The sequence below is a fragment of the Passer domesticus genome, chromosome 11 (assembly GCF_036417665.1).
Source record: "Passer domesticus isolate bPasDom1 chromosome 11, bPasDom1.hap1, whole genome shotgun sequence".
NCBI lineage: Eukaryota > Metazoa > Chordata > Aves > Passeriformes > Passeridae > Passer > Passer domesticus.
Genome location: NC_087484.1, coordinates 33,804,217 through 33,874,697, shown reverse-complemented (window position 1 = coordinate 33,874,697; position 70,481 = coordinate 33,804,217). Strand labels below are relative to the sequence as shown.

Here is a 70,481-nt window from a genome sequence, read left to right as displayed (position 1 = left end):
TCTGCTTGGGCGGGGACTCTGCCACACCTGCTGATGGCAGCGCTGCCCGGGCCCCAGGGCTCAGAGCAGCATTGGTGCCCTGGCCCACACGTTCCCTGTGCCTGTCACAGCCGCGGGTTTAGGATGGCCAGCAGCCAGGACGTGTCCCAAGGAGGCCGTGCCAGCTTCCGTGGAAGGCCCCGTGCCCTTGCCAGAGCGGCTGCCTCGGCAGCCCTGGGGGCTCCTTCTGCTGCCCTGAGCCCGCAGAGCAGGGCAGCGTTTGCTGATGGGCTGAGCCCTTCCTAAAGATCCTGTCGGGCTGCCTTAGACACTTGGGGCCAGGGATTCCTTCCAACCTGGGCCACTTTGGGTGGGCTGGGGGCGGCCCCAGGGCAGGTGGCAGTGTGTGCAAGGTTCCTTTGTGACACGTTGCAGCACGGTCACGGTGGCATGGAATGGAGGAGTGTGTCCTTTGTGACACGTGGTGACGTAGGAGCTGGGGGTGACAAGAACACTCCACAGCGCTCGGAGCAGGCGACGGGACAGGACAGGACAGAGCGGTGCTGTGAGGAGCCCCCGCACAGCGCACTCGTTCCTGTCTGACCTGGAGCTTTTCTGAGGCGTTGTTCCTGCAGCTGACCTCGAGGCCAGACCTCAGGACCTGGTGACCTGTGGCCTTCCGAGGCTTCTGTTTGGCAGTGCCCTCGAGGGCAGAGCGTGGGACTTGGTGCTCCGGAGCTTTTCCAAGGCATCTGTCCTGCTACTAGCTCCAGTCACTGACATGGAGCAGAGACCCCCAAGAGACCCTAGGATGGCCTGGGTGGAGGAGGAGGAAGAAGGCTCTGGAGCTGACCCAGGACAGGAGACAGAAGAGGTGGTGCCATTCCATCCACCACAGGAGGGTGAGTGGCAGCGTTGGGCTGTAGGACTGGAGCCTGCAGCCAGCTTGGCCCCATCCTGTGGCATATCCCATCCCATCCCATCCCATCCCATCCCATCCCATCCCATCCCATCCCGTCCCGTCCCGTCCCGTCCAGTCCCATCCCATCCCATCCCATCCCATCCCATCCCATCCCATCCCATCCCATCCCATCCCATCCCATCCCATCCCATCCCATCCCCTGGGGAAATGCCCATGGACAGGACAGAAGAGGGCCCAGGCAGACACCCCGCAGTGGCCGTGCTCCATCCCCCTGGGGCATCGCGGGGCTGTCCCTGCCTGGGGAGCGCAGGGCTGGGCTGTGTTCTCCGGCCTCTCCCGCAGCCCCTCAGCTCTGGCTGTGCTCGGTCTTTGCCAGATGCAGCCGTGGAGCGCACACAAGAGCAGCAATCCAGCCGTGGCCGCTTCCACAGAACAGCGCAGGTACCTGCAGCCATGCCCACCTGGGCTGGGCCTGCTGTCCCTGCTCAGCCGAGCACCGTGTGTGGAGCACTCCATGGAACATCCCTGGCTTCTTGCCCTTCTCCTACAGCTCGTTTGCAAATTCATCAAGAGGATTCGGCAGGAAGAGACCATCACCAGGGGCGCTGCGTACAGACCATACTCGCCCATCTTCCAAAGCAAGACCAGTGCTGCCCTGCTGTATATGCTTGTAGAGGAAGATTGTTACCATCCAAAGCAAGTAAGCAGCCTGTGGCCAGCGTTTGATCCTCCCAGGAACTCCTTGGCCTCCCCAGCCACACCTGCTGGTCCTTGTGAGCCTTTGAGGCCATCACAGTGTGGTGGGATGGGAAGAACATCTCTGGGGAAGCTGGGGACATTGCTCCCTCTGGCAGCTTTCCAAGTCTCCCTGTGCCTTCTCCAGGTGCCCGCCATGGTGAGGTACATCCACCAGTGGCTCCTGGCCAATGATTGCGCTGAGCACAGGCTGGACATGGCCCTGCTGGATCTCACTGAAGCACTGACAAATGACGCAGTCATGACGCTCCTGCGTGTGGCCCCGTCCTGTGACAGGTAAGGGCCCAGCTGCCCAGAGGGCTCAGGGCTCCCCAGCCCATCACCCTGCACAGCCTGGCCCAGGTGCCTGAGCAGCAGAGACTTCCAGGGCCCTCTGGCTGCTCCCTTTCCCAGCCCTGGCATGTCAGCCCCCGAGCCTGCTGCCGTGCTCCCTCCCTGCCCCTCAGGGCTCTGTCCCCACAGGGCTGGGCTGCCTGGCTGCTGCTGGCCAGGGGCAGAGGGCAGAGGCAGAACTGGCAGCCAGCTCAGCTCCCAGCAGTGCTGTGTCTGACACCCCCCTGAGACAAAGCTCTAACCCTGCAGAGCTGCCGCGGCCATGTGGAAAACCATCATGGGCTCAAGCAGGACTGCGGAGCTGGCACAGCTGGTGCTCCTGGATGTGCTGGGGAGCTGGCCGGAGCACAGCACGTGCACCTCCGATGGGGACAAAACGGGTGTCTTTGCCCTGGCTGTGAGTTTCTGCAAGTGGCCTTTGCTGGCCCCAAGGCTGCCTCTCCAGCAGCTCTCCATCCTCCTTCCCCCACTGCATCTCCCTGCCTCAGGCACTGGCCTGAAACCTGGCCCAGGGGCAGCTTCAGGGCCACCAGGCCCCCTGCTCCCCCTGCGTCTCTCCGGGCCTCTCCCTGCCACGCTCGGGCCCTGCCACACGGACACCTCGGCACTGAGCGCTCTCTCTGGGCCTTTGTCCTTTGCAGGCAACTCTGGTGATGTGGAAGGTCCTCCAGGTGCCCTGTATCCCACGTATAATGAAGGTGTATTTCCCACACCTGTTTGTGCACCTGCTCTTCCAAGTGTTCTTCAGCACTCTGGATATGCCAGAAGAGGTGGATACCTTCTGGAAGGGATGCCAGGAAGAACACGGCCTTGCCACCAGCCCCAACAGGTGCTCCCATCCTAGAGCTCCTGTCCCTGCCACGTGGCCTGGGAAGGAGCCAGTGCTCCCAGTGTGACCTGGGCTTTGCTCTGCACACAGGTTTGCAGTGCGGACCCTCAAGTCCCTGCTCTGCCTTCTCCGCTGTGAGGATGTGGTGGTGGCAATGGAACGCAAGGGTGCCTGGGACACGCTGCTCTGTGCTGACACCCACCACTATGCCGTGGGTCTGCTGGCCAGGTGAGACCCCCTTCTCCCCATTGCTCCAGCCACTTGTGCTCTGTGCCCAAGGTGCCCCACACAGTCCCTGTGGCTGTGGGCCAGAGGCCCTTGTCACTGAGGGATGGCCAAGCAGACTGGAAAAGGCTGGGAGAGGAGGCTGCTCTGGAGCAACCAACTCCCAAATGGCCCAGGGCCCCTTGCTGTGAGGGTGGTGAGGAAAGATGTGAACTGTGTGTGTCACTCCTGGCAGAGGTTTGCCCCACTGGCTCAGGGTCTTGTTTCCTTTTTCCTCTTGTCAGAGAAATTCGCCTGTCATCCATACACTTTTGTTGTGGGATTGCATTCTACCTGCTAGGCCTGCTCAGCAAAGAGATGCCATACTGGGATTTCCCTGCCCTGGTGTTCATTGTGGAGGTGAGCCTGAAGGCCAGCGCTGCCTGGCTGAGCTGCCTCCCAGCTCTCTGCCCTCTCGTAGCCGCAGCTGCCTGGGACGGTGCCCGTGCCCTGTGGTGCTGCCTGGGCCCAGCCCTGTGCGGTTCCGGGCTGCTGCTGGCCGGGTGCCCTGTCACTGCCCTGTGCCTTTCAGGTCCTCGAGTGCCTGGACTTGAGGGAATGCAGCGACAGTGTTCTGGAGATCATGACAAAGAACCTGCGGAGCGAGGACGGGGAGAGGCGTCACTTGGCACTCCGAGGCCTCGTGGTGCTGGGCAAGAATCCCTTGATGGTGAGAAGGGGGCAGTGGCTGAAGCCCTGCCAGCAGTGTGGGGCTGGAAAACGCTGTCACTTGGGCTTGGCTGGGCTTTGGGCCCGGGGCAGCTGCTCTCAGCTCTCCTGCCTCCCGCTTCAGCTGCCCGAGTGCTTCGGGACGGACTTTGGCCTCTAGGCCCTGCTGCAGCCGGGTGGCCTTTCACAAACTTGTGTTCCACACAGGCCGAAAAAATGTGGAGCCTGACTGAAAGTCTTGTGGAGCTCCTGGAGGAAAATGATAGTGACGTGATCAGGATGACCATTCTCCTACTCAGATATTTATTCCTGGATAATGGTACCCCAATACCCAGCTCCCTCGCCCTGCAGCTGGCTGAGGCACTCCTGCCACTCTTTGACCGCGTAAGGCTCTGTGCCCACAGCCATGGCCACTGGCTGCTGCCCGGGCACTTGGTGCCCTGTGGAGATGCAGGCCTGTGCCCTGCTGGACCCGAAGCAGCTGATGCTGAGCTCTTTTGTTCTTGCTTTCATACAGGATGATAGCCAGGTGCAGCTGAGCTCCATGATGGTCTTTCAAGAGATGCTGGAGTTATTAACGGAAGATGGAAAAAATGCCCTGAAGTCACCCGTGCACCACAGCCTGCTGCCACTCTACTTCCACTGCCATGATGAGAATCAGATTGTTGCTGAGGTGAGGACTTGTGGCCGGCTGCTGTCTCCCTGGCAGGGGGCTGGGCTGCCTCCTGTCCTGGCGCCTTGCAGGCTGCAGCCTCCCCCAGGCTGTGGCACTGGGATGCTCCTGTGGCCTGGGCTGTGGGGCCATCTCCACGTTTCTGCTGCTCTCCAGTGTTCTCGGGAAACGCTGCTTTGTGCAGCCAAGTTCCTGAAGAGGAGGGATATAAAAAAGCTGGTGAAGGAGGAAAAACTGTGGAAGTTCAGCAAGTGCCTGGTAAGGACGACCGAGAATCCCCAACCTCAGCCTGGAGAAGGCCCCTGAGCGCGGGGCTCAGTGTGCGGGGCTGGCAGCTGTGTCCCTGCCCGCTGCTGCACCCAGAGGCTGCGCGGGCTCTTCTCCAGGCTGCTGTGGGCCCGAGCCGGGTGCCCATGGAGCCCCGGCGCGGCGGGGCTGCGGGGCGGCCCCGCGGCTCCCCGGGCAGCAGTCGGCCCTCTGCCCCCTGCGGAGCCCGGCGCCGGCGACTGCTGGCCGCGCCTCAGGGCTGTGCGGGCAGGGGAGGCCGGGGCTGGGCGCAGGGAGCGCCCGCCACAGGGGCTGAGCCCGCGCCGAGCCTTCCCTGCTGCCGCTCTCTGCAGCTGGCAGAGGACACGAGCCGAGCGGCCGAGCAGCTGCGCCGGGCCCTGCGCTACCTGGAGAGCCCCCAGGAGCCCCTGCGAGAGGCGGCCATCAGGTTCATGGGTGAGCCCCGAGGCCGGGCTCCCTCCCCGGCCCGCCGCAGCTCGGCCCCAGCCCCGCCCGCTGCCCCGGCAGCGCCATCCGGGCCCGGCGCCGTGGAGCCCCGCCTGGCCCGGGCGCTGCTGCCGCCCTCTGGCAGCCGTGCCCTTGGGCGGCAGCGTGCGGCAAGGGCCCGGGCTGAGCCCTGCCGGGCCAGCAGGGCGTGTGGCCGCAGCGCTGGCAGCGCCGCTGGCAGGGAGCTGTGCCGCTGCCGCCCTGACAGGCTCTGTGTTCACAGGGGTGGCCGGGCGGCACCTGAGGGGGCAGCCAGGAGAGCTCCTGATGATCTACACTGGTGAGTGAGGGCAGCGGGCTGACACCAGTGGTTGGCGGGTGAAGACCTGCAAGCCCTGCCCCAGCTGTGGAGGGCTCTGCTCCCGGTGCAGAGGAAAGCTGGTCTGGGCAGAGCACACACAGATTTCAGGGCCACGTGGAGGATCCATAGCCAGCAGCTTCAGGCTGATCCCCTTGGTCCCTGCTCCCTCCTGGCCATGGCAAGAGCCGGCTGGGATGGCCCTGACAGGGGACTCTGCTCGCATCCCCACAGGTCCAGGTTCTGACCGTGACTCTGTTCCTTTCTCTTGCAGCCCTTGAAGAAACGGCCAGTGACATCAGCCTTGGTGTCGGAAGCCTGGCCATTGAAACCTTGTGCATCCTGAGGTCAGCAGAGCGGGCTCCAATCTCCAGGTTCCAGAGGCTGCAAGATCAGCTGCGCAGGGTGTGGAAGGCTCGGCCGCGTCTCTCGCGTCTCCGCAGGCTGAGCTGCTGGAGCTCAGTGGAGAGCTAATCCCAGAGGCTCTTTTTGCTGGGACCCCCTGAGTAATGGGAAATTTTTTTTTTTCTTCTAAAATGTTCTCCTTTTTGTTTGCTTTTACTTTATAAATATAGAATGCGTTATAATACACAGGCTCCAGGATGTTTCTTTTGCTGCCCTGCATCCACGGGGCATAGATGAGGAGGGGGAAAATGGTGCTTGCACTCAGCCAGCTGCCCAGGCGTGCAGTGCTGCAGGGACAATGGCCAGAAGCCCCTTGGCCTGTGGTGGTTCTGCTGAAGCCTTTTTGCTGCCGGCAGAGCGGGTGGGCAGGGCCGGCGCTGCAGGGATCCCTGCTGGAGCGGTGCCTGGAGATGGCCACAAGGCCTGTGGCAGGCAGGAAGCGCCATCCGTGTCCTCCTGGCCGTGTGCTGCTGGCTGCATTGCTGAGGGCTCCCAGGTGCCTCTGGCTGGGGCTCCTCTGGAGCTCCTGTGGGGCTGCGGCGCTGCTGCCGGGCAGCTTGGCCGGGCTGGGGGAGAGCCTGAGGGGCTGGGGCACTGGGAAGCCCTGAGCAATTGGGTGTCAGAGGCCATGAGCAGCCCCCTGGCAGCCGCCTTGTTCCTCACAGCCGGCTGCTCTGGCGCTTCCTCAGTGGGCGTTTGGAGGGAACCCCTGGCATCAGGTGTGGAACCCTGGTCCCGGCCTTTCAGGGCTGTGAGGCCAGGAGTTGTGGGGCTGGGCGTGTGCCCTCCCTGTGCTCGAGACTGGAGCCCGCGGCCCCTCAGCCTTAGGCACTGAGCTCCAGTGCCTGCTTGCCGAGTCTTGTTCCTGTTGCCGTGGGGGAGGCCGAGCTCTCTGGCTTTAGGCAGGATTGAGCCAGAAGAGCAGCAACTCTGAGCCCAGAGGGGCTGAAGAAAGGCAAATAGAACAATTTTGGTGCCGACACCCAGGAAGGCTCTCCAAGTCCCGGGGAGATGGGTAGCCCTCGGGAAAGGAGCTCCCCACCACCAGACTTTTAAGTGGTCCTGAGACTAGACCAGTCTCCCTTGGAAAAGAGAGCCTTAATTCCAATAACGCATAAGCAAATTAGTTATTATGAGCGCGCAAATGAGGCTCCCATCAGAGTGGAGGCTTATAGGAGAAAGGGAGTACCCATATAAAACTTCTTTGTGCACCAAGACCCTCGTGAGGAAAGGAGGCTGTGAGTATCACGAGGTTTTGGGTCTGGGGGGCTGCTGTGTGCATGTGTGAGTGTGTGTGGAGTATCTGAGACGGGGGCTGGGCAGCTTTGGACCCCCGAAGTGAGCGGGAGCTGCCGGTACCGCGTTTGCGAGATCTCCGCCAGGAGACCGGCCGAGAAAGGAAGAAAGCAAGAAGTGAACAAGGGAGGCCCCTGGGAGGGATTGACCAAGGAAGGAAGGGAGTCCCTGGTCCAAGAACCTGTGGGAAGGTCCTTGAGCAGGAGAGAGTGACTCAGTAAGGAGACTAAGGAGAAGAGTGATTGAATTAGTTCAATTTGCTTTGAAGAGTTGATAGCTAGAGGTTTAGTATGTGATGAAATAGTGAGAAGAGGTAACCAGAAAAGTGTAAAATAAATGAAGAAAGGAAGGTAGAAATAGATTGAGAAAGAAGGAGAAAATTAAAAAAGATAAGTGGAAATAGATTGAGAAAGAGAGAAAAATAAATAGGTGTAGAACAAGTAGTTTGAGAAGGTAGTGTGACAGAGGAATAAGTGAGGCAGTGGAACCACGGGGTGAGTGTGAGAAACCAAGATTCTCCTGCTACTGGAGTTTGGTGCCGCAAGGGTTAAGTCAGGGAAAAAGTAAGTGCCTAAACCCAGGGGTTGCGGTTTGTGTGAAAAATTCGCAGGAATTTGGAGGATCTGAGGACAGTGAAGGAAATTCTCAAGAAGAGAGCATTCCTCGAGACAGCCCGCTGGGGATGATGATACAGTTTTAAGATGAATGAGAATCCCAAAGGGGAAAAAGTCAGCAGAAAATGATTAAGTATTGTATGTTTGAATAGACAAAGGAAATGATCCAGAAAAATAATTTCTATTGGCCTAAGTTTGGATTATTTGAGGATTGGATTTTCCAGGCTCTAAATATATATGTGAATTCCAAAGAGCCTGTTAATCAGGAAGAGAGTGAGTATGCTGCCTTACAGATCCCTGAGGGGAGAAGTGGGTTTGTTGTTCAGAAGCAAGAAGGTAAGGGTTACCCGTTGTATCCTTTATTAAGCAAAGAGCAAGCGGTCAAAAGGAACAGGCAGGAGCCGTGAGACCCATTGAATCATCTCCCACCCCCCTATGGACAACCTAAGCAGCTAGCTCAGCCTCAAGTCCCTGAGGGTCCCCCTGTGAATCCAAAGGCACCTCTTATTCAAGAGGAACCAGTGGCACACAGCACCAGAGGCAGGGGGAGGCAAGGGGAGGAGAATGATGGAGATGAGGGGGAAGAAAGGGAAAATCGATTATTACCCACATAGAGGCGTTCCAATGGCAAATGCAGGACAGGGACCACCTATTAGTTATGTGAGTGCTCCCATAAATACAGGGGATGTCAGGGAGTCTAAGAAGGAGATGGGCGAGATGCAGAGGACCCCGTTGGAGTGGCAAAATAGTTGGATGAGGTTTTGGCACCAAACACATATACCCGGGTGGAGTTGCAGTCTATCCTAGGAATTTTGTTTACCAGAGAAGAAAGAGAGATGATCTGACAGGCAGGGATGAGGATTTGGGACAGAGAACATCAGGGACCAGAGCGGGGTGATCAGAAATGGCCTGTGCAGGATCCAAATTGGAATAATCAGGATGTGGGGCATAAGCAGAATATGAGTGATCTTCGGTGGACAATTATTCGAGGAATTTGGGAGGCAGTGCCCAGGGGGCAAAATATGGGAAAAGCTTTGAGTGAGCATCAAAGAAAGGATGAGTCCCCGGCAGCATGGTTAGAGAGATGAAAGGAGGACTTGCAATTATATTCAGGTATAGATGCTGATTCTGCAGCTGGGCAGGTTCTTTTCAAACCTCGGTTTGTGGCGAAATCTTGGGGAGACATCAGAAAGAAGCTGGAGAAATGAGAAGATTGGCGGGACAGGGGGCTTCAGGAGTTCCTGAGAGAAGCACAAAAGGTGTATGTAAAGAGAGATGAGGAGAAGCAGAGGGCAGATGCAAGAATCTTGGTGGCAGCAGTTAAAGAAATGCAGGCAGCTTTGAATAGAGAAAAACCCTCAGGAAAGAACAAACAGCAGACGTCAGGTCCTCTTTTTAGAAACCCAGGACCCACGTGCTTTTTCTGCCACAAGAAGGGACACTTCCAAAATTCTTGCCCTGCCTTTATGGGTACAGGACCCACCTGTTTTTATTGTCATAAAAAGGGACACCTACAAAAAAGTTGTAGGAAAAAGCAGCAAGATGAGGAAAATTTTCAGGAAGATTAGGGTGGTCAGGGGCTCTATTAAATGAAGGGGACTGAAACACAACCAGAAGAGCCCTTGATAAAGTTAAAAATAGGTCCCCATAGTGAAGAAATTATATTTTTAGTGGACATGGGAGATTCTAGGTCAACAGTAAGGAAATTACCACAGGGATGTAAGATAAGTCAGGAGAAAATTCCAGTAATTGGAGTTAAGGGAGAGGCTTTTGCAGTTCCTGTATTTAAAGGGGTGCAAATAAGAGACAGATGAGAGATTTGGAGTGAGTGACTTATTGTTGCTCCCGGAGGCTGAGAATAATTTGTTGGGCAGAGATTCAACAATAGCCTTGGGAATACAGATAAACCCCTGTGAAGGAAAGCTCAAAATCTATTCTTTAAATTAAGAGGATAATCTGGAAATTAATAATACCTTTTGGCATTCAGGTGAAGTAGGGAGGTTGAACATTCCGCCCATTCAAGTTGAAATACAAAATCCAGAAATACCAATCTGAGTGAAGCAATAAACAATATCACTGGAGGGCCGGAGGGGATTAAAACAAGTAACTGAAAATTTAATACGGCAAGGAATATTAGAACCTTGCATGCCACCCCATAATACTCCCATTTTACCGGTAAAGAAATCTGACGGGAGCTACAGACTGGTTCAAGATTTAAGGGCAATAAATCAAAGAACTATTCCTCATTTTCCCATAGTTGCTAACCCATATCCTTTGTTGAGTCAATTGCCCCCTAATTACACCTGGTACGGTGTAGTGGATTTGAAAGATGCCTTTTGGACTTGCCCTTTGGATGAGGGCAGTAGAGACTATTTTGCCTTTGAGTGGGAAGATCCGGATACAGGTAGAAGGGAACAGCTTGGGTGGATAGTGCTACCGCAAGGTTTCACGGAGTCACCCAATCATTTTGGGAGAGCATTAGAAAATCTCTTGAAATCTTTTGAGTTGCCCAAAGGTATCTTCTTAGTCAGTGGGAATGGCCTAGAAGGGGGGGGGGGATTCGTGGCCAGCTGATCCACTTGATACCCCCTCTCTTGTGGCCACGGCCAGAGCTGGGTGGGATGGCCCTGGCAGGACGGTCTCCTAGGATTCCCACCGATCCAGGCTCTGACTGTGGCTCTGTTCCTCTCCGTTCCAGCCCTTCAAGCCCTGAGGAGAGATGACAGCCCTTCCCAGGCATACATGTTAGTTCAACAGATAGTCAGTGGGAGAGCTGCAGAACTGGCACAGAAGAACCAGAGTTTGTTGAAGACCTGCAAATGCCATGGAAGATGAGACTGCCTTGAGACCAGAAGAGACCAGCTGGAGCTCCAGGCACCGCTGATGATTGGCACAGCTGAGCCTGTGGGAAACTTGCATGGCTTCAGCCCTCTCCTTGCTTATAGATAGCTCCCTCCCTCCAGCCCTCAGACTCTGCCCATCCCTTCTTTTTCCCTCCATTCTCCCTCCCTTTTCACGGCTCTTTCCCTCCAGTCCTCAGATCCCGCCCTTCCCCTTTTCCCCACCCAGCTCACTCCTTTGCTTCGCCTTCCATGAATAAACAGTTTAGCTTCTTCACTTTGCCTGCATCCCTGTGGAGCTGCAGCAGAACAAATCCGGGGCCCTGGGACACACAGGCCCCTGCTGCCGTTCTCTGCCATGCCGTGTTTTGTGCACAGACCCAGAGGAACGAGGGCAGCTCAGGCTGGCACGGTCCCTGTGCTGAAGGTGCAGTTCCACAACACTGTGCAGGTACAGATCCTGCTGAGCACACGGAAGGCCAGCAGTGGCACAAGGAGCCTGTGTGTCAGGAGCCAAGTCGTGTCTAAGGCCCTGCCACATTTGATCCGCTGCTGTGCACGTCAGCAAGATAATGAAGAACAGACAGTGAAGGAAACCTTATGGTTGAACTGGTGGGAATGTGACCCTTGAGAGAAACAATGGATTGGTCAATTGATGGGAAATTAACCTGTGAAAGAGGAACAGCACACAGTGGAGCTGTGGTTGGCATGGAGGTGGTATCAGAAGCCATTGCGGCCTCATCTGATGCGCTGGCCAAGCGTGAGATGACGTCCTAAGTGGGAAAACTGCAGAGGAGGAGATGTCAGGCCTGGTTCTGGTGTGGAGGGATGAAAAGGACAAAATGCACGCCCTGTTGATGCAGGGGATGCCCTGAAGGTGGGTGGCCTGCCTGCCCCTCCCACTGGAGCACCACGCTGAGATCCCCTGAGAGGAGCCCAGTGTTCCTTGCTCCTCTCTGCTGACATGTGAGCCTTTGTCTGGTTTCGGGGTGGCCCTGGCTGTGTGAGGGGGGCTCTGTGGACGCGAGACAGCCGGTCCTGTCCCACTGGGTCCCAGCAGTGCCTGGCAGCTGTCCTGCATCCACGTCAGGATGCTGGCCAAGAGCAGTCCTGGAAGCTGAGGCACAGGTCAGGGCCCATGGTGTTCCCTCAGGATACAGCAGTCCCGAGGGGTCTCCCTAATTCAAAGAAATCTGCAGACAAATGCATTGTCCACCAAAAGCCCTTTTCTTGAGCTGACAGGAGGGCAGGGTCTGCACCCCACCAAAATGCTTCTCTGCCATGTATAAATTTCAGTGGGTTGATGTAGGAATTGCATCAAAAATACCATCCATCTTTACCCTGCTGAGGTGATTGCATAGGCAGGGGTTAGAAATACATTCTGTCAGATTCCTGTCCTTGAAGCTGATGTGCAGGCGCTGGCCAGAGCGGTCTCCATGCCCTAAAGCAGCACTTCTTCCTCATGGCTTCCCTGCACAGGGCTCATTGCCTACTTGCCCTTCCTTCTTCTGCTAGAATGTGTCTAAAGCTTTTTTCAAGTCCCTCTCCTGTCAAGTTAGGCCTGCCAGGTTTTTCTTATGCTAACTGCTGCTAAGTACTTACCTGTGTCTGTGCTAAGTACTTGTTTGCTTATGTGAATTGCTTGTGCTTGTGTCAAACAAAGGCCTTGTTTCATCCTCCCATTCTCTTTATCCTGATGCAAATTCTTTTGCAAGATTTCCTCCACAGTCCACAGGACATATGTACTGTTATGCTGCTCTTTTAATTTTCTACCACATCCATAGGTTCATGATGATTTAGAGGAGGGTTCATTTTTTTAAAAATTAGAACAGGTTTGCTGAGGAAGCTAAAAATCTGAGGAGCTGTTGGTGATTGAAGATTTGTCCATCACAAGAAGACATCTGACTCATGATGTTCTCTATCTTTCTCTATTTTGGTGATGATTTTGGTAACTTCTTTGATAGCAATTTGAGTGTCCATAAGGCTCTGTGAGATGCATTTTTGACTTCTGCCACTGGCCATTCTATATTAGGCTGGTACAGCATTTGTTTTAGTACATCAATGTTCCTTCCAGTTTGGAATTTGGGTGCTTCATGATACACATCATACACATTCTGCATAATCTGAAGAGAAGTTATTGTGTGGTGCAGCTCAAGTCATATCCACTTTTGCTTGTGAATTACAAATAGAGAAGTTATTACCATTAGCAGTTTCATTAAATGAATCTGTTGTCATTGTTGTGCAAGCAGATCTCACACAGGCCAAAATTGGAATTACACAGTATTTTGTTGCATTCTTAATGGTTAATGTAAAAGACTGCAGCGTTCTGTTCATTCTATGTGAAACTGACCAATTGCCACCAAGTGTGGAAGTCTTTTTCAAACTCCTTTGTGGTTTCATTTTTAGGCATGATTTAGTTAATTCTCATGGTAATTTCCCCCAGCTCTCCTTTTTTTAAGTTTTCCTGAGATTACAAACTGTAGCCACAGCTGAGCTTGTCTACACTGAAATGCTAAAGAAATGTTACCGTGTAGTTTCCCCATAAAGCCAACGACTGCTGGAAACAATCCTGCTGTGTATTGTTGGCCAGGGTGGTTAATAGGTTAGCTGCCAGGCTTTGGGTTTGTGCAAGTGTTATCAGGGCTGATCTGAGAGGAGTTTGTGTCTGTCCAATATAAGAACTCACAGTGCTTCATTTATTAAGACTTCTTGATCAATAGAATTTCATATTCCCAGTTCAGACCCAAACCATCCCCTTAAGCCTTTTTTAGACCTATGATTTGGTGTCTGGGAATGCATCCATGACTCCCAGCCTTTTAGGCTTTGCTGTATGAATGGGTAGTATTGCTGTTTAATTTTGGATCTATTAGCCTGTATCTTTACCTCCAGCATTTTCAGAGAGTACCTTGGATTTAGAAGCAACAATTGTTCATTTATTTTTCTTACCACAGAGTGAAAGACTATATTATTTCACACATGGGTCCCGTGCTATGCCATTGTTTGCTCATGTAAAGTTGTTTGTTTTAATTTTAAATGCCTGTTGTGTGACCCGTTCTGTTTCGCTCCTTGTCGAGTACCCAAGGCGTGGTAACTGGTTTCTTCAGATACATTGCCTGCCTTTAGGCAAGCGTTTCAGAAACCTTCAGAAACCTTACACTGGCCCCTGGTAGTAATACAAAGGACACTTACTTTACTAAATTTCCCACTACAAATGGCTGAGTATTCTGAGTACCTCAGCCCATAAGAGGATGTAGTTGTGCTGTCAGGAGTCCATGCATATCTGGGTTGCCATCACGCGGTCATGACATTGGGCATGATATACCCTAACAGGATGATTGTGCTCCCGGCTTCCCCTCCAACTGGATTGGTGACTATTTCTGATGGCCTGGAATATGCCAAGAATGAAATTCAGTTCTCAAAAGCAGATGCTCTGTGAGACCTGTTCCACGTACTAAGCATACCAACAGGACAATTTATTATTCTAGTGGCACAAGAACTGCCTGCTGGAAACAATATGTGTTGGTCGCATTCCTGGCGGGCTCAATTCCTGTATCTCTGTGTGATGATGGTCCTCCCACCCCACCTGTGCACTGCAGAAGAAGGGAACTATCTTGTGCTAGGTTATAGTCTCCCATTTTAATTTGCATAGCGCAAAATCCTGATAGGAATCACATTAAAATGGATTCACACGCTGCTTGTTAGAAAGGTCACGGATGTGCATGGTCACAGTAATAATCACAACTAAAAGAGGTTTGTGAGTTTCAAATTCACACGCCATAGAGGTCCTGCTTTCAGGTGGGACAAGAAAGGCTGACATGGAGTCAGGTTTTCCTCAATCTTCAACTGCTTGGTCATTAATCCTTAAAATAGCATAAAGTGTTTTTACCTTATTATTCCCTTTTAGCCAATTAGGTCCCAAATATTTTTGAATGTTCCATCTAGCAGGATCTCGCAGGCCAAGGAGATCATGATGGTAGTGACAGTCACCTACTGTGGCTTGGATTCTGATCAGAAATATCGGGAAGATGATGACGGTGTGAAGCGCATCTTGGTTTCTTCTGTTTTTTCTGAGGTCCACTTGTGTACTCCTCTTGCCTTTTGCAGAAGTCTTTTAATTCTGGAACAGTGTAGGCAAGAGGTTAACACTTCAAGCTTTAAAGGCTGTATAAGTGATTAAAAGTACTAAATAGAGTCCTTTCCATTTTGGGATAAGAGGCTTTCCCCCAGGGGATTTGATGTATACCTGGTCCCCAGGCTGGATTTGTGGAGAGGAGCATCCTCTTGCTCCTCTGCTCAAAATGTGTTGATTTATTTGATGCAGTGTCCTGGTTTCGGGCAAGTTTGGGAGATAACCCCCAAAGGGGCTTCTCTACAAAAGCAGATTCAATTGCCCCTCCCCCCTCCAACCGGTTGGGGAGAAAATATCTCCTTGGAGAAAAGTGGAAAGAAACCTGTTTATTAAACAATAGAACCCAAACAATATTAAACAATAAAACTTCTCACTGATCCAAGGAAAGCAAACTCAGAACAGTCCCCTCCCCGGGTTGCAGCTTGGCTCACTCAGTCTTTGATCAGTCTCTCTGGTGCTGGAAATGCTGCTGCCCAGGCCCGGCCAGGGGGCCACAGGTGGAGCTGCCGGTGCTCTTCTGCGTGTTCAGTGCAGAGCAGGCTTGAACAGGTCCAAGAAAAAAGGAAAAAAATCACAGTCCAGGGAACTTCTTTGCCTCAGCTAGCTAAAACTAAAAGCAAGAAAAAGGAAAAAAGGAGGTCTGTCCGGCTGTCTGTCCATCCGCAGACAACACAGTCCAGGAGCAGGAATGTGGAGGAGTGAGAGCAGTCTGAAAACAAACTGCGCGCTTCTTCCCTCCCCTCCTCACTGTCTGGAAGAGAGTCTTAAAGGTGTAAAACTTATTATTCAGTATAAACAGAACAAGATGATTGGGGATAAAAGTATCATATAGTCAACACAGGACATTCCACCCCTTATCCCCATATCGTCACCTTACTACTAAAACTAATATATATATATTCTAACTCTACACACACATATATTATACATCTAATATACAGCTATACACAGACAATGGTGGCAACATTCATCAAACAGTGATATTTATACATGGTTCTCACCCAACAATCAGATCTCCCTGAGGTACACATCGTGTTCTTCCATCTTTTTGCATTATCCACCATGTGCAACCTGGTCCCTGAGCAAAAACAACCCCGCAAATGGGTTTGTCTGTACTCGAGGCAGGATTGATCCAAACTGTCTTCCCTAACAAACCCCTGACATGTACCACTGGGACTTTGTCTCCATCTACTCTATGCAAAGGCTCTGATTGGGCAGGGCCCACTCGGTTAGTAGAGCCTCGGGTATTAACTAACCAGGTGGCCTTTGCCAGATGCTGCTCCCAATTTTTGAAAGATCCCCCACCTAAGGCTTTTAAGGTGCTTTTTAGCAGCCCATTGTACCTTTCCACTTTGCCCGCAGCTGGTGCATGGTAGGGGATATGGTACACCCACTCAATGCCATGTTCTCTGGCCCAGGTGCTGATAAGGCTGTTCTTGAAATGAGTCCCATTGTCTGACTCAATCCTCTCAGGGGTACCATGTCTCCACAGGACTTGCTTTTCAAGACACAGGATGGTGTTCTGGGCATGAGGCACAGGGTAGGTCTCCAACCACCCTGTGGTGGCTTCTACCATTGTGAGCACGTAGCGCTTGCCTTGGCATGTCTGGGGCAGTGTGATGTAGTCAATCTGCCAGGCCTCGCCATACTTGTACTTGGACCACCGCCCACCATACCATAGGGGCTTCACCCTCTTGGCCTGTTTGATGGCAGCACACGTCTCACAGTCGTGGATAACCTGAGAAATACTGTCCATGGTTAAATCCACCCCTCGGTCTCGTGCCCACTTATAGGTGGCATCTCTACCCTGATGACCTGAGGCATCATGGGCCCATCGAGCTAGGAATAACTCTCCCTTGTGCTCCCAATCTAGGTCTATCTTGGACACCCCTGTCTTTGCAGCCTGGTCTACCTGCTCATTGTTTTGGTGCTCCTCATTGGCTCTACTCTTGGGGACATGGGCATCTACATGGCGGACCTTCACAGGTAGCCTCCCTACCCTGGTAGCGATGTCTTTCCACTCTTCAACAGCACAAATTGGTTTTCCTCTACGCTGCCAATTAGCCTCTTTCCACCTCTCCAGCCATCCCCACAGAGCATTGGCTACTATCTATGAATTAGTGTAGAGGTAGAGCTTTGGCCACCTCTCTCTTTCAGCAATGTCCAAGGCCAGTTGAACAGCTTTGAGTTCAGCAAGTTGGCCTGATCTACTTTTTCTTTCAGTTGTCTCTGCAACCTGTTGTGTGGGGCTCCATACGGCTGCTTTCTACTTCTGATTCATTCTTACCATGAGACAGGAACTATCAGTAAAAAGAGGATATTGTGTTTCTTCCACTGGCAGTTGGTTATATGGAGGAGCTTTTTCAGCACGTGTCACTTCTTGTTCTTCTTCATCAGTGAGACTGAAGTTTTTACCTTCTGGCTAGTTTGTAATTATTTCCAGAATCCCAGGGTTGTTCAGCTTTTTAATACGGGCACACTGTGTTATGAGAGCAATCTACTTATTCCATGTAGCACTGGTGGTATGGTGGGTAGAGGGAACTTTTGCTTTGAGCATCCACTCCAGTACTGGTAGTCGGGGTGCCAGGAGGAGTTGTGCTTCAGTGCTTATTACTTTTGAGGCAGCTTGGACTCCTTCATAGGCTGCTAAAAATTCTTTTTTTGTTGGAGTATAGTTGGCTTCAGACCCTCTGTAGCTTCCACTCCAAAATCCCAGTGGTTGGCCTCGAGTCTCCCCAGGCACCTTCTGCCACAGGCTCCAGGACAAACCATGGTTCCCGGCTGCAGAGTAGAGCACATTCTTCACATCTGGTCCTGTCCTGACTGGGCCAAGGGCTACTGCATGAGCGATCTCCTGCTTAATCTGGACGAAGGCTTGCTGCTGTTCAGGGCCCCAGTGGAAAGTGTTCTTCTTACAGGTGACTAGATAGAGAGGGCTCACAATCTGACTGTCCTCAGGAATGTGCATTCTCCGAAAACCAATGGCGCCTAGGAAAGCTTGTGTTTCCTTCTTGTTGGATGGTGGAGACATTGCTGTGATCTTGTTGATGACATCAGTGGGAATCTGACGCCGTCCGTCTTGCCACTTCACTCCCAGAAACTGGATTTCTTGAGCAGGTCCCTTGACTTTGCTCTTCTTGATGGCAAAGCCAGCTTTTAAGAGAATCTGGATGATTTTTTGTCCTTTCTCAAACACTTCTGCTGCTGTCTTCCCCCATACAATGATGTCATCAATATATTGCAGATGTTCTGGAGCTTCACCCTTTTCTAGTGTACTCTGGATCAGTCTATGGCAGATGGTAGGACGGTGCTTCCACCCCTGGGGCAGCCGGTTCCAAGTGTACTGCACACTTCTCTAGGTGAAGGCAAACTGAGGCCTGCATTCTGCTGCCAGCGGAATGGAGAAAAATGCATTGGCAATATCAATAGTGGCATACCACTTCGCTGCCTTGGACTCAAGCTCATACTGGAGCTCTAATATGTCTGGCACAGCAGCGCTCAGTGGTGGAGTCACTTCATTCAATGCACGGTAGTCCACCGTCAGTCTCCATTCTCCTTCAGATTTACGCACAGGCCAGATGGGGCTGTTGAAGGGTGAGTGGGTTTTGCTGACTACCCCTTGGCTCTCCAGCTTTCAGATCATCTTATGGATGGGAATCATAGCATCTTGAGTGGTTTTATACTGTCGACGATGCACTGTGGAAGTGGCAATTGGTATCTGTTGCTCTTTTCTCTTCAGAGGCTCTATTGTAGATGGATTCTCAGACAGTCTAGGCAAGGTATTCAATTGCTGGACGCCCTCTGTCACTACAGCTACTATCTTAAATGCCTACTTCAGTCTTTTTGGGTCTTTGAAATACCTACTTTGGAGATAATTTATGCCCAAAATACATGGGGCTTCTGGGCCAGTCACAATAGGGTGTTTCTTCTACTCATTTCTAGTCAAGCTCACATCAGCTTCTACTAAAGTGAAGTCTTGTGATCTCCCTGTTACACCAGTGATAGAAACGGATTCTGTCCTTACATGTCTTGATGGAATTAAGGTACACTGTGCACTAGTGTGGACTAAAGCTTTATACTCTTGTGGTTCTGATGTGCTAGGCTAACGAATCTACACTGTCCAGAAAACACGATTTTCCTTAGCCTCTACCTGGTTAGAGGCAGGGCTCTTCTAAGCTTGGTTATCTTTCTTTTCTTGGGCATATATCTTAGAGGTTCCTTCAAGGGGATCGGATATGTCATCATCATCATCATACCTGGCAGTTCGGCTATGGGCAACTGGAGTTGCTTTTCTTGTGGTGGAACTTCTTCTCTGAGCTCTGTCTTCTTTCAATTCATGCACCTTTTGGGCCAGAGCAGCGGTGGATTTTCCATCCCACAGCCTCATGTTTTTTTCTATAATTGCGCAGGAAAAACCACAGCTCAGCTGGTGGGGTGTACTTTCTCTCTCTATCTGGGGAACGTCTGTGTTGGGTACCAGAACTTTTGATCTGTACTGCTGAGATTTGGAGAAGGTCTTCTTTAATCTCCTCTCTGAGCTTCTTATGATTCTCCTCTATCTTATCCTCTAATCTCTGCAGACGTGTTTCCACTGCTGCGATTCTGGCATGTGTTGGGCCGTGTACAGCATCTGCATAAGCTCGGAGCTTCTTTGCCATGTTAAGCATGGTCTCATCCCTGTCATCCCACTTCATGATAGCTAGAGCAGAAGCATATTCATGTGGCCCAAGTCGTACCAGTTTTCGCCACATCACAGATGTGCATGGTACCAAGTCTGGATTCCTAGTTGTTATGTCATCTGAGAAGATAATCTCAGCCACTGCCATTTCTCTCAGGCATTGAATCCCTTGTTCTGTGGTCTTCCACTGTGTTTGCTGCATGTAGAGATCATCGGCACACAGGTATCTTTGCGCTACACTGTCCAAGACCCGTGCCCAGAGGCTGTGAGGGTTAGCCCCCCTCATCATGCCTTGGTCGATGACAGGATCATGTGACAGGGATCCCAAATGCCTCGCTTCAGTGCCATCCAGAATTGTAGCCTCGGCTGCAGCATCCCAAAGACAGACTAACCAGCTAATTCTGGATTCATCAGATGGTCGGGTGTAATCCTTCCTTAGGCCACGCAGGTCCTTCAGGGAGAAGGACTCAATATTGGCTTCTGATCTTGTGCCAGTTGCTTTGACTCCTGATTTTATGTCAGGAAATGTTGAGGGTCCTTCTCCTGCATCATCATCATCATCATCATCATCATCATCCACTGGTCGATCGGTCTTGTCTGTGCACTTCCCACTTCTAGTGCTAGTAGCAACAGCCATTGGTTGAGGCTTATTGTCTGGTTTAACTGCTGGCTTTGAGCCTGGGGTGTTGGCTGGAGCCTGAGTGACTGGGATAGCTCTTGATGTATCTCTCTGCCCTCTTTCTTCTGTCTGCTGCCCTAGAGTATCTAGCAGTGTGTGATAAGCATATGCTAGGGCTTAGCTCACTGCAATGATCTTTTTCTCCTTAGGGTCATTATGATATTTCTCTTTCAGATATTTCTTCACCGTAGCTGGGTTCTGAATTTGTTCATGGGGAAAGTCCCAGACTATAGGGTCAGAGAATTCTTTCAGGATTTGGCCCATATTTTCCCATTCTCCACCCCACTCAGGATTCTCCACATGTGGGTCTACTTCTGGGTCAGGGGTCTCATCAGCCCTTCTAGACATCTCAGCCCTCATTCTAGAGAAGCTGTAGACCATATAGAGGAAGCTTACCAGATTAAATACCAGAAAGATGGTGTCTTTAACATTCAGGGGAAACTGAACATTCTCCAAAAATGACGTAACAGATTCAAAGGAGAAGAAGGAAAGGAAAGGCTGGAAAGCCTCATTCCCTGCTCCTCCTCTAACTAGCTGGGTGTAATTACTAATAAATTCTCAAAACATACTGTTAGAACTGGGATGCAGGGTAGGACAAAGAAACCATAAACCACACATATCATAAACAGACGCCAGTATCTTTGTAAATGCCCTATAAAGCATTATCACCAAGGCCAGCACAATAGCTAATCTAATCCGTGTCTTTTTACTGGAAAAACTACATGATAGGGACAATAATTTTAGTGACCAGAAAGGTATTGAAACCTCAAAAAGGTCTAGAGACCAGAGCCACATAAAGGCCTCCCCAAGAGACATTACAAATTCAAACAACATGGCTACTGGGTACTTTAACTTAGTACACAGCAAGCATAACCAACCTGCGATCAATAAAGGGTTTTTTTCTACTTTCTCAAGCCGCACGTTGGGCGCCACTAACTGTATTTGTCTTGGTTTAGGGCAAGTTTGGGAGATAACTCTTAAAGGGGCTTCTCTATAAAAGCAGATTCAATTGCCTTTCTTTTTTCTAACTGGTTCGGGAGAAAATATTTCTTTGGAGAAAAAGTGGAAAGAAACCTGTTTATTAAACAATGGAACCCAAACAATATTAAACAATAAAACTTCTCACTGCTCCAAAAAAAAAAGCAAACTCAGAACAGTCCCCTCCCCGAGTTGCAGCTCGGCTCACTCAGTCTTTGATCAGTCTCTCTGGTGCTGGAAACGCCGCGGCCCAGGCCCAGCCGGGGGTCCACAGGTGGAGCTGTTATTGTTCTTTGGGGGGTTCAGTCTAGAGCAGGCTTGAACCGGTCTAAGAAAAAAGGAAAAAAAAAATACAGTCTAGGGAACTTTGCCTCAGCTAGCTAAAACTAACTAAAAGTAAAAAAAAAAAAAAAAAAAGGAAAAAGGAGTTCTGTCCGGTTGTTTGTACATCTGCAGAAAACACAGTTCAGGAGCAGGAATGTGGAGGAGTGAGAGCAGTCTGAAAACAAACTGTGCGCTTCTTCCCTCCCCTCTTCACTGTCTGGGAGAGTCTTAAAGGTGTAAAACTTATTATTTGGTATAAACAGAACAAGATGATTGGGGATAAAAGCATTATATAGTCAACTCAGGACATGTAGTTAAAAACATTTTGTGGATTTTAATTGTAATTTTTTTTTGTTTTGCTTACATTTTCATGGTTTTTACGCTTTTGTAAAAAAGCCATGGGAGAAGCCTTTTTAATGAATAAAGGTAGTGGAGTTGTGAAGGCCAGTGGGCCAACAGGGAAAAGTCTACAACTGTCCCCTGGATGGAAAACCCCTCAAGCAATAACCACTCTTGTCAAGGTGAGAAGAAAGGCTTCTTCCAGCATGCCTTGCTGTGATATGCAGATTCAATGTATCCCATTGGCCCTTCCCACTCTCTCCACCCCTGTGCCCTCATCCCATTGGCCCTGGTGTACTGTCCCGCCCCTCAAGAACCCTATATAAAGCTGTGCTTTCCCTGCCTGAGTGGCTCCTAGTCCCCAGACTTTCCTGAAGAAGAAGCTCAATGAAGGCTCTCCTTGGAACCCCACACAAAGACCCCATCTCTCTTTCTGTGTTGCCTGGATCACAGAAGAGCAGAAATCACCCAGCATGAGCGCAGTCGTGCCTTGTGCTCCTGAGGAGTCTTTTCCAAGACACTTCTTTGGGAAGGTACTCTAGACAGCCACCCGGCACGACAAGTGGTGCCCAATGTGAGGCAGCAATGCTAAGGGCCCTGAGGCCCTGATGATCATTGGTTGCCAGGGTACCAGACACGCTCCCCTTGGTAAGAAAGGAGAAGAGCTGAGCATCAGAGGCAGCAGAGAGCGGGTCAAGACCAACAGCCCCGTAAGTCTTTTTTTTAAAAGTGCTGTCAAGCTAGGACAATTTTATAAAGAAGACCCAGGTCTCATCCCCAAGAGCTTTCAGGCCAAGATTGCAGGAACCCCCAGTCCTAGTGTTGCGTGGGGGAAGGTTTACAGGGACAAAGATAAAGATGGGAACAATAATTACAAAGGAAGAACAGGTCATTTATAAACATTTTAATTTATTTTTAGATTCTTAAGGGACAGAGTTTTCTAAATGGGATCTGAAAAGAATTGTTTGGTGGCTTTACAACACTTTTCCTGGTGCATCTGCAAGACTCCATATTTACCATCAACTTTTGGGACCTAGTTTGTGTGAAGAACACTCACTATGGCACCTGAATTGCTGCCCATGTCCTCTGCCATCCAAGAGACCTTACACCATCATGCAGCACATGGAGGCCTCCTGCCTTTGGTCACGTCTCCCATAAAACCCCTTCTAGCTTCTGTGAAGCTCCCCTTATTCTGCCCCTCTCTGATTTTCCCATACCCTCCCCAGTCCCTGATCTTGAGTAGTGTTGGCCATGCCATCCCAGACCCTCCTTTTCAAGATGGTAATGGTCACACCACCTTGAAACTGTTTTCCAGGTCTTCACCTTCTCTTCCTGGCTCTGATCTCGCCTCTGGCTCTGCCTCTTCTCCCGAATGCACCACCTCTGGAGGCTCTGACCGTTCCACCATAGGGCACGCCTCTTCTAGGGAAGATGGAACCAGAGACCCCGCTCTGGAAACCATTCTTTTTTTTACTCCGCCAAAATGGTGGCGCCCATAACCCCCCGACTGGACCCCCAGACAACTTGCTACAGTTACCCAACATACAACATCAGGGCTTCTACTCCCTCTCCTGAGAGGGTCTCCCCCTTAGTTGCCTCCACCAGCACCATACAGCCCCTCTAAAGCCAGGCTGATCCATCAGACAGTTTGGGACATGTGTTCCAGTGTCGAGAGCCTCCTTTAAATGCAGCCATTGCCATCTGGACTCCCCAAAGAAACTTCATATTCAATGAATTTGTGCCTGCGCCAGTGACCACCGCCATGGATTGCAGTGGCAGGCATGTCCAGCATGCTGTGGCAAACTGCATTCAACAAAGTTTGACACCTAGAGCTCCCAAGCGCCGCCAGCAGAGGAGAAATCATCACCAAGCCTGCTCCAGACAGCAAATTAATGTAACTGTACAAGTTTTCTATAGAAATCATAACACTTCCCCTTTTATTCCTCCTTCCTGGTAAATATATTTTCAGTTGTATTTAGATAATTTTAAGTTTAACCAAGTTCTAGATCACCTTGAAGATGTGTTTGTTTGATTAACCTTTTACAGCTCCCCAGTCTTCATTAAAAAGGAGTAACTTGATTTAATAGTATTAATTGAAGTGATGTAAGCTATTCAATACCAGTATTATTATTTTGTTGGTTAAAGTTGATTTAGTTTTTACAGACTGTTATTATCTCTTTCAATTTTAATATATACAAAAATGTAAATAGTTCTCAACTAAAGTTACAAGAATTTAATATGACAGAAACAATCCTAACTCCCATTATTCATGTTAAATCTTTAAATGCCTCTATTTTAATTAATTGGAAAAATCGAGTTTTTAGAATGCACTCTTTATACCCTGTCTATTGTCCTTTCTGCAAGGAACCCCGCAGAAAGACAATATCATATTGTAAAAGTATGTGTCTGTCATAGGGTAAGAAGGAAGTGAGTTTTTTTGGGAAGCTGTGATTAAAGCAATCAGTGCTTAGATTTGAATATTGGCACTTAGCTTGGCCACTGAAGGTATGGAGTGCCTTTGAGAACACCAGGGGTGAAAAGAGCAGAGAACTCCTAAGAGAACTTTCTTGGTCCCAGTCCGTGAAGCAAGTCAGACCTTCCCTACCCAGCCAGGGCTGGGTGGGGGAGGCGAAGCCTTGCGGCTGGGTGAAGTAGGCCGGAGCTTCAGGCAAAGGAGGGGAGGTGAAGGCCTTGTAAGATGAAAAAGTGGAACAGCCCTGAAAAGCATTGAGCCACCCCCTACTCCGCAGGAGAGAGAGAAAGCCAGTGCCTGTGCTGCCTTAAAATTCAATATCACAGCCTGACAGCACAGCTGGCCAGAAGGAGAAGTAAGGGATGTGGCACAAAAAAAGTGCCCAGCAGCCGTGGGAGTTCTGATTGTAAGACAAGGAGTGATAGTATAGAATACTTGAAAGACTTAAAGGGAAGAGAAAGAGGAAAAAAAGGAAAAAGAAAAGAGAGACAGTGAGAGTGAGAAAAAAGGACTAGTTTACTTAGATTAATGGCATTAAGTTGAGAACAAAGAAATGAAAGAAAAGACTTTCCTTAAGTGTTACTTTGATTATTACGTTAAACTTATTTTCTTACCTATACCTTTCAATCTTTACATATGTCAAAATTATTTTCTTGTATGTACCCCTTTCATGTTTAATCTTTCCATTAAGATTCTTTATTGTCTGAAGTTTAGCTAAAATTATCAGTTCTATAATTGTCATTTACTTGTTAATAGTGTTTCACTGTTCATTCTTATGTCCCCGGGAATCCCTTTATGAGTTGTCCTAATGCCTCTAGAAGTTACTCCATAAGTATGAAGGAATTTAAGTTGAAGAGTATTCTGGGGCCATAACTTAAAGATTGTTCTCCTGTTTCTAAAAGAAATAAAAAAGGGGGAGTTGTGTAGTGCCCCCGCCCCAGGTGGCAGGGATTCTACCCAGACAGACAGCATGGGTTGAGGGGTGTGATTTAAAGAAGATTCCACCCCTCCACCCTGTGGGGCATGTCCCTGGAAGTCCGGAAAAAGGCATTCCACTCCATCTTGTCAAAGAAGGAATGGCTCCAGAATGTTCTTCCTTTCCTGTACCCCCATTGGTTTCAATTCTACTGCAATGTCCTCACCTTAGTTTTTTCCATTGGTTGTCCTCCTTGATCCACCCATTTGCGGTCCCCTGCTCCTTCTGCTATTGGACCCTGACCCTAAATGCCACCCCTAGCCTGTCATATAAAACCCATGACTACCCCCTTGTTTCTTGTCTTGGTCGCTGGCACAATAAAGGATTGAGACTTTTGCTAAAGCAAGAAGCATCCTGTTGCCTGCCTTTCCCTGTTGGTCATCGGTGCCTGCCTGAGGTCTGAGACTCCAGGGCCCAGGGGAGTTGTTGCAGCACAGGCCCCATGCCACTCAATTTGGAATTTTAGGAGGTGGCAGGCCATGGAGGGCCACAGGCCCCTGGGCTGGATGCAGGTCCCTGGACACGAACGCCAGCCGTTTTTCATGGGCAACAAAACTGACCAGGCCAGTTTGCTGATGTCCTTTCCAGGAGGTGCTTCCCACTGCCAGGGCAGCCTGAGCTTTAGGTGGTACCAGGTTGCCTCTGGGAGACATCCTGCGCCGTCTGGGATTTCAGGAGGCAGCAGACTAGTTGGGGCCACAGGCCCCTTGGCTGAACGCAGGCCATTTTCCATTGGAAACAAAACTCACCACCCCAGTTTCATGGTGTCACTTTGCAAGAGGCACTTGGCACTGCCAGGGCAGCCCGAGTTGGAGGTGCTGGCAGCTTGGGTCTGGGAGACATCCTGTGGCATTTGGGATTTTAGGAGGCAGCAGCCCACTTGGGGTCACAGGCCTCTGGACATGAATGCCAGTGGAGGAAAGATATAATGTTAAAAGCATGGCCCAGGCAATGCTCCTTTGACAAGTTCTGCCCTGAGCTTTCCTCAGGAAGATCTGAAATGTTTAATGTCACCAGCAAAAGCTCCTGCAATGGCTGCTCGCCATCAGAGCAGGGCTGTCAGCTGTGAAACAAGTGCTGCCACAAGCAGCAGCTTACCCAGGGCAGCAAATCAAGAGCTAGGAAGGAGCTGATCTGAAGGCCAAACCTCCTTAGCTCCTTCTAAAAGAGCTGGAACAGTTCCTCTTTCCAGTGCGGTGGAATGCTGGGCACCACAGCTCTAGGTGAGAACTGGGCACAAGTTTTCTCTCACTGAGTGCTGTGATGGTTTCTGGAGGAGCTCTGGGCTTCTGTGCGTGCTGGCCACAATGAGGAGAGAAGGAATCAAGTGCACTGACACACCTTTGCCTTGAGCATAACCCACCCTGGACCAAACACACTGAAAGGTTTCCCCCTGTCTCAAAATGGCAGGTCCACTGTTTGACAACTCAGGTTGGTTTGGTGTCAAGGAATTTCCCTGAGAAATACTCAGTTTGTCTTCCTCTCTGCCTTTCCCTCAGCAGCCTTGGGGATGCTCTTATGTGAAGCCATCTGTCTCACAGAGTTTGAGACAACTTAAAACAGGATACTGTGCAATAAGTCGTCTCCTCTAAACCGTTCTAACAATCCCTTTCCAGGAATAGGAAATTATTACTAATAGATGAAAGTGGAAAAAAACCCCAACAGTTTATTAACAAACAGATCCCCCTATGACACGTGTTACAAGGTGGAGCCGGGATCTCTCTCGGGAAGAACAGGAGCTGTCATGGAGTAGTTCTAGCAGCTGATGAAAGCTCGCTAGCTCGTCTGGCATCGACTTTCTGCCAGTGGCAGAGCTCCATGGAACAGTCACAGCAGGTGAAGCAGCTGGGCTGGAGCCCCTCAGTGCCTTTTCTCCCTGGCGTGGCTCAGCTCACAGACTCTTGGGCTGGGAGCGGGGCTGCTCCACTTCTGCCAGCACCATGTCCCTGGGCTTGGACAAACAGTTTTCTGCTAGGAGAGCCCTGCACTCTGTTCCACATCTCTTTCATAAAGGCCCAAACCAACTCCAAACACTCAGTCTACAGCAGCTTTTCACAATGGGCTGCAAAAATCGAGGACTGCTGCAAGTGAGTGTTGGAAGGCTCTTGTCTTGCTCCTGCCAGCAGAATTCTCTGTGATTTTATGCAATTTTATTCAGATGCAACAGGAGAACTGAGGTTTTTTATTAAAATATTCCATAATGAGTAACAGGCCTCGGGAGCATGAGGTACAGAACTGACATGTGAAAGCATGAGCATATCCTCCAAAGTGGCCAGTTTAATTGTCCATTTTATTACTCTTCTATTTACTCTACACTAAGAAGGAAACGCAAGCTTTGCTTGGAGGCAAAGCAGGCATGGGATACACTAGGATCCCTCGCAGGCTCACCAGGGCTGGCAGTGACAAAGCAGACAGACTGCTTCATTGAGAACCACTACAGAGCTACATCCCAATGCGCTTTTAAGTACTATGGTATTATTAAGAGCTCCTTTTCTGCATGAGATACAAAAAAGGAGGTCCCAAATGATCTTCATGCAAGCATGCAGTAAAGACCTGATCCTGCTATCCTAATGAGGCTTTTGCTTTGGCAATTACACTCTTCCCATTCATCTTTTGAGGCAAACACTTGTGGTTTTCCCCTACACCCTTGCAAGGCTGGCAGTTGCTGCTTCCCATTTCCTGTTCTTCCCTAGAGCCAGTACAGTGGCTGCTTTGAAACAAAAAGCCCTGAGATCTGGATAGCTTGAAGGAGCATGAAATGCTAATTGAGTGTTCCTGGTGGTCATACCCAGGTCTGCACTTCCCAGTGCTCTGAAGCAGCAGCAGGAGGACCGTGCATCATTCCTGTTGGTGGATGTTCATGTTTCTGGTGTGCAAGAGCAATGACTTTGAGGAGGGACAAAAATGCCCCAATTCAAACAGTGGCTGTGCAAGGAGATGTGAAGTTTCACTGCCTTTTCTAGAACATTATAGAAAGATCTAAAAGAATATTGTGGCATTGAGTAGGTCCCTAATTTTGTCTCCATAGAAATCCCCAAAGGCCACATTCACTCTGCTGGTGATGGCAACCCCACAAGCTCACGGGCTAGTTTTCCCGCCAACATGCCACCCTGCCTGGGCTTTACTAGGCCAGGACTAGACCCATAGCTAAGCAAACACATGCAGACAGGTGACATAGAATTTTTCTTTCAGAAGACCTAATTAACACATTCCCATGCCGTTTCTTCTGTAACATCAGTAGGTGGCAACCATGAGAACTTTGCTGGCAAAAGGTTACATTTTGCACTGGGCCTAGAAGTGTTTTTCCCTAAGGCAAAGCAAAGTGAAATGTGAAGTTCAAAAGCTTCAAATGCCTATGAAAGGAAACTGCAGAATAATTTCTGGAAAGGCAGCATTGTCAATGATCATGCAGCCCAGCAACAGCTGGAGCTGCATCCAGAATTGCTTCTTCCAGCTGTGCAGGAATTCATTTCAGTGTCCAGCACTGTTCCATGATGAACAAATTGTCCCCTAGCTCTGGGCTGAATGGCACCCAGGCTGCAGTACAGATTTGAGGAACCCTTGTCACTTGTTATTGGCCTCCCAGTGCACTCATCCTTCTGCAAACAAGGTGCAAACAACACAGCTGGGCTGCTGTCCTGGGTAAATATACATACAGATGCTTTTTCCAAATCAGTGCATCTTTTCCCAGTGAAAGACACGAATTCTTCTTACCTATGAAATTGTGATTGAAGACCTGTGAGCCAGATCTGTGTGAGATTGCAAAGGAGCAAAGCTTTGGGGTTTGGGCACATTTCTCTTTGTTTCTTTGCTCAGGCTTTTTCTGAGCACAGAACACACCTATGTAGAAAGCTTTTGACTATACAGGATCTTGTGGATCCATTGTCCCCCAAATAAGTCAACAGGTGGCCCTGTCATAATGCCAAGTAACAAAGAGCAGCACAAATGACACAAAGAAAACATGGCCAAAGAGGAAGAGGAGAGGCCCAGTGAGGAGGAAAGGATGTGGTGAGACACTGGCACATTGAGTGAGCTGCACTCCCACCATCTCTAGGCTAGCAGGACCTGGTCTAACATTCTTCTCCCGGTTTATTTAAATTTAATTTATTTATTTACTTTTTTTTCATCATTAGTATAAAATATATAAAATTAAAAATATGTAATCAAGATTTAAAGGTACAATCAAAACACATTTATTCAAAACTACATCTAAGGATCAGAACATATGTATATCTACTACAAAACCTAACATATAAATCCTATTCTTCAAACAATCTTCATACAGGCAGCAGCTTCTTCCTGAACTTGGAGAAAAGAGAGCTCTTCTGTACAGCAGGCAAGGACTTTGTGGGTAAGGCACCATGGGAATTGTCCAGAGGAACCTTCTCAGTAAGACTGTAACCAGTCCGATCTGCAAAATGGAGACACAAAGTTTAACAGGGGCCACAATGCAAACCCAAAGCAGCTAAAGCTCCATATTTCATGGGACAGACATCCTGCAAACTTCTAAAGAGCTGCACAGGGAAACATGCTCCTGCTGGCAGGCACTTGAGGCAGGACAAGGGAAAACCCTGACCCACTTCCACAGGGCTCCCACAGGAGCACCCTGGCCTCTGGGCTGCCCTGGGACAGCAGGGAGCCCAGAGCCCTGTGCTCTCCAGCAGTGGCTCAGCTGCACATGCACCCTCCTGCTCCTCTGCCTGCCCCACAGCTGAGCAGCCCTCCAGCTCCACAGGCACTGGCAGCAGCACAGCTCATTGCAGGGGCACATGCAGGGCACAGCTGTTCCCTGGCAATGTGCACAGGCTCTCTGGGCTGCCACAAGACCCTTCCTCCCACCAGAGATTGGCCCAGCTCCCCCTCACCTCTGTGTGAGGCTGAGCCATGATCAGCCTTCACTTTGTCCTCGGTCTGGAGTTGCTTCAGGCCCCCCATGCCATGACTAGGAAGGGCGATGGAGAGAGAGGGGGCAGGTGCACACCCTTCCTTAGCATTTGGTCTCTTTTGGCACAGCTAACAAGGCAGATCTGGAGGTGTCCAACTCAGCACGTTGTCATCTCTCTGGAGAACATCATGCCTTCACCAGCCCAACATTTTGGAGAGGTTTTCCCGCACATGTGGAGGCTGGCTGGCAGCACATCTCTTCAGCTTGGTGCCCATCACCTTGTAGAGGGCAGAGGCAAGCTTGGTGGCCACAGTGCGGACATTGGCGCTTCGCACCGGCAGCGCCTTGTTCTCCAGGAAGGACCAGAGCACGGGCAGGGCGTCGTGCTGGACCACTTCAGGGCTCCTGGCATAAACCCACTCCACAAGCACTGCCGGGAGAGAGACACAGCTTCTCAGCCACCAGCCTCAATGCAAACAGGGATCTACCTCTGCATTTGCTAACTGGAAGCCTTCTGGCTAAGATCAGCAAAATAGCACAGAGCCCCATGATCCACAAACGGGCAAAGCAGCTGATCATCCTGGAAACAGAACCACCAACCCCTCAGGACTAATTTCTCCAACCACAGCCTTGTCCCTGTGGCAGACTTTGTACCTTTACTAAATTATTGCACAATCACTTTCTGCATGAGCAATGAATGAAATGTCCAGTTGCTTTTTATTTCCATTAAGAAGTTGTCTAAACCCACACTGAAGATTTGGAAAAGCACCGTAGAGAGGAAATGGAGGGATTTCCAATAAAAGGGATGATTCCATTTTCATAACTTTGATGTCAAGTGCCATATGTTTAATCTGGCTCTTCCCTTTGCTCAGTGGCACACTGCAAAGGGCAGGATTAGAACACACCTCAAAACTCCAGCCCACCAGAGATGGCTGCTGCTTGACAGTTGGATTGGAAACATCAGTGACTAGCTGGTGTCTTTGGCAGAATGCTTCTGGGGCTTCCAACAAGCAGCTGTTTCAAACCTCAGGGTGCCTTAGAGAATTATCCAGACCCCATTGCTATGGCATTTGAGCATCTCCACATTTTAATGCCATTTCCCCTCCCAATCTTAATGGCATTTTTTCTTATAATGTCCACTGAACTAGGGGCATAGAGAGAGCAAAATGCTACACAAGGGACTGAAATTCATCCAAAACACAAGTATTTTCTCATATTGTCTCTGAAAACTGCTCTCTGCTCATTTTCTGAACCAAACTATGTCAAACACAGACAAAAATTTACTACCAACAGGCTCCTTGCATGGCAGATTTGGCTGAAAGCTCAAATCCTGAAAAGCTCTGGAGACCATTCTTATTTTCTGATCAGGCAAAATGTTATCTAGTAGCCATTTATTATTCTGTGGTGGAAGAGACTTCATTTTCTCTATGCTTTTAATCCACTGGCAGTCATCAATATTAAAACAGCTCCTGAAAGTACCCAAACCCCAATTGTGCTAAGCAGGAAAAGGGTTATGATACCCATTTTAACATGGGAATTCATTTGAGTTTAAATGCAATTAAAGACATTGGTGACTATTGAAGGTAAGGAACAGCTGTCTCTTCCTACTGAATCTCAGAGAGAACATCTACTTTTTCTAAAGTAGTCCTAATTTATGTTTCATTCCTTTATTTGAAAAAGAGATCAAAAGATCTGTAAAACTAAATTCCCTGTTGCTGGAGATCTACTTTTTTCAAAGCTCTTTAAAGGGCCTTTGACATTCCCAATTGCTGAACATGCCCTTTTGAGATTCCCAATGAAGACACAAAGTGTATTAAACCTTGCATTCAAAGATGTTGGCCTAATTAGCAGTGGCTTTAGCCCCAGTTAAAGCAAGGCTATCAATAGTCTGTTCTACTATATATTGGGATTATAATTTTCCCATTCCTTGGCTATTGCTGACATAGCAAGCACCTCTGAGGAATCAATTATCAGCTGCATTTGTAACATTTGGGACAGTGCTGACACAGGCAGACAGTGTTTGCACACCCTGAAATGCTCAGTCCAGTGCCACTTTGGCAGCACAGGCAGGGAGCCTCAGCACTCTGCTTCTGCCCCTCTGCCCCCAAAGGCTGCCTTGCACTAAATCCCTGCCTCTAATACGTCTGTTGAGTTTTGACCTAAGCTGTGACCCCAGGCTCTGCACAGTTCAGCCTCAAAGCTTTCCAAGAGAAAAACAAGAGTTCTGTGAGGACAAAACAAACTGATCCCCTGAAACAGCATTTGCCACCATTTTCCCGAAAAGATGACAGATGTCCCTGAGCTTCCAAGAGAGGAGCCAGCTGGGGTATTTTGAGTCCCTCCCTTTCCTGGAGCTGGGTTCTGAGATGCCCCGGTGGGAGCTCAGCCCCGAGGCCGAGCTCTGCCCCCATCTCAGATGCTGCACAGCTCTGCAGCAGCCAGGGAAACCTGCCAAATACACCTGCCTTGGGCACTGGGCTGGAGGGACAAGCTCAGCACCTCCTGGTTTGGAGGAGCTACTCTGCTGTCTGTTCACAGGCATTGCCTGTAAATACTCCCTGGGAAGACCTCTTGGCCTAGAAGGGGAGGCCATACCTGTGATACACTCCGTGACATCCAGCAGAGCTTGGCCACTCAGTTGATTCCACTGGTAGCTGAACTCTTTCAGCAGTGATACCTTATCTACAAGTGAAACATGTTTCTGCTCACTTTTCTGAGACCATAGGAGAAAGGACAGTGCAGAGGGAAAGGGTAGGGGCAACCCCATTCTATAAAATAAAGTACATTTCTGCTGGTTTTTGAATCCTTTTCTTCTTTCCTTCCAGCCTGCTTGGCAGGGATTTAAATTGCAAAAGAAAAGTTCTCCTTTCACATTTGTAAATGCAAAGTTGTCTGCTGTATCAGGAGCTATGTTAAAACATTGCCCATCAGGGACATCAAGAGTTCAGTCACATGTAAGTAGTGAAATGGTTTTGCATCCCAGAGCAAAAAGGAAGAACCCCATACTTGGGACACAGAAAGGCACCGAGTCAGGCAGTTCCTGAATTCACAGAGCAGCTGAGGAGGAGAAAGTGGCAACTCCCCTTGAACACCTGCCTCTTCAACACTCCTATTTTCAGGCATATTTCCTCAGTGTGGCATTTTCAGAGCTGACATAAATCTGTGTGGCAAAGGAATTGAGAGCAGCCTTTGCCTATGTAGCTAACTGCTGTAGACATCTTGCCCCATGCAAAACAACATGTGGAACAGGGCACCATTGACAGCTGGGTTTATACCTATTTGTTATAAAGAAATGAACTTGGCGAATCCTAAGTTCCCCTTTGAAAATAGAAGACAAAGAAGAAAAGGGGAAAATAGGCAGCTAATGCCTATCATGTAGAGCATTCCCGGTGGCTGCTCTGCAGGAGCTCTGATGGGTCACTCTCCCTTCATGCCAAGAGCAAAGCTATTCATTTGGGAAGTCAAACGGGGCCCAAGCAAACTCCAAACCCCCTTTGCCTCTGAACTGTAGCAAAGCTGTAGTCTGGGACTTGCTCTTCAGACAGGCAGCACAGAGCCAAGGGCTCCTGGGACTTTTGGGAAATGCTGATCACGTTCAAGCCTGTTGGGGGACTGGTGCATAAGGACTGCACCTGCACAGCTTCTGGGGGATGCCAGCTGGAGCTTTCCACAGACAACAGCAGCTATCAAGGCACTCAGCACTCTCTTGTGTCGGAGAGACAGAGACACAGGTGAGGAGAGTCCATGCCAGGGCTCAGCCTTACCTAAATGAGCAATGGATTCTTCCAGCGCTTTCACAGCTGCGGCACGAACCCTGGGGTCCTTGGAGTTCAGGTTCTTCGTTATTCCTTCCACCAAACCAATGATCACCGGGTTCAAGGCGTCTTTCAGGACGCCTGTGATTTCAGCCAGCACGTCCAGCGCCTTCTGCTTCACTTTCTTGTGGCTGTCAGATATTCTCAGGACAAAATAATCAAAAATCTGTGAAGAGAACAAAGAACATGAAAGCTGGATTCACATGTCCTTGTTTGAAGAGTGGATGTAGCAGTCAGCAATGTAAAAGATGAGAGTGATCCTTTCTGTCAGGTCAGCACTTGCTTGCACAATTTCACTCTTTTCCTGTGGGCCACTCACTGGAATGGTGGCACAACCTCATGCTGCTAGAAAGATTTTCTTCTGTTTTTAAGAGGTTTGGTTGGGGACAGAATAGTTCCTATGGTATTTCACTCCATCTGTAAATCATTAAATCCATTCCATTTATTCATGCTAAAGACTACCTTTGCTTTAGAAGTATGGAAGCAGATGTTTACAATGCCCGGTTTTCTACACAGTTGCCTCAAGTACTGAGGGCAATTAGGATTTTGCCAAAACTACGGCTGGAGGAGATCTAAGTTTTCTTTTGTTTGTCTCAGCGGCAGTATCTGGTGAAGTGCAGGGCTCTGATCAACTCTTCCAGGATGCAGATCATTTCTCTAAGTAACAGGTAGACTTCTGGAATTTAATGAGCTGTACAGCCCTCATTAGAGCAGGTTCAGTCCCTTGACAGACACATCATCAGGCACCTTTTCTTGGAGAAAGGGGAAAAGCAGCTACTGGGAGGAGATGGCAGAGATGAGTCCTTAGCTGTTTTCCTCCTTTTCCAAGGAGAAAAAAAGACTCCCCAAGAAGGGTGAGCACTGTCTTTACCAAGAGGAATAGGAACAAGGATGGAAATGAGAGCCAGAGTTGTGCCTGTGCAAGACTAGATGGAGTATATGGAAGTATTCTTAAAAAAACCCTGGGTTTAAACCATCCCAGTCTGATCTTCTCTTCCCTAGGTAAACCCATTTTTAGTCTAGAGAATAATTGCCATGCTTTCAGTGGCTGGATTGCCTTCACTTAACCCAGCTGGGAGTAGGAGAGAGCAGCAGTCACACCAGCAGAAAATTCTGTCATCATCTGATGAACAGCATCAATAGGCTCCTGCCAGACGTATACAGCTGGACTGAAATAACTTGTCCTGAAGCCTGGACCTGAATTAAATTTGCCTGGGTAAGAGGGACCAGCATGTCCCAAACAGCCAGGATGGAATGCCAAGACACACTGAATTAACTTTACTGCTACAGGCTTAGGAAAGGAGCTAAAGGAAAGGAGCAATGAAGATACCCTACATACTTGGACAATGTTAGTGGAGATGAGCTGGGGGCTGGTTTTGCACAGGTCTTGGAGGAGTGACACTCCTTCCATGCGCGTCTGAAACCCCTTGGCCTCCAGGAGATTGTAAAGCTTCTGGAGCAGCTCCGTTTCTTCCTCAACCGGAGGTAACGTGACCTGGGCTTGTGCACGGTGTAGGAGGCATCCATCAGAGGTAGATTTCACCCTGGAAAATAAAACCAAATGAGGACCTGTTGGTGATAATACCTTCAGTAAATTGTGAGCAAAACATCTTCAGTAGCTTTTCTAATGATGTGATTTCAAGCTGGAAAGTCATGAGGCTCTGAAAAACAACGTGGACCTCATGACAATCATTTTGGGAGACAATCTGCAAGGAACATTCTCGCCAGTGCTCACTCAGAAAAAGCAAGGATAAGATGCATCTGATCTATCTTCAGATGGCTGCCAAGGCACACAGGTCACATTGCTTTGTGGAGAAAGAGACACACTACTTCCAAGTTTAAGTGGCTCCTCATATGGGATGTTTGTGTCTCATAATAAGGAAACTCATCACTCTGGAGAAGTGTCTCTACAACCAGGCATGACAATCTGCAAAAATAGCTCAGATGCATCTGAACAGATGAACAGGGTCATATGTGAAGGATTCAGAAAATCAGTCACAGAGATAAAAACAGAAGCCAGACACCCCAGAACTATGCTCACATTTCATTTGCTTCCCTAGAGACTAGATCCACAGCTTAACAACCCCCCTGAAAACAATTCTCCTGGATCAACCTGTCTCTTCCATGAGCATGGAAAGATGCTAGCTATGCTACTGAGGCATGTGGTCACTTTCCTGCCACTGCTGAGCGTGACAGAGCTAAATAAATCCCCTCTGTGATCAGAGGAGAACAGGTACAAGTAGCTCTGCAACTGCCGTGAAGAGACAGCAAGGACCAAATTCCTGTCTTAAATGCTGATTGCAGCACAGGATGAAATAAACCAAACATGCTGTCTCCATCAAGCAAATCAGATGAAGGACAGGAATATCAAGACAAAAAGTCCACATTGAGACACCTGTTGCCTGAAGTTGATCAGGAATTGCATTGCTACTTACTACTCAAACTTGATCCTGTTTCAGGGTAAGAAAACCATGATTCAGCCAGGCCAAACCACATGCATGAGAACTGCATCTTTGTGGAATGGCATCCTGCTTCTACACTGAGACTTCTCATCAAAACACCCATCAGGAAAAGACTCCACTCAGATGAAAAAAAAGCCCTGGTTGAATTTCCTTGTCCCAAGTCAGGCAGCAGAAACTTGGCCCTGTCACAGCCTCCATACCACTGCCCTTGCCACTGCACTGGATCGTCTGAGCTGCAACCAATGGGGTCTTTTTGTCTCTCAGTTGTGAAAACCCCTCCAAAGAAGTTGTGTTCAGTGTAATGCAGAAGTAGACATTTTTTTATCATAGAGCATTTGTAGGGAAAGAGAACAATCTGTGGCACTGGCCATCTCTGCCAGAAAGATTTTCCCAAGGAAGAGACATGTAAAGCTTGTCATGTGCTTTGTCACATCTGAATAAAGTGCTCAGTACCGTTTGCTAGAAGACAATGTGGCCTGGGGCTTCTTGGAGCCATCGTTCCTCTTCTTCACCAGCTCCTTGACAGATGGGCGTTCAGCCTTCTGGTTTTCCATCCCCTACAAACACATAGAGAAACCCCATCAATCTTTAGAGAATAAAATAGGAAATTCCCTGTTTAAAACACAAGTTAGAACCAGGATCACTGCTACCAAGGCTTAGGGAAACATTTCCTAACTTACAGATGGAAACAGCCCAGGGATTCAGTGATGCCAACTCTTTGCTTTCAATAGCCCAAGGCAGGCTATGGGTGCTACTAGACTGAGCAGCAGTCTAAAATCCCAAATTCATTAGTCTTCAGCATAAATGGGAATAATGCAAACTGGCAGGCAACAAGTGTTCGTAAACAACAGAAGCAACAGAAAAATCTGGACTCTCTGGGGGTTGGCCCATTGTGTTGGAAGGATTTGGTTCAACACTCACTCTCCCTGTGCCTGAACAAAGGCATGCTCCCTTCTGTAATGTCGATAAAAAAATAAAATCCCCGCCCCCCCCCCCCCCCAAAAAAAAAAAAAAAGAAAAACAAAGGGGTTTCCACTGGATGCTGCTGAATTCACCAAGATTTTTCCAGTTCCACAGAGCTTGACAGCAGGGCAGTATTCCCAAAAGACTGTAACTGTAGTAACTAGGATTGACTTGGCCATCTTTTGTAAATTTGGAAATTTTTAGTACTACTACTTCCAGTATCTTTTGCAAAGACTCTGTTCTCTTCAGAAGCACTATTCTCACTTAATTGCTTTACTGGGGACAGAGTAGGGAGAGCATGGTGGGGGCTTACACTTAAATGTAAACCCATTTGCTCTCTTTCCCTTTCTTCTTTGTGAATGATATTGAAAATATTCCAAACCCCACTTTTTCCCTAATAACATCAATTTCTTTGTGGTCTGCAGATGAACAGGCTGAGGATTAACATCTCATTCCCAGGAGAAAAATTATTCAGTAGAAGAGGAATGAGATCAAGACAGATTGGGGATGTTTGATCTCATATTAGCAGTGGCAATACTTGCACCAAGGAGCCATTTCTACTGCCAAGCACTTACTTTCTTCTGCATTCTTGTCAGAATATCTTCCAGGTCATGGGTGGAAAGAGATCGCTCCAAAAGCATTTTAAATTTTTGATGATTGAGCAACATCTTCACCATCTCCTGTCCATAATGCCTAAGGGAGGGAGGGAGGGAGGAAAGGAAAGAAAAGTGAACAAAGAAAGGAAGAGTGTGAACAGAAGAGGCTTATACCTTAAACTCATCATGTGCAATCCTTGCACAAGAAGGCATTACCTACTCAGCAAAGAAGGAGATTTGCCTCCACTTGACACTGCACAGTGCTGTCAGATGAACACAGGAGGCAAGAGGAGAATGTGGGGCAACAGAAAAATACCATTTCACTCTGAAACTGTGGGTGTGCTCCTGTGGGATCAAAGGATCCCAGAGAACAAGCAAAACACATCTGCTTTGTTGTCAGAGCCTATTAGCAGTGTCTTGCTGCCATTGCACAATAATTTGCCTTTCTTTAACTGGCAGGGAAGCCAGGACAAAACACCTCCTGCATCCTATTGATTATTCTATACTATATGCATGCACAGGGGCAGCTAGTTGCTCTGGTGTTCTTGGCAGCTATTAATGGGAATTTCATCATCAGAGTAAGGGGACTTTGGTGGTTTGGGTTGATTTTGCCACTGGGAAACCACAGTTTTCTTCAAGAAGAAATTTGGAGGTCACTGAGCCACAGATAACAGTATTCTAGAAATCTGCAGACCAAGTTCAGAAAGACTGAATATGTTGGCTAAAGACCCCTGAAATATTTATAGGAATGTATTAAATTAATGAAAAACAAATGTTTGGGATCCTTCAGTAATGAATATTAGCCAACACTTTGGCTTTGTGTTGTGCACCTAAAGACAATCAAAACTGTTGGACTGGCTCATCTGAGCTCTTTTGATCTCAGTAAAGAATCCTTCAAGCCACAGGAAGTTGGCAATGCTCATTTCTGCTAGCCAACCTCAGGTTACCCAGTACAGCCATTTGCCCAGGCAAGCCAGAGCAATGGTCACAGCACCAAGGCTGACAGAGCTCCAGAAGCCTTTGGACAATGCTCTCAAGCACATGCAGTGACTCTTGGGGTCACTGCATATGACCAGGAGTGTGACTGGATGACCCTGATGGGTCCCTTCCAACTCAGCATATTCCATGCTTCTATGACCCTTATTCACACAGTGAGGGAACTTCATATTTCCTTCAGTTTCCACTCTTGTGGGGTTTTACCTTTATAGCCAGGCACAAAAGGCTTTTCCTGTTTTAGGAGGTGAAATGAAGATCATTACCTTGTGTCCTGGTGACAGTCCTGAGCAAGCTTCCCTGCCACGTGTGCCAGCCTCTCAGCCCTGGCTGTGCCTGCCAGCTTTGTGACTCCAATTCTCTCCATCAGGGACAGGAGGAGCTCGGCCCCACACTTCCGCACCTGGGCGTGACGGCTCCTGGGAAGGAGAGAGCAAACCCTGGGGCACAGGGAGAAGGAGCAGCAGCAGCACAGGCCTTGGCCAGAGCCTGCTCCCTGTCCTTGCTGGGGGAAGGAGGCCCGGCTTCTCCCTGCAACTTTAGACACCGCTAGAAGGTTCTGAACTCAGGTGAACACAAAGCTAGCATTGTACAGAAGGACTGCCTGCAAGGCAGAGGGAGGAATTCAGTCTCCCTGCACTCTCTGATACTCAGCTCCTTTCACAGTATTTACTCTGAGAAAGATTAAGGAAATAGATTACTCATGAATGATTTAGAAATTAAAGACACTTCATGCTGACCCATCAGAGGGCACCCAGTACACAGAGCTGCAGCGGGATTGAGGCTCTTTCCACCCATGATCCCCAAATCTGCAGACCTTTGGAAAAAAACAAATGCAGGGAAAACATGTTGTGGGCCATGAAGTTGCAGAATATCCAGCAATGCAGCCTGTTTCTTCTGTGAGGCTTGGCAACGGATACATCTGAATATTTTACCCTATTCCAAAGCTGAGGAAAGGAGGGACAGGCAGTTTAGCCAGGCTGTCCTGTTCTAGAGAGTGTCTCTTGGGAACTACCAGGCCCAGCACCAACATTTAAGGCAGCATGTGCTTCAACTGTTCCATGGCAGTCAGGCTGTGAAGGTGCCTTTAAAGTGATTCATCATCCCAAGGCTAACATGAAACATGAGTTTGAATAGAAAGTAGAGTTCTATGGCCAGGACAGTCATACAAGAGTCCTTTTGGCAGGAGCTGCACCTGCTGTGCAGGCTGTGCCACACCCAGCAGATTGTCCCCCATGTGCTCCACACCCCAGCAAGTACCCTCCTCCTTTCTCAAGCTAATGGCATCATGAGGAGACATGGTTTTCCCAGGGCCTCTGTGGTTAGTGCTGTGAAATACCAAACACCACTCACAGCTGCAATTGCAATTGTCCCTCTTGCCACAAAAGCACAAGGCTCTATCCTCAGCCTTTGCAGGCACTTTCACTTCCCCACCAGTCACCACAGCTAGGAAAATCTGACAGCCTGGGAGAACTCCAGGAAGCAGCAGGAAGCTGAGTCAGAGGAGCTTTCATTTGGGTATCAGGAAAAAGGTTTTTCACACAGAGGGTGGTTGGGCACTGGAACAGGCTCCCAGGGCAGTGGTCACAGCACCAAGCCTGACAGAGTTGAAGAAACATTTGGACAACAATCTCAGGCACTTGGTGTGACCCTTGGGCTGTTCTGTGCAAGGCCAGGAGTGGACTCAATGGTCCTGATGGGCCCCTTCCAACTCCCCATATTCTAAAGTTCGGGGATTCTGAGAACTAATAGGCTGCAGGAGGGCAGAAACAGGTGACAAGAAGAGAGAAATGACGTTGATTGGAGAATGAAGTCACTGAGTTTACAGAAGATGCAGCATACAGGACCCTCCCCTCCCACCATTCCCATTCTCTGTCTCATCCCTTCTCCCTCCCACACACTAGAAGGTGAAGAATATCACTAAAAGAAGAACAACCTACTTGACTCCCATGTCCATGAGAGCAGTCATTGCTCGTGCAGGAGTCACATTCTCCACCATGATCCCCAGGGTCTGACTGGCTGCTTTCTGAACAAATTCTGGGGAGTTGGACACCATCTGCAGAAGGACCCGAGCAACCTCATCCACCTCAGAGTCCATGTTCTTCTTCAAGGTCACAAAGAGCTCTCCCAGAGTGACAATTGCAGAGTAGGACACCTTGGAACGGAGGTTGGCCACCTGGACAAGTCATGAGGGGAAACATAAGAATCACCTTGAAAAGAAAACCAGTTGCCTGCAACAGAAGTCCCAGAAAATGACAACACATCCCACTGTGTCCAGAGGAACATCAAAGTACAGTAAGAGCAGGAGAGCACAAGCACAGAAAGGCTTTTACTCTGGCACCAATTTCTGGTCTCACACCTGCTTACTGCAGGCCTAAAAAAAAATATTTCATTCAAGTGTTCTACTTAACCCTTCTAAAATGTTCACAGCTTTGATTTTAAGCCCTTTGATTAGAAAACTGAAGCAAGGGCTGCTTTCAAATCATAAAAGCACAAATCATAAAGATAGAAGAGTCAGGTGCTCCTGTTCAAAAAACAACACCAGCAGCTGAAGCACTCAGCCAGGAAACAGAAAACACAGGCTCAGACCCAGAGACCAATTTGCAGTGTTGAATTACAGCTTGGGCAGAGACTGGGACTCTGGCAAATAACCTCATTAGTGTCTCAGTTTCTGCATTTGCACATTGCATTATAAAGGCACCACACTCAAAGACATGTGTCAGATACCCAACTTACCAGTAAATACAGCTACATGTACCCACAGATCCTACAGATAGCTGACAGACATTAGAAATAGAAGGTCTAAAAGCAGAAATGAAGGCAGACCCTGAGCACACATGGAGACGAACAAGCACATACCTACTCTACACACCATGTATGAAGTATGTGGGACAATTCAGAACAATGTTCTCACCTCGCTGGTAACTGCCAAGCAAACGTCATGAAGTCTACACAGCAGGACCTCTGAATGGGACCCAGCCAGGTGTTTGATGTTGTAGAGTCCCTTCTCCTTCAGCTCCCTGAAAGGCAGAAGATTGATTTTTTTCTCTCCCCCAAGGCAGCACCCTCTGAGATTATCAGGCTGGCAGCTCAGTCAAACAATGGGAGGTGCTTTTCAAGGAGTACTTAATTTAGTTGTGGAAAAGGTTGCCACAGGATGATGTGGCTGTCAAAAGCCTACACAAATCCAAGAGGTGAATAGAGGGGTTTCAGAGTGGCCATTTAAGCAGACAGCCTTTCTGAAATCTCTGGCACATGATGCCCCCCTGGCACTGCTTCCTAGAAGCTGTAGACCAGACCAAACTGCTGTTTCTTGTCACCTCCCTGTGCCTGTCCCTGAGACACAGTCCCACCGAGCTGTTATTGGGGCATTTTCCTTTTTTGTCAGCCCCAGCAGGTAGTTCAGCACTGAGAGTCTGCACTGGCACTCTGGAGCTGAGTTTCCCCTCTGCCATCTAGGCCTCTCTCTGTCACCCCCTCCACTCCACCTCACATATTCCCCCAAAAAGCACCAGGATGTCCCAGAAGATTCCACCCCTGAGCAAGAACTGTTGAAACTCTGGCTTTTCCCAAAACCCCCTACCTAAAACAACCCCCACAACAGCAACGTGTTATTTAAAAGGTGCAAACAACTCTGTCTCTCAGCACTTTGTGCAGGGCCTCAGCTACAGGAAGGAATGTGAGGCATCAGGGCTGCAGCACAGGGCTGGCGACTGATCCCACTGGCACCCCTGAGCATCATCTGGACCCCCTACACCTGCAGAAGCTCTCTGCACCTCACAGGGCACCCATGAGAAATGGGGAAGAGAAAGCAGAAGAGAAAGGACAAAACAAAGGTGACTGCACAAGGAGATGCATTGTGGCAGATTTTTCATGCTCATCCCAGTGTGAATGGAGTCCTTACCCCTGTGTGAATGAAGCATCTACCAGGGAGTGATCAAAAAGACATTAAAAAGAAAACCAATATCACCTAACATTTGTAGGGTTATCACCTCTGGGCCTCCTTCTGCCTGTGTATAATTTTGGGACACATGGTGAGTATTGACAAAACACCTCAGGCCCATATGAAGCAGTGAGAAGGAAAAAGTTGAATTCCAAAAGTGCAAGATTCCTAGAGGATTTCATTTCTTTTTCCTTCTCTTCTGCCATGAGCCCTTCAGGAGTAATGACAGGCTGAGGGACTGGACAGCACAAGTCCCTGGAGGAACTCCCTGGAGCTGCTTCTGGGACTCCCATGCAGGAGGTCACAGGGAGACGCTGTCACCTGCCATTGCTGTCAGCAGTGGGGGCAGAGAGGAATCTCACTCAGTCCCACTGGGCCAGTGGCCCAAGGCACCCAAATCTCTACACTCAAAACTTCTTCCATCCCCTCAAGGTTTCCTTTGCAGCTCCATGGAACAACAGGCAAAGCGAGGAAACAGCACGGAGCTGCTGCAGCTGGAGCAGTGCTGCAGAGCAAGGCCAAGAAAAGGCTGCTCTCAAATCTTTATCCTCTCACTGTTCTGGAGTGCCCTTTGTCCACTCTGGGCTCTCAGGGGCTCAGAGGCACTAGCAAGACACAATTCTAACCTACCTTAATGCCAAGAGGGACACAGAGTGAACAAGGCCTTTCTTACCAGTCATCGCTGCTGAGCAAGGAGAGTGCCTCCAGCAAGGAGTGTTGTGGGTCTGGAGAGACTCTGTCCTTCTACCCATGCCCACGGAGCGGCTCCTCTCGGCGCTGGGCACCAGTGGCCGTCTGCGAGGTCACTGCAAGGAGAGGGTCGGCCATGGGCGCTGCGGCCCGGGCAAGGCACCCCGCCATGGAGCGGCCTGCAGCCCCATCTCCCAGCCAGGGTTCCCTGTGGTGCCAGCTGGCACTGGCTCAGAGACTTCCCTGCTCTCTGGCTCCTGGGGCTCCTTGCTTTCTCCCAGCCCCCCAGCTGGGCACAGCTCCAGGCTAAACCTGACAATTGCCCCGCAGCCCCAGCTCCCCAGGGCCACAGGTGCCACGGCCAGCGGCAGGTTCCTGCGGCCGCAGAGCTCCCGCTCCCTGCCAGACAGCGCTGAGCAGCAGCACTCGCTGCCCAGGAGGGAACCCCTCAGTGCCCCTCTTGTCTCAGCACCCTGATTTCCCCAGCCCTGAGGACAGGGGCACTCTGCAGCTCCCTGAGGAGAGACCTGCAGCTGCCTGGAGACAGCACCAAGCCAAGCCTGAACAGGCCAGCCCTGCTGGGCCCGGCTCAATCCTCACGGAGCAGCTACCAGGGAACAGCCATACCTGACCCTTCCCACCTGACAGCGCCTCTGTTCCCACGGACTGCAAATATTCTAGACAGCAGGCAGCTGAGTGCACATACATTTTAGTATCCCTACTATTGGGAAGGGAGTACTTTATGGATGTTGTTCTTTCCAAACATCATCAATCTGTACTCTTTCAGAGGTGCACACTGCCTGTATTTCAAAGATGCTGAGGTGAAATTGGTCATCTAATGGATGTGTTTGCAAACTCAGTAGGTTCTAAGCTTTCTCTTGTGGAAAAATGTAATTTCCAGACTAGACAGTTGATTAAAAAGGTTTCCAAATGCACTCTGAGGATAAAAATATGCAAATACAGATCCACATTGTTGGCAGACACACTCTCTTGTTGATCAGTTGACCTGGGTTTGCCTTAATTAAATTTTATGGTAAGGAAAAAAAATTACAGGGTATGAAGAAAATCAGATGATAAATGCATTTCTTAGGAAACCCATTTGTCATCAAAAGCACTGCCAATCAAAAATTTCATGTTGTGCACTAAAAAGCTCATTTTCTAATGTGTAGATGAAAACATTTCAGCTGTCTACAATGATGGAGTATAAATATTGCACAGAATCTTGATGAACTGCCCTAGACTTTATAGGGTTTTTGTGCTACCTTGCATATTCTCACCAAGTATGGAGGAACCATAACAAGAGAAATATTCAGACAGGAGCTAATCTGGATGTCACTGAGGTACCCCAGCCACTGACACCAGTGATGTCACTGCAGAAGTCTGTAGACATACACATCTGGATTCAGTATGAATGGAGAGCCACCTCAGGCTAGTTCTGGTCAATTCTGGGCATGGAAGTAGCATCACTAGAAAAGAGCATTGAAGTATTACTCCTAGCTGCCATCTTCTTATCTCACCCTGCTTGGGATCACAGCACAGGCAGGCTGCCCACAAAGGAGAGACAGGAGCCACTAGGGACTATCTGCTGTGTATTTCCTGCAGGCAGCAAACAGCCTGGGAGCAGCAGGCAGCCCCTCCTGGTGTCATCGGCTGCACATGGCTGCTGTATTTGCTGGGTGACACAGGAGGCACTGCTTGTTCCCTCTTGGCACTGCAGGCTGTGGGATGGCAGCAGCGAGGAGCCTTCAGGCACTTCTGGGAGCAGCAGCAGCACGACTGCACCAAGCTGCTGACTGCCCTGCAGAGACAGCCCTTGCTGGGATAGCAGAAAAGCTGGCTGCAGAACTGGACAGCAGCACAGGCAGAGGGCCAGATGGTGAGTGAGCAACTGATGGTGGTGGTTCTCGCAGGTGCACGGTGAGCACACCCTGGCAGACTGCCCTGCAGCTCACCCTGCAGCCACCAGTGCTGCCTCCTGGCACCAGTGCTGTAGTTTGGACTATCAGGATGGGCAAAAGCCAGAGCTCAGGCCTTTACACTACTTGATTCAGCTCAACTTTCCAACAGAGCTCTAAGAACCACTGCTCCAGCACTCCCAAGCTGGAGTAACTCAAAAGTAGATTTGCTGTTCATTCTCAGGACAGACTATGGACCCAAGATCCCAGATGTGCTGGCTGAGGCAGGAGGCAGTTTGTACTCCTTGTGCAAGGGAAACCCTGTGTGGAGAAAGCTGCCATGGAGCAGGCTTACCTGAGGAGCTGCGTGGGAAGCTGCCATCCCCATGGATGATGGGCCTATTGGGCAGTAAGGACACATTGTCCTGCTTCTTCAAGACCTTCTTCTTCAAGGCACTACCAGGGTGTTTTCTCTGCACTCTAGAAGCTGTGCCATCAACAGGTGGTAGGCTAAAGCCTGCAGGGACCAAAGAGGAGCTTCTAAGTGCAAGGCACTAGATAAGGTAATGATGGAAAGGGCGAGAAAACTTGCCAGAGCTGGGTAACATCTCTTTGTTATCCCAAAGAACTTCACATATAACAATGGCACACTAATATGGGAAAAAGAATCACAGATTCCTAGAAGTTTGGGTTGGAAGGCACCTTTAGGCACTATCTAGTCCAACACCTGTGAGCAGGGACATCTTCATCCTGATCCGGTTCCCCAGGGCCCCATGTAAGCTGGCCTTGAACACCTTCAAGGATGGACCAACAACAGCTTCTCTGGGCAAACCCTTCCAGCTTTTAATCCCCTTCCTTTAAAAAAAATATCTCTAATATCTACTTTAAATCTACTCTCTTCTAGCTTCAAACCAAATTGCAGCAATGCTTCCCCTAAGAAACAAGGAAACCCAGTACTGCTTTGTTTTTGTTTTCCTGTTCCAGAGGCTGGCAGGGGAAGTTACCAGAGAAAGTGCAGATAACCTTGCGTGCTGCCCTGGGGCTGAGTGCTGCCTCCTGAGGGCCCTGCTGCCGCCCTCGGGCAGCGCTCACAGCCCTGCAGGCAGAGCCCCTGGGCCGGGATTCAGTCGGGAACGCTGCTTGCTCCCGGGGCTACAGCAGAAGCACTGCCTGGGGGCTTCAGCACAGCTCTACAGCACCAGCTCCTCAGCAGGGAGTGGCAGGAGAAGGATCTCTGGTGTTTTCATGAGAAGGAGTTGCATTTTGTTTCTTCCAGGTTGCACCCTGGTTGAAAAGCATTCTTTTGGACTCACCTTGCCTGAAGACTGCTCTCCAGGACAGAGACTGAAGTTCCAGTGTGCTTTGCAAGACAGAATTTTCTACTCTGAAAGACTTTCGAGGTGAAGGGGGGAAACTGATATTCTGTTACTGACTCACTGAGGCCATGGGCAAGACACTTCATGCTCCTGTATTTTTCTTTCAGAAACAGAATTAAATCCCAAGCAAGCTTCCACTCAAATGCAAGTGGAACAGTCCCCCAGTCTGACTGCAACACTGCAAAGGGCAAGCAAGTGGTCAAAAAGGACCACCACAAGTGTAGCCACCACTTACTTGCTTCAGCTTCATCCCCGGGCTCAACTGTCTCCAGAATGGGCTGCAAGGATGTTTTCCTTTGCCTCCTTTTCTTCATCTCTCTCTCCAAAAGCTCTGCATCCTTCCGCTCTAAGTTCTTTTGAGCCAACATGCACAATGCAGCACGGATCTAGGTGCAATGGAAATGCATCATAGACTGTGAGGAGAGACACACAAACCAGACACATCTCCTCAGGAGCACAGAGTCCAGAGTCCACAGAGTGCCATAGGTTTCAATGCAGCTCCATAGACATTCCAAAAGTTTCAGAGGAATGTCTCCCGTCCTCACCTTGGCAATTACAAACAGCCAGGTGGAACATTTCTGTGCCACAACCTTACACTGCTCAAACTGCAGCCTATGTCAGGAAGCCCTGCTTGAAGCATGAAGGTCATAGGAGTGCTCCAAGACAGAGGAAGAGCTGACACGGCCAGTGAGCAGGCAGTTCAGTTCCTACAGGCCATGGCAGGAGAATAAAAACCATGCGCAATATCCAGCAAGGAGGGGTAATTAGCTGTTGCTTAACACTCATGGCCAGGAATTGTAGCTGTTTCTCACTTCCTGGCTTCTGAAGGACTCAGCTCTAAAGGACTCTGAAGGACTTGGTCTCTGACATCAGGAGACCAAAATGGGGAGTCATATGAAAACAAGCTGCAGAAACACTGCTGTTAATGAGCAGAAAACTTGAGAATGAGAGGGCTGTGACATACAGCCAGAAAGGTAACCAGGAAAAATCAAACTCTCCCATTTTCTTTTGCAGCCTTGCTTACACACAACATTAGAATCTTTGCTTCTCTGCTTCCGAGGATGCACTTTGCTTACATTCACTGATGTGTAGCTTATTCTTGTCGTTGTCGAGGCGGTCACGACACAAAGCAGGGACCACAAGCAGTTTCAGATGGCAACACTTTATTATTGAACATGGCTGACCTTTTATACACTTTTTAATTGTTTATGCTTCTTCTACCCTAACTATTGGATACAATAAATCAACATAACACCATTGGTGAAAAGTTACAGTGACTTAACTAACTTTCTAAATATACTTCATGCAGCTGCGAAGTTCTTATCTTTCTTCAGTCCCTCAATTCTCTTGGTCTCCTTGGTTACAGCCTTGGAGAGAGGTCCTTATCAGCTTCTTCTTTCTTCTCAGCTTCTTCTTGCTCCTTTAGCTAACAGGCCCGCTGTTAGCCCCTTCCACAATTCCCCCTTTTTGTTTTTAAACACAGCTGCTATGGATTTTTGCAGGGCCCTTTGCAAAAATCCAAGCAGAGAGGGGAAACCCAAAACAACAATCACAACCATCAACAAAATCAACATTCCCATTCTTAATACAATCATTCCTGTCTTTCATCCATCTATAGGTGCTTTAAAATTTCCTAACTACTTTATCCCATAAAGCCGTGAACTATAACCACCCCAAAGTGCTCAAAAGGAGCTGCAGGAATACTAGAACAAAGGTTCCAAAACCCTGCATTGTCTCGGTCAGCCTAAACCAAAACTACACCCTTTAATTACTATGAAAGCACATGAAGAGCAATGAAATACATATCCTGATTTATATATCTAGATATAGCCTTAGCCAGTGTCATCCACACGTTCTGCTTCAGCTGCAGAGCCATCCGTCTTGTCCCTGCCTGCTCGCTCCAGATAAGGTTTGACACAGCGAGCAGGAACCCATCGAGGACCATTATCTGTTAAAACACAAGCATAACCTCTTCCCCAGGTTATTAATTCCACTGGGCCAGACCACATGCCAGTAATTAAATCCTTGACCCATACCTTAACATTTCTACAGAGATCTGGTTGCTTAGCATTCAAAGAAGAAAAATGGTAAAAAATTGGAGATAACTGTGAGTCAGGTAGGGGACGCAAAAAGTTTAACACATAAACAGCTTTATCTAATCTCACTTGAGGTGATTCCTGTTGCATTCCCCCTTTTTGTTTTTGAACCTGACGTTTAAGAAGACCGTGAGCTCTTTCAATAATTGCTTGGCCCGTGGGGACATGTGGAATACCTGTTGAATGTTCAATGCCCCAGGCACGAAAGAATGCTTGCATTTTCTGCGAAACATATGCTGGGCCATTATCTGTTTTTATGTGACATGGAACACCTAGAACAGAAAAAGCATGATAAAAATGACGAATAGCATCACGAGTTTTTTCTCCTGTGAATGCTGAAGCAATCATTGCATGAGAAAAGGTATCAACCGTAACATGAACATACTTAAAGCGACCAAATTCTGGCATCTTCGTAACATCCGTCTGCCATTCCTCTAAAGCGGAAAGACCCCTAGGGTTGGTACCATAATACTGAGTGACATGAGTCATGTGACAGTCAGGACAGGAAGAAAGAATTGATCTCGCTTCACCAGGAGACAATTTAAATTGCTGCTGTAAAGCTCGAGCACTTTGATGAAAAAATTGATGAGACAAAATTGCCTGCTGCAACACATTAGGTATGGTTTTGATTGCAGCAGCAGCTACTAGAGAATCTACATAGGCATTGCCTTCAACAAAAAATCCTGGTAACGATGTGTGGCTGCGAACATGCATGATAAAGTAAGGATGTTTTCGAGCACCAATGACTGTCCATAACTTCACTAACATGGTAAACAATGGTTTCTCTTGGATATTATACAACACTGCTTGATCTAACTGCTTAACCAAATTGGCAACATAGATAGAATCAGTGACTATATTTAGAGAATCAGGAAATAAAGTGAAAGCTAAAAGAACAGCACAGAGTTCAACCAATTGAGGAGATCCCTGCTGAATCATTGTCTCATATTCCCAGTGGTCATCCTTTTTCCAAGCTACAGCTGCTTTTCCGGTTTTCCCGGATCCATCCGTGAAAACCGTTATACCTTTCACTGGAACAGGAGAACAAATTTGTTTTCCTTCAAAAGGAATCTCCTTGGTCAGTTTTAAAATTGGATGAGAAGGTAAATGGTATTTTATTTGGCCTGTAAAACAAGATAAGGCAGACTGCAATTCATGATTATTTTGAAAGCACCATTCAAAATACCACTGTTGCACAGGTATCACAATGGTCACAGGGTCGTGTCTCAAAATTTCATGACAACGCCTGCGGCCTTTGATGATAATATCTGCAAAAAGCTCATAAAGTCCTGGAGCTGTTTTCCGAGATCTGAAAGACAAAAATATCCATTCCAAAATATGCAGTTGATCTTCCCAATTATCACTCCATTGACACAGTATTCCACATGGTATTTCATGGTCTCTCAAAATAAACAATTGGACACTAACAGAGGTATCTATTGATTACACATATTAATTGCATTACCTCAGAGGAATTAATACCATACTGAGCCACCTTCGACTGGAGATCTTGTACAACTCTAGGCAAAGACATGATGACTGTCATCCTGCCTTGTTCCAGGAGCTGTTTTAAAAACTGGAAAAGCCATAGGGTTAGTACAGGCAGCAATTACATCAGCACTCTTCTCCTGAGGTACTTTTGGAGGACCTAATCTTTCTATTATGTCCCAATTATTTTCTTCAACTGCTTTTTTTCTAACAAATTCCCAAAACTCCTGAGGATGTCGAGGAAGCACAGTTACTTGACATGGAGGCAAAGTCCATGGGGCAGTAGGGCTAGAGCTATTAAAAGGTAAACTGACAACAGTTCCTTGCCCCAACTCAGGTGTTACTGCGGGTGACTCGTCACTTGATTCGCTGTCACTGCTAGGTAACGGAGGATACGACCTTGCAGACTGTTCATGCAGTTGAAAGCGAAGCGGGGGGGCAGATGGCTGGACTAGAGCAGAGGGAAGCGGGGGGGCAGATGGCTGGGTTTCTCTCTCTGCTAAAGACAGTTCAGCTAGCTGGCGTAGCGGTGTATCGTATACAGGCACCATCGCGAGCTGCTGCGCAGGTGTGAGATACAGAGGTTTAGGAGTCTGATAAGGAGGTGCCACAGCGGTTTGCCCAGAAGTTTTGGCAGTTCTCCCAGAAGCTTTGGCAGCTTTCCCAGAAGTTTTGGCATCCTGCCTGGTAACTTCCATGGCACCTGCACCTTCTTCAAGGATGGTTTCAGCAAGTTCCCCATCAGAGGCCCCGTCTGCCTCATCCCCCCCGTCAGTTTCTATTGTCAACCCCGATTCTTCGTCCACATCCCGCTCTGCTTGTTTCTGCTCTGTTTTCCATTGTTTCAATGCCTCAAAGAGCGATCCCCATGTAACAGCTAGATCGACAACACTTTTATCTCCCGCTCGGATAACTTCCCATAGTCTGTCCCCGACTTTTTTCCATGCCTTAACACTATATGCTGTACCAGGGTCCGTGCCAAAACCCTGTGATTTAGCCCACAGCAATAAACTTTGAAGGGCATAGTCTGAAGTAAAGATTCCCTTATTTCTTAACAAAACTTTCCATGTAGCCAAAACACTTTCTTCCTCTTTAGATAAATTATTTCCCATTATCGCTAGTTGGTGGCTCACCTAATTCCAGGTGTCTTGATAGGAGAAAATCAGGTCCAGACCTCCCTGTGGCTTTCACCGGCCACTCTCAGCTACACCAACGCCGCCTCCCCCACTACGTCCCAGTGGGTCACGGTTGCCAATTGCTAGGATCCCGAGTATCTTGTTAAGGGTCTTGTATCACGTCAGGGATCACCAAATGTCGTTGTCGAGGCGGTCACGACACAAAGCAGGGACCACAAGCAGTTTCAGATGGCAACACTTTATTATTGAACATGGCTGACCTTTTATACACTTTTTAATTGTTTATGCTTCTTCTACCCTAACTATTGGATACAATAAATCAACATAACACCATTGGTGAAAAGTTACAGTGACTTAACTAACTTTCTAAATATACTTCATGCAGCTGCGAAGTTCTTATCTTTCTTCAGTCCCTCAATTCTCTTGGTCTCCTTGGTTACAGCCTTGGAGAGAGGTCCTTATCAGCTTCTTCTTTCTTCTCAGCTTCTTCTTGCTCCTTTAGCTAACAGGCCCGCTGTTAGCCCCTTCCACATATTCTGTCATTCAGAACTTCTCTAAAACAGCCTTTGCACATAAAGAATGCTTCTGACATGACCTTAGCACCATCTCCAAACCAGGCACCTTGACACCACTGCAAACAGCCAAGCAATTGCTCTCTAGTTGTCAAATATATTCCCAAGAGAATCCACATTGCCCAGGAGAGGATGATTATGATTTTTAGTGACATTTTGGGCCAAGCACTAAACCGCCACTGGAAAGGAATTCTGCTCATCCCTGTCCTTCTCCCTTACCTTTCCAAAACCTTCCCTCAGGTCTGTGTCACGCGTAAGACCAGGATCAGTGTGATGATCCATCTCCTTGGCCCGGCTCAGTGGGAGGCCTGGAAATGAAAGCAAAGGTTTGTGTAAATCTCTGGCAGATGTCAAGCCCCCAAAACCACAATGCTGGGCAACAGGCAAGACAGGTTCCAGATTGCAGAGCCCTCAGAAGACACAGAGACTGTGACTGAGAGCAGCAAGGTACAATGCCTAGAGCCTCTCCCAAGGGATGGGCTACTGGCAGCAGACATGACATTACTCTGCTGGCCAGCAGACTGAAACCTGCTGCATGATGAAGGCCCCAGCCCCTGGATGCTGGAGAGCCTCTGTGTCTGACAGAGATGGGTAGAGATGGAGATTGCTCTTGACAGCAATTCTTATCTGCTCTTATTCATGCTGATATTAGTAAGCATCTTCTTTTGGTTACTAAAAGTCCCAGGTTCTAATACCTGGATGCATTTAGAGCAACATTTTCTTCTCTTTGTTGGAATATTTTAGAGGACATGCAAAGAAAAACTTAGCATTGCAGGAGTGTTACCCAAACAAGAACTGTGTTCTTGGCACCAGATAATTCATTTTCCCCAAGGGTTTCCTTCTGAACTGTATGAGACTGGGCCAATTTTGGGCCAGCCTGATTAAAGGCTGATTTTCTAATTGCAAGAAGAACAATGGAGCTCATTCTGAAATACTCTCCAACAGAGCTGTTAGAGCTAAGAGAACTAATTCTTTACATGCCTTCACAGAGGGTAAATTCATACAGCAGCCAAGCAGTTTGAGAGGAATCCCTGTCATAAAATGGGATTCATTCACCCTGTAGAATGCTTCAGTCAGTAATAAAAGTGAGACAGCTAAGGATTAATGATATAGGTCATTTCTAGTCCAGAATGAGTCCAGAAAAAATGTCACCTTCCTTACTGAGCAATACTTCTCCCTAGCTGCATTAAGCATTCCAGCTGCACATCAGCAATTAAGGAGTCATTCCAAAGGGGCTGTACCCAGGATTTGCCAGAACCAACCCGGAGCAAAGGGACCAGGTAATCTGATCTCTTCTTCTGCATCAGCAGAATTATTTCTTCAAGTCTCATCTGTCCCATCATGACACAGCCAGAGATGGCAGAGGAACAACAACAGCGTCATTGGGGCTTTCAACTTGAAAGCATTGGCTGAGCCAGATGCACCAGAGACCGCATTTTGTCTGGCACAATTCCACTTGTCAGGGATCAGGCAAGGCAGGGAGGGAGGACAAGGCAGAAGGCATCTCCTCCCCCAGCCTCAGCCTGCAACACTGACAGGCAGAGAGAGCCGGGGAAGAGATTTGTCATGGTGAACCTGCCATAGGTGGCTTTGGGCTCGTGCTGTCACAGGATGACAAACTCAGACCCTGCATAGCATGCATCCATTTGGAAGGCTCCTTCTCCCTGACAGGAAAATTTATAGGGACATTCTGTCAGAGGAGGTTTCTCTATTTCTGCCAATACAAAACCAGGCAATGTCCATTAATGTCCATCACATCTCAAAGGGTTCAGCTCAGAAAGTGCCCCAAGGAAAGGTTTTCTGCTACAAAAGCAGGAGGAAGAAGTGGGAACATTTCTCATTTTGTGCTAAATGCCTTGTTTTCCTTACTAATTGTGACATTAGGAAGGCTGCAGGGAGATAAAAGGCATGTGCAGAATGGAGAGGAATATTTCCTTTTCCTGCACTGCATTTCCAGGGCCACAAGGTACCACTCCAGCTCCTGCCACTCAACACTTCAGACTGCAGGAATTTTCACTGCACTGCCAGAGAACATTCCCAGTGACTGGACTCTGGGAGAGTCCACTGAGCCCGTCAAGCAATTGAATGCATTTAAAGCAATTTTAAAAAGAATGAGTTTTAATCAAGCTTTCCAAATGTCACCTCTGAGTCAAGACCACAATGGTCATTTTAGGACAGACATGCCCTGTACCTACCTGCATGTTCAGAGTTCTCCTCCTTGCTTCTGCTGCTGGATCTTGGCCTGCAGAAAATGGAGGACAATGAACATGTGAGGAAGTAGAAAGAGAAAGGAGGGAATGGCTGTACCATGAAAGAAGGAAAACCGCCATAAGATGGGCACTCTGATGAAGGAGGAAATGCAGCACAGAAACACACCAGGATGCAAAAATGATTAATTGTCCTTAAGCTTTCCATTGCGGGAATCACAGAGAGCTGGCCAAGCTCTGTGTGAAACAATAACCAAGTCCAGCAGAGGACCCATCTTGAGGTGCTTTGAAGCCCTGCCTCCTCTTCCCCACCACCACCTCTGCTCTTGGCACATTGGTGCTGGCTTTGACATTGTGCTGGGTCATCATAGATCGGCAAAATGCCTAAATACATGGGACACCTGGCTGTGCAAAATAACCACACTTTGGGATGGGAACACACAGGTGAACAGCACACTGCAGCAGCAGCAGACACCTTGGCTTACCTCATCTCCTGGGACTCCTGGGATTCCAGCTGTGGAGAGCATTGCAGAGAGCCCGCAGCACTGCCAAGAGAGGGACTTACTGCCTTGCCTATGGGGGGGATCAGAGGTGGTCCCAATAACCCCTTCTTCATATCCCCTCCACTGGAATACAGCAAGGAAGCCTGCAAAGAGTAGAACACAGTGCTCAGATCAAGCATGCAGCCTTGTCCCCATTCATGCCTCAAGACATTTAGGAATGCATTTAACTGGGACGTGGCAGGAAAAGTCAAGGAAAACTGATGGAGCAGCTTGGCCCAGGATGGGGAATGTTGACCTAGGAAAGGAAAGTGGTGAGGGAGATCCCAGGGCACACATTTGGCAACTCTCCCGTTGTGCTCAGTTTTCTGCATTCCCAGCTGGCATTCACATATTTGACATCAAAATGTTCTGAGGTGCCACTGCCTCCACCTGGAGGATGGGGTGTCCTGGGAATGGGTTTAGATCACTATTCTCTCCCTGCCCCTAAGGTACCTCACAGCCAGTGCTGATCTCCAGTCATGTCCCCACAAAGCCATTCTGCAGGAGGCCAAAACCTGCTCTTCTCAAGCCCCTCATTTCTTCTGCTGCTGCCCTTCCCTCCTACACTTCCCCAGCAGCCTTTGAGCCCAGACGCTGCTGCTGAGCTCTCAGGATGCTCGCTGCTCTCCAGCCCCCACACATCCACCATCTCAGCCTCACTGGCATTTAGGATGTTCAGCAGAGCTCCCTGCCCTGCTGCTCTCTGCAAGGTCTCTGCCTGCCCAAGTTCCTCCAGGGCCCCCATGCCATGGCCAGGAATGGGAATGGAGGCAGCAGGGGCAGATGCACACTCTTTGTTTGTATCCCATCATTTCTGGGCCAGCTAAAGAACCAAATCAAGACCTGTTCAGCTTCAGTGAGAGGGACAGTTCCTGTCACGGAGACACTAGGCCCTTTCTCAGCAAGGCTGAAATCAAGTACCCAAGCCTTTGATTGGACATTTTGTCTACCAAAACTCTTGTTCATCTGCCTCCTCTGCACCCCATGGCAAACCCAAAACAACTGCAGCTCCTGGCCCTGCTGCCAAGGCAATTGTGTGCCTGGGCTCTGGGCTGCTCTCCCCACGGCCACCTCCCATCCCTTCCCTCTGGACAAAGCCATGCCACAGCACACAGCTGCCCAGAAGCTGATGATGTCTAGAAATAGCAGCAGAGACAACTGTGCAGAGGGCATGGCTGTACAAGTCAAAAGCTGAGACAACCTGGAACTGACTTTGCAGGACTGCCTGCTCCAGCAAAGACCTTTTTCCATCCCAACCAGACACAGCTGAGAAAAAACACCACCAAGACATAGACATGGCTCACAGATACCCATAGGTTACTAAATCTAGAAGGACAGCTTGTCCAGATTGGACAACTTTAGCTGCTCAACTTTAGCTGCTGCTGGTGTTTTCTCAGCCATGAGACAGAGGAGGAACCACAACAGAGCCCAGAAACCATTCAAAGACCTCTCCTGTTATTGACACATGCTGAGGATATGAAGTCTGCACTCCACAGCCACTGCAGAGACAGCCTGAAGCACAGTGTCCAGCTGAGCTCTTCTTTGGCTCAGCTGCTTCCCTGAGGTCACACCACAGGGAAAGATCTCCAATCTCTGCCTCCATCACATAAACTGAAAATCTACTGCACAGGACGTAGTTTGGTCTCCTTACCTTATAACATTTTTCTTCTGAACTCTGCTCCTGGTGTTTTCTACTGTCATTATCATAGCCAGTGCCAATGTCCTTGTTCTCTTTCTCCATGCTGTACATTTTATTATTGTTAGAAGAAGGAGAGCTGATCCTGATGGGAGGTAATGGCTTTGAGGGAAGGAGCGAAGAGGGACATGGCCGGAAAGACTTGGAGAAAATGAACCTAGTCATGCCTGCAAAGTGGAGGAATTTTCACTGCACCACCAGAGAACACTCCCAGTGACTGGGCTCTGGGAGAGTCCACTGAGCCCATCAAAAAACTGAAATGCATTTAAAGAAATTAAAAAAAGAATGGGTTTTAACCAAGCATTCCAAATGTCACCTCTGAGTCAAGACCAAAATGGTCATTTTAGGACAGACATGCCCTGTACCTACCTGCATGTTCAGAGTTCTCCTCCTTGCTTCTGCTGCTGCATCCTGACCTGGAGAAAATGGAGGACAATGAACACGTGAGGAGGTAGAAAGAGAAGGGAGGGAATGGCTGTACCATGAAAGGATGTAAACATTCTTAGCATGGGCACTCTGATGAATGAGGAAATGCAGCACAGAAACACACCAGGATGCAAAGCTGATTAATTTTCCTTAAGCTTTCCATTGCGGGAGTCACAGAGAGCTGGCAAAGCTCTCTGTGAAACAATAGCCAAGTCCAGCAGAAGACTCATCTTGAGGTGCTTTGAAGCCCTGCCTCCTCTTCCTCACCACCATCAGTCATTCCTCAACTTGCATCCTAACTCCCCAATTCTGCTGTCTCTCCTTTTGGAGCCAAGTGGTTCCTACAGCCACACTGAAGCAGCAAGAGCTGCTCAGCTGAGACACGAGACTGTATGGAGGGCAGCTACTTTTGTACAGGTGCCAAAGCTTGACTTTGCCTGCTCGTGCCTTAACCTGGTGACAGTCTCATGCTACATGTGGTCAGAGCACTGCTGTCTCCGGAGAATGCTATGACACCTCCTGGCTCTTTCAAGAACAAAAAGGCTTTTTCCAACTCAGCTGCTAGGGGAGGATATTCAGATTGCACTTTAAAAGCCCTCCCAAAGATGTCCAATTCAAATGATACTTCTGTGTCTCCTTCTTTATTGTTATCACTCGGATAAGCTTGACAGCTACATTTTCTCTCCCATATCCAAGCCAATATCTTTCCATCAGGTACGGTCCTGTAACTCTTGTCTACCACCTTGCCCGCTTTGATCTTAAGCCCAGATCAAAATATTAAACATTGATCAGATTATACATCTATACCCCAAAACTTCTCTGGCATCTCATTTCACAGTGGAGGCCCAGGCACAGAGAAATTATTCCTGATGTTTACAGAAGCAGCACCTGAATTTGCAGACCCCTCTCCAGTAGCCAGTATTGGCCCATACATAATCTCATGGGTGCAGAAGTTAACAGTCAAGAATGACAGCATTCAAATATCTGCAGGACCCAGACCCAAGCAATTCACTTCCCAAAAAAGAGCACAACCATTACAAAGGGAATCAATAGCCAAGTCCAGCAGAGGACCAATCCTGAGGTGCTTTGAAGCCCTGCCTCCTCTTCCCCACCACCACCTCTGCTCTTGGCACATTGGTGCTGGCTTTGACATTGTGCTGGGTCATCATAGATCGGCAAAATGGGGAATACACAGAGGTTTGCCTAAATACATGGGACACCTGGCTGTGCAAAATAACCACACTTTGGGATGGGAACACACAGGTGAACAGCACACTGCAGCAGCAGCAGACACCTTGGCTTACCTCATCTCCTGGGACTCCTGGAATTCCAGCTGCAGAGAGCTTTGCAGAGAGCCCACAGCACTGCCAAGAGAGGGACTTACTGCCTTGCCTATGGGGGGGATCAGAGGTGGTCCCAATGACCCCTTCTTCATATCCCCTCCACTGGAACACAGCAAGGAAGCCTGCAAAGAGTAGAACACAGTGCTCAGATCAAGCATGCAGCCTTGTCCCCATTCATGCCTCAAGACATTCAGGAATGCATTTAACTGTGTCCTGGCAGGAAAAGACAAGGCAAACTGATGGAGCAGCTTGGCCTAGGATGGGGAATGGAAAGGGAGATGATGAGGGAGAGACCATGGCACATATTTGGCACCTCTCCCATTGTGCTCACTCTTTTCCAAAAGTGGCTTCATTCCCAGCTGGCATTCACATATTTGACATCAAGGTGTTCTGAGGTGTCACTGCCTCCACGGGCATTTTGGATGTCATGGGAGAGGCTTTATAACTCCCTGCCTCTAAGGTACCTCACAGCCAGTGCTGATCTCCAGTCATGTCCCCACAAAGCCATTCTGCAGGAGGCCAAAACCTGCTCTTCTCAAGCCCCTCATTTCTTCTGCTGCTGCCCTTCCCTCCTACACTTCCCCAGCAGCCTTTGAGCCCAGATGCTGCTGCTGAGCTTGCAGGATGCTCACTGCTCTCCAGCCCCCACACATCCACCATCTCAGCCTCACTGGCATTTAGGATGTTCAGCAGAGCTCCCTGCCCTGCTGCTCTCTGCAAGGTCTCTGCCTGCCCAAGTTCCTCCAGGGCCCCCATGCCATGGCCAGGAATGGGAATGGAGGCAGCAGGGGCAGATGCACACCCTTTGTTTCTATCCCATCATTTCTGGGCCAGCTAAAGAACCAAATCAAGACCTGTTCAGCTTCAGTGAGAGGGACAGTTCCAGCCAGGGAAAAGGTCTGAGAGCTCTGCTGACAGCATAGAAACTGGAAATTGACCACACTGCACTTAGCTTGGTCTCCTTACCTTATGTCCTTGTCCCTCTGAACTCAGCTCCTCTTCTTTTCTCATGTTCTCAGCATAGCCAATGCCATCTTTCCCATTCTCCTGCTCTCCGCTGCATATCAGGCTTGGCTTGGTAGAAGGAGAGCTCTTCTGGATGGGAGGCAATGGCTTGGAGGGAAAGAGCATAGAGGGACTTGCCAGGGAAAACCTCTTGGCAAGCGGGTAGCCAGACAGGCCTGCAAAGTGGAGACACAAAATATAAGAGAAACCAAAATGCAAACCCAAAGCATCTGAAGCTCCATATCTCGTGGGACTCATTCCCTGCAAACTTCTAAACAGCTGCACAGGGCTACATTCTCTTGCTGGCAGACACTTGAGGCAGGCCAAGGGAAAACCCTGACCTACTTCCACAGGGATGCTACAGGAGCACCCTGGCCTCTGGGCTGCCCTGGGACAGCAGGGAGCCCAGAGCCCTGTGCTCTCCAGCAATGGCTCAGCTGCACAAGCACGCTCCTGCTCCTCTCCCTGCCCCACAGCTGAGCAGCCCTCCAGCTCCACGGGGCACTGGCAGCAGCACAGCTCATTGCAGGGCCACATGCAGGGCACAGCTGTTCCCTGGCAATGTGCACAGGCTCTCTGGGCTGCCACAAGACCCTTCCTCCCAACAGAGATTGGCCCAGCTCTACCCCCTCACCTCTGTGTGAGGCTGAGCCATGCGCACAAGGGAAGAAGTGAGTTAGGTGAATTCCCACCTTTATCATTAACATATCTAATGGGTGTGGCACTCAAGGGGAATAATTTTTCATTTTAGAGAAAATTTATTTGGCTTCATTTTTCATGGAACTAGCCTGCATTTAATTCCTATGAACAGTATGGAGCTGGCAAGTCTGAAGGGAAAAGGCGAAGGCTCCAATGAGAAGAGGAGAAAATATTCCTTCTTCAGTCTGGCCCGTGAATCCACAGGAAAAACCCACACAGCTGTGACTGCTATTTCTGTAAACCACCAAGTCCTGTCAGCAACAGGCAGGCCTTATTGGTGTTTCTGTAGCACTGTAATACCATCCTCAGGGTTGGACCTGACCAGCAAGCAGAGGAAGAATGGGAAATTTATCTGTAGTGAGACCTGACATTGATGGCAAGGAAAGCAACAGGACTTGCGTCTCATGACCATGTCCAATCTGTGCTCAGCTGTGGCCACAGTCCCTGTCCTGGCTGACAGTATGAGTGATTTGGCTGCTGTCAAAAAGGAGAAAGCAGAGTAAAGTAATGACAGAATGTTGTGATGCCATGGGCATCCTTGTAGGATCATCTGTATCTGTCAGCCACCTACTCTGACCCAGAACTGAGCACCATGGAGCAGTTTTCCTGAAATATGGTGGGATTGTTTTTCCATTTGGCTTCTGCCTTTCAGCTCCTTCCTATCCTCACCTTTTCCTTCAGAGGTTTTTCCTTTTCCAGTAAACTCCATCTTTGAACCCGTGCTTCTGCCTGGCAGAAGGATCTGGGTTTGAATTTGGGAGCACTCTCAGTGTAGCCAGCGACAGGAGCTTGGTGCCCAGCCTCAGAACAAGGCCGGGTGACGCCGATCGCCAGCGCTCGGCACAGAGAGGCAGAGCCAGACGCGTCTGCTGCCGCTGCGGCCGTGCCAGCCACAACCTTCACAGCCTTCACAGCCCCAGCGTGGGGCTGGCCCTTCGTGACACAACAGCCCATGGGGCTGCCCCTTTGTGATGCAATAGCCCGTGGTTCTCTCATTTCCATGGCTGCAAAACCCCACCCCAACTCCATCCCTTTCCCTTCCCTTCCCAAGGGCAGCCAGCCTTAAGCCCAGCCTGGCCACGCCTGAGGGTTTCACACTGTCTAGGAAGTAAACCCTCTCCAAAGCTACTTTTCAAGTCCTTTATTTCTGGAATTCCCACTCAGTTCTGGGTTGCAGCTGGTTGGCGTGGGAATTGGTTAATTTCTCTTCACATCAAACAAAGTGCTGGGACACAAACAATGGCACCAGGCAGTGGAAGTTAAAGCAGCTCTGCACTCCCCAGTAGATGAGCCCACAATTCAGCTGGCCGATAGCTTTAGGGAACAAATTGACCATCCAAACATTCCACTTTTGCTCTGCTTCATTGTTCCAGGGGTTTATTTCCTGCTTTCTTGATTGCAGAGAAACCTAAACCCAACATAAACATCATCTTCCTCAAAACATTTCTGACCCTGGCAGCTCCTGACAATTCAAAATTTTCTTCATAGAAATAGCACTTGGCAGGTCATTCTAAAATACTCTCCAACAGAGCAGATAAAACTAATCATCCTTGATTTGGCAGAACTAAGCCTAACCCACGGGACAAGTGGGTCTGATCCCTTCTTCAGCATCTGCAAAATTATTCTTCAAGTCTCATCTCTCTTATCTATTCAAAGATCTCTGCATTAGATGCCCCCAGTGTTCAGTGGGCTGACATGATCAGCATATCTGTAGGGTGTAAATTGGCCATGCAAAGTTCTCCATTGTTGTGCAAGGGGTTTATTCCTGCTTTCTTTCCTGCAGACACACCAAAACCCAACATTACAACACCTGCCTCAAAACAATTCTCATTTGGACTGTCCCTGAAAATTCAAACCTATACTCAGAGTGTTTCCCTGTCCCCAGGGACAGGCTCCAAGGCTGGGCTCTCTCCTGCATGGAATGAAGAAGAGCTGCTGCCCTTGCCAGCGGCTCCGGGGTCTCGTGGTCAGTGCTTTGAATGCAGCTTTTTTACACACACTGCCTCTCTGGGCCAAGCAGCATTCCTGGACATTGGCACCACCTCCGCAGGCCAACATCCTCCAGGCACAGCTGCAGGAACGAGATTGCAGCAAGTTCTGGCTGAAGGAGTCTCCAGGCTGCAGCAGCCCTTCACCTGCAGTGGAATCATCTTGTGCTGCCGTGGGAGAAAGCAAAGGGGGTGACGGGCTCTTTGCAGATGAGGGTCTCCTCCAAGTGCTGCTGCTCGCTGGGCTGATACAGCTGCTGGTGCCTTCCCCTGCAGATGTACCAGGAGCCTGTCTGCAAAAATAACACTGCCAGTGCCAGTGCCAGCCACCCATCCCTGCCATGGCCCTGCCCGCAGGGCGTCCTGCCTACCAAACTGCTCCAGTCAGGTGATGTCAGACACCATCAAAATACATTCAAACTATGCATTTTACACATTCTTTCCAAATCGTGGCCATGCAGTCCACATGCTGGAGGCAGACTGCTCTTGGCAGAATGGGGGAAGCCCCAGCAGCTGCTCTCCCCATGGCTGGATGGCCATGGCAGCAGAGCCAAGTCTCTCACCGTGCCCACTGCTGTTGGGACCCAGTGCTTTGGACATGTTCTCACTGAACTCAGGCTTCTGCTACAGCAGTATTGTGCCTTCACGCATTTGATAACTAAGAGTTGGAATGGTAAGGACTCCTTACAAGAGCTACCAAATAAAAGGGGAGGGAGGGGGTGAGTGAGTTAGAATAGTTTGCTCCTTTTTAATACAAGCATACCTGGATTGAAGCAGGGACACTGGGCTAATCGTACTGGGGACTGGTTTGTAAGCCTTGTCTCTAGCAATTCCCACCAGTCTGCAAGCATTTTTTAGTAGAAAGCAGTATATAAGATTTTACAGCACATCCATGAGCAAGTCGAAGCCAGAACTCCAAGTACAAAACAAATACTCCCAAATTGGCCACCCATGGGGAAAGGAAGAAGAAAAGCAGATGAAACAAGTGCCACTGCAACTGAATTGCTTGCGTTCATCCCATGGTCCAACTTTTGTGGACAAAAGCTCTTCAATTCAAACACACAGCTTAAGACCAAGGAATTCAATGTTTTGAGAGCATTTAAAGCCTAATTCCTATTACTTTCAAGGAAAGGTAGATGCTAAATTCCTTAAAAACTCAAATATGGGTCTAATTGGGACTGTATCCTCCAAAGCAGGAATGGAGGTTTAGAATTGCAGAACTGTTTCCATTGGAAAAGGCCTTTAAGATCATAGAGTCCTCCCAATAACCTGACATCACTAACACTGCCAAGGCAACCACAAAAGCATATCCCAGGAAATGTTGGGAGATGGAACATCGTTCTTCTCTCCTTTGTCTCCCCAGGAGCCCCTTGGCAGGAGAAATGCCCACATGGGCTTTATCTGACTCCTTTCCAACCAGCCTTTCCCTCACTCCCAGGTCTCATTTGCTCTGCAGGCTTCACTAGCTCGCTCAACTCAGAGGAGCACTCAGAGGAGAAAATGCTGCCTGGCGTGGGGCTGTCTGATCCCTGTCCCATCTTGATTCCATCTGCCCCATTCCCTCTCCCATCAAAGAGACCGAAGGATCCCCCACAACTCCACGGTACTGCAGCAGATCCCTGGCACGTTCCCTCCTCCGCTCCTTGGTGGCCCTGGGGAGGCTCCAGAGCCCTCCCTGTGTGCGGGACAGCTGCTGCAGCACCGCTGCGCCTGCGGGCCAGCAGCGCCCAAGGAGCAGCTGCGCAAGTTTAGAGTCTGAAACAGAATCCTCAGCGCACACAAATGACAACTGGCATTTCAGGGGCTGGCAGGAAAAACTAAATCCATCTGCTCGCTGCCCCTGCTAGCCATGGCCACAGTGATGCAACTGGAAGAATTGCCCCTGCCCAGGAAGCTCTCAGGTAGAAGCGAGGAGCAAAAGCCACGCGTTTCTGAGCTGCTAGCTCCCAGTGCCTCAGGTTTTCCTTCCAATTTCTAAAGGGTTTGGACTATTTTTACTGTTTCAACCCTTGTTATGTGCTCCTGTGAACAAGTAAGCACTACAAAGCCTCTCCCTCAAAGCCTTGAGGGACTGCCAAAGCAGAACTTGTTCATGCTCTTTTCTCCTGGTGATTTTATAATCCCATACAGACTCTGACAGCAAACCCGTGCTAGAGGAAAGATTGACCTTGGAATCATAGGGTACTTTCTGGGTGGGTGTTTTAATCTGCTTTTCCAGGGCCTTGGGCTGAGCAGGGTGAGGATCTGGGGGATTTCACAGAAGAACTGGCACAGGACATTGCCATGACACAGGGGCGGGGAAAATGTATTGGCCGTTTGCAGCAGAGAATAGAGAAAGGCACTGGCCCAGGCAGCTGCTGCCATGTGGGCACAAGCTCTGCTGCCCAGGAGGGTCCCGTAGTGCAGGGGTTTGCAGATGGACACATAGCGGTCATAGCACATGATGGTCAGGAGGAAATACTCTGCTGACAGGAAGAAATACAAAAAAAAGAGCTGAGAAGCACATCCTTTGTAGGAGATGGTGCGGGTGTCCCAGAGGGAATTGTGCATGGCTTTGGGCACAGTGGTGCAGACGGAGCCCAGGTCGCTGAGGGCCAGGTTGAGCAGGAAGAAGAACATGGGCGTGTGCAGGTGCTGGCCGCAGGCTACGGCGCTGATGATGAGGCCGTTGCCCAGGAGGGCAGCCAGGGAGATGCCCAGCAAGAGGCAGAAGTGCAGGAGCTGCAGCTGCCGCGTGTCTGCCACTGCCAGCAGGAGGAAGTGGCTGATGGAGCTGCTGTTGGACATTTGCTGGGGCTGCACATGGGGACCTGTTTGTGGAGAAAAGCACAGTGAAGGGTTAGAGGAGATACCTGGAACCAAAATCAAAGCCATTTCCCATACACCCCACTCTGGAACACACAGAGACGCCCTTTTGTGTGCAAGAGTTCCAGGCATTTCTTCATAAGCTCCCCCATATCTCTGCTGGCTTTCTTGGATATCAGAAACTCTCAGCATTTCTGCGCCCCAGAGAGAACAGAACAAGTTCTGTGAGGCCAAGTGATGAGTGGAGAGTGAGGGGAGATGGTCTGTTGTTCATATGTGGTCAGAGTTTCTCTGCTCTTTAACCTTTCTCAGGTGGAGGGTGATCACCTTCCCACGTTTCCCCTAAAATGTGACCAGGTAGTGCTGAGAGCAGAAGGATCCACCACAGCCCAGCTCCATTTCTGTAGCCAAGGACTCACATTGCTCATTCCACCAACCCAACAGCATTTTCAGTGTCTGCTGTAGTTTGTTTTGGGGGGGAGGAGGGGGGCACCCCAGGGTGTCCCCGGAGGGGCCCCTAGGCTGTGAGTTCACTGGCAGCAGCAGGCAGGCAAGAAGACCCAACATGGCTTTTGAGGGTGCTAATTAGAAGAGGGTTTATTAGGGGTCCCATCCCCGGGGGCATGGTGGTTACTGAGGGGGAAGGGGAAAGGGGGAGGGAGGGGGAGAGGGAAAGGGAGAGCCTAGGGAAGGGCCAAGAAGGGAGAAAAAAGGGGCTAAAAGAGGAGGAGAGGCTAAGAGACCAACTGGTCTCACTTGCACGGTTTAAGAGGGAGATTGAAAGTGGGCGCAGAATCAGACATGGGCCAGTGGGATTAGAGATACAGGATGGTTCAGGGCAGGACCACAGGCTTGGAATATACTATACATTTTTGAAGGGTGAGACAGAGCATACCATTTAAATAAAATGCAATACTACAAGTGCCAGAACACCTCTGCCTTTCTCCATGGATCTTACCATTCAGAGATGCCCCAGGACAGGTTTGCACCCTGGATTGAAGATCCCAGCTTGGACTGCAATCTCAGGGAGACTTCCAAGTGTCCTTATGCTGGCATTGGATGGAGGGAGATGCAGCTCCTTGCCTGGCTGCACTGACAGCATTGCCCAGAGCCGGGCACTGGGCACAGCGTCACCCTGAGCCAGCTGTGCCCCCTCCCAGAGTCCCCAGGGCCGGGCAGCTGCTCCCAGCCCTGTGCTCTGCAGAGGGAACTGGGCCCGGGGCTGCAGAGCTGCCCCAGGGCTCTGCTGCAGCTCTGCCTGCACAGGAGGGGCTTCACGCCTTGGAGCCCCGGCCCTGAGGGCAGAGGTTTGGCTGGGGGACAGGAGGGAGGGGGCTTGTTCAGAGGGAGGGGCTGCACTGGAGGGGATCCTGTGGACATCTCTAAACTCTCCCTGCCACAGCATTGCTGGGTTTTGTTTTCTCTCATTCCCTGATCCTCTCTGTGCTTCCTGCAGATTTTCCTCCTGCAGGTGTTTCTGTGTGTCTGATCTCTCCATACCAGCACTCACAGATCCCAAATCTCTGTGCACTCTCCTTGACTTTACAGAACCCTGCCTGTTTGCAGGGAACTGGCTGGGGGCAGGTTCTCTTTGCAGCTTGGAGAAAGGACAGCTCAGACTGAGCCTGATGAGTCCAGCAAATGGGATGCTGGTGCTGTCCATGGGCAGAGGGGCTGAAGGCATGATAGGGATCTCCTGTGAGCCTACTGGTCACTAAAATAACAGTTCAGATGTCTCAGTCACGTGTCAAAATTCACAACTAATAATTCATAATCATCCATTAATATTAATCCCCCCTCATTGCCACTCTCCAATAGTAGGGATTCATCCCCCCTCTGTTCCACTCTCCAGTAGTAGGAATCTGAACACAAAGTCTTAGGAAATTTCCTCATTTTTATCAAAATCCTTGTCTGGGAAATATTCTATGACTGATCAGAACCCCTCAGCATGTCAGAGCTTCATGAGCATTTCACCTCCCCTGCACCAGAAATACTCAGAGTTGTACTCACAGGGTCTGTAGGCATTGGGATGTTCCAGCTTTAGGAGATCACTCCAGGAGCTGCAGCTGCATTGTCCTACAGCCAGAGGTTCCTGTGCCAAGGGCTGGCAGTGATTCTGCCCCAGGCACATCTCAGCACCTTCCCAGCCCTGACTGATTGAAGCTCTCTGTGCCTCTGGGCTGTGCCCGGGCTGGCTGCAGGCAGTGCCCCAGCCCTGCTGGGCTGGCAGAAGAGCTGCTCATCAAGAGAAATGTGCTTTTGAAGCTCTTCTTGCTTGCCAGGAGCTGCCTCTGTGCCAGGAGCCCGGCCCAGCTCAGCAGCACAGACACAGCACAAGGACTTTAATGACCCTCTGGGGTTTTGTGCTCAGGCCCTGAACATCAGTCCCTCAGAGGCAGCTGAAGAAACCTCTCCAGAACTCCAAGTCAGAATCCAACTCCAAAGTTGCTTGGACTTTTACTGGATCCCACTGAGGGACACCACTGAGAAAATGTCCCCAGGCCCCAGGCAGAGCAGAGAACTGGAGGCACTGATGACAGGTGGGGACAAAGAGAAGCCAAGTCTTGGTGCCCTGGGGCACAGCAGGGTCTGTGCCAGCAAGGGCTGGGAGGAGACACCTTGTCCTGAGGCCCTGGGGCCTCCTGGCACAGCCCCAGCCAGGCTGGGCACTGTCAGCCCCTTGTCCTGCCCTCAGCATCCCCCCCTAGCCCACATCCCAGTGGCCTCAAGGATCTGCTGGAAGGAGTCCCTGGGGAGCCTTGCTCAGCAATGGCCCTGGGGGCTCCTGAATACTCCCAGGGACTGCAGGTTTTTCCAAGGACTTTGGGTTTTGCTTTTGCCTTGAAGTCTTGGAGAGCTTTGTGCAATCATGGCCTCCAATAATCTGCTTTAAGGAGTCGCTGGAGAGCTTTGTACTGACATTCAGTGGGGCTCATTAATACTTTGAGACACTCAAGGTGTTTAAGCTACTTTGGATTCTCCTTTCCACACTGAGTCTCTGAGAGGCTTTTGTGCTATGCTGGCCACCAATTCTCTCCTCCAAAGAGTCCATGAGGAGGCTGTCTTGGAGAGGGACCTCAGTGGGACCCATTAATGCCTTGAGACACTTTGGGTGTTTCCTCTGACTTGGACTCCTGGAAAGGTTTGTGCAATGTCCCCTTAGGCCATGAAGTTCCAGGGCTCAGCTCTAAATGCACCACAGGGCTCATTAGGATCAAGCAAGTCCTGCCAAACCATGGCTCTGCCTTGATTTCCCTCCGCTCTAGTGCAGTTCATTAGGAGGGTTTCCTTTTTCAGTTATGGAGAAATATTTCAAAGAGCTTCTAGGAAGTATGTATTCCTATTTTAAAGGGTGTCTTTTATTGCTGTTCTTATTACACAAGAGGTGATTGCAGCATTCAGTGACTGATATTGATCCAGCAGGGACTCTCCTAAGGAGCTCTGGCCTGCTCAGAGAAGCTGTGCCTTGAGCTCTGACCCAGTGTGGACAACCTTGCTCCACATTCCCCAAGCCCATTTTGTCTCTCCTCACTCACCTGGCACCTGCTTTGCTCAGAGAACTGGCTGTACACAGCCAAAGAGGGTACAGTTTCTTTTATATTTTGAAGCAATCTAAAACTCCTGAGTTGCCCCATTGAAAACAGACATCCTCCTCAAGTGTGTGCCAAGCCCAAGCTGCCACCAAGGAGGTTCCCCTTCCCTAAGGCAGAACCCTGGAAGGAATGTTTTAGACACACAGGAAGTTCTGCAATAAACACAAATCCAGAGTTTGCTCAGGGCAGAATTAGACCAACTCCTGACGGACAGACCAGCTTTGAACTCCTTGCAGCTGAAAGCTCTGAGCTGGGAGGTGTGGGAGAGACCCAAGAGTGAGGGAAGGGAAATGCAGAGCACCCAGGCAGTGCTTCTGTGCAGACAGGCTGTGGGGAAGGGCACTGCAGAGCTGCCCTGGGCCAGCTGTGAGGGTGGATCATCATCCCAGTCTGCACTGGGCCATTACAAGACACTGTTGGATGGACACTGCACCGACCCCAGTGCGCCAGCCCATTGCTCAGGGCTGCTGTCACTGCCCAGAGCCAGAGGGGATCCCTTGCTGGGGGCTTGTGCCATGGCCACCTGCCCTGTGCCGCGCTGGCCGCTCAGGCACCAGGAACCAGCAGCAAACAGCACTGCCAGGGCCAAAGGCCAGCTCAGCCAGACAGAAAGGGGCAGTGCTGGCACTGTTTCCATGGCAGCCCTCACTGGGGGTGACACCTGGGTCACCTGTCCTGGCAGCTGCCATGGAAAGCCCTGGCAGGGACTGAGGGCACAGACACTGGCACTGAGACACTGCTGGGCCAGGTGCTGAGCACAGGGCTGAGCACGCAGAGATGGTTTTGTTCTTGCTGAGCTGCAACAGAGCCAAGGCCTGTCCTGCCCCTCCTCCAGCCACGCTGGGCAGGGGCTGGGGCTGGGGGGGAGCTTGGCAGGGGACACAGCCAGGACAGGTGACCCCAACTGACCCTGGGGATACCCCAGACCACAGGACATCATGCTCAGTGTATGAAGTGCAGGGAACAAGGAGGAAGGGGGGAATTTTGGAGTGAGGGGTTTTGCCTTCCCAGGTAACTCTTAGGCAAGAGGGGGCCCAGTTTCACTGGTGGGCAGCATCAGTACCAAAGACACAGACACCAACTTACGGAATTGTGTAATTTATATAATTCACAGCTGCAAAGAATTACAAAAGGATAATCTCAGCAAAGCACAAAATCATTAGCAAAGAATTACAAAAGAAGCTCAGCAATCCATCCAGTCATTACTAACAAAGATTGCCTGCAGTGATTTAAGAAAGATCCATCACCAGCTACCCTCAGACTTTACCATCACCCAGATCCACACTTCATCTGGGGCAGACAAGGACTGCAGAGCCACTCCCAGACACTGGGAATTCCTGCAGGTGCCTCCACCTTTGCAGGCAAGGAGCCTCCAAGCCTGCTGTGAGAGGACACAGTTTTTACACTGTCAAACAAACAAGCTGACATCACTGCTAGGGTGGGAACATCTGGTTTCATTCTCCTGTTTGGTTTCTCCCAAAGCCTGGCCAGGGCTCAAGGAGGAATCAAGGGAGTTGACTTTGATCCTTCAGCCCCAAACAAGGCCAGATGGGGCCTTGTCTGGTTTCTAAATACAGAAAGAGAAATCCATGTTTTATCAAGGAACACATCCACTGATCATGTTGTTAATAATGCTTTGTTAGTGAGTGGATACAAATATACCATTTATTTGGAAGGTTCATCTAGAGATGAACTTTGCCTCCAGGCCTGTTCAGGCCTTGATCCCAGCCTGTTCAGGCCTTGCTACTTGGATGGGTCCGAAGACCTACAATGAACTACTAGCTTCATAACAATTATTTCAATAGCACAGTTTAGATTTAGATATTAGGCATAAAGGCATCTCCCCTTGTGCTTCAATTAAGTGCTGTTAAATTTTATTACTCAGAGCTATTCACGTTCCTTTTCAAACATGCCTAAAGAGTTGCTGTTCTTCTCTCTTATTTATCAAATGTCTCTCTTTTCTTGAGACTGTCTCTTTTAAGACAAGTCTCAATATTCCACTTCCCAGCACAAAGTGTCACGACAACTGGAACATGGAA

The 70,481-nt window shown here is 49.2% G+C and overlaps 1 protein-coding gene and 2 long non-coding RNA genes across 4 annotated transcripts; 1 reads left to right on the top strand and 2 right to left on the bottom strand.

The window, feature by feature from the left end:
* The first annotated feature begins 2,712 nt into the window (after window positions 1-2,712).
* On the top strand, window positions 2,713-3,423 carry LOC135278364 (uncharacterized). Its single transcript, XR_010345878.1, has 3 exons — window positions 2,713-2,819; window positions 2,910-3,047; window positions 3,329-3,423. It is a non-coding gene; the product is annotated as an uncharacterized LOC135278364 (long non-coding RNA).
* Window positions 3,424-30,070: 26,647 nt separating this feature from the next.
* LOC135278354 (TOG array regulator of axonemal microtubules protein 2-like) lies at window positions 30,071-43,647 on the bottom strand. 2 transcript variants are annotated; one of them, XM_064384913.1, is made up of 8 exons: window positions 43,559-43,647; window positions 41,857-41,962; window positions 40,883-41,118; window positions 39,209-39,361; window positions 37,929-38,046; window positions 36,844-36,947; window positions 35,268-35,472; window positions 30,071-34,094 (listed from the first exon to the last, which is right to left on the bottom strand). In XM_064384913.1, exons 3-8 carry the CDS (start codon window positions 41,038-41,040, stop codon window positions 33,651-33,653), a joined length of 1,182 nt encoding a protein of 393 aa, XP_064240983.1. In that variant the 5' UTR covers window positions 41,041-41,118; window positions 41,857-41,962; window positions 43,559-43,647; the 3' UTR covers window positions 30,071-33,650. The 2 variants fall into 2 exon arrangements, with proteins under 2 accessions (XP_064240983.1, XP_064240984.1); XM_064384914.1 differs by lacking the exon at window positions 43,559-43,647 and having other exon boundaries at window positions 41,857-42,238.
* An 11,203-nt stretch (window positions 43,648-54,850) lies between these two features.
* On the bottom strand, window positions 54,851-58,470 carry LOC135278362 (uncharacterized). The gene is made up of 4 exons (XR_010345876.1): window positions 58,314-58,470; window positions 56,953-56,999; window positions 56,539-56,750; window positions 54,851-54,991 (listed from the first exon to the last, which is right to left on the bottom strand). It is a non-coding gene; the product is annotated as an uncharacterized LOC135278362 (long non-coding RNA).
* Window positions 58,471-70,481: the final 12,011 nt, after the last annotated feature.

Excerpts from the sequence above, each read along its gene's own strand:
- LOC135278354 (XM_064384913.1), bottom strand. The coding sequence starts at position 41,040 with ATGGACTCTGAGGTGGATGAGGTTGCTCGGGTCCTTCTGCAGATGGTG. Across the intron at positions 38,047-39,208 it reads GACTGTCACCAGGACACAAG|GCATTATGGACAGGAGATGG; the intron begins GTAATGATCTTC and ends TCCCTCCCTTAG. Across the intron at positions 35,473-36,843 it reads ACATTGTCTTCTAGCAAACG|GGTGAAATCTACCTCTGATG; the intron begins GTACTGAGCACT and ends TTTATTTTCCAG.